General features: G+C 39.4%; 3 protein-coding genes across 3 annotated transcripts; all 3 read right to left on the bottom strand.

Moving 5' to 3' along the window:
* Window positions 1-3,730: 3,730 nt before the first annotated feature.
* Window positions 3,731-8,204, bottom strand: MMP7 (matrix metallopeptidase 7). The gene is made up of 6 exons (XM_085064331.1): window positions 7,960-8,204; window positions 7,202-7,425; window positions 6,948-7,096; window positions 5,139-5,264; window positions 4,448-4,609; window positions 3,731-3,960 (listed from the first exon to the last, which is right to left on the bottom strand). The coding sequence occupies exons 1-6, from the start codon at window positions 8,074-8,076 to the stop codon at window positions 3,938-3,940; spliced, it is 801 nt and encodes a 266-aa protein (XP_084920457.1). The 5' UTR covers window positions 8,077-8,204; the 3' UTR covers window positions 3,731-3,937.
* A 41,809-nt stretch (window positions 8,205-50,013) lies between these two features.
* LOC146444934 (matrix metalloproteinase-27-like) lies at window positions 50,014-57,375 on the bottom strand. Its single transcript, XM_085064309.1, has 10 exons — window positions 57,134-57,375; window positions 56,531-56,769; window positions 55,761-55,909; window positions 55,536-55,664; window positions 53,849-54,010; window positions 53,555-53,678; window positions 52,560-52,690; window positions 52,146-52,305; window positions 50,562-50,665; window positions 50,014-50,363 (listed from the first exon to the last, which is right to left on the bottom strand). Exons 1-10 carry the CDS (start codon window positions 57,314-57,316, stop codon window positions 50,263-50,265), a joined length of 1,482 nt encoding a protein of 493 aa, XP_084920435.1. The 5' UTR covers window positions 57,317-57,375; the 3' UTR covers window positions 50,014-50,262.
* A 4,794-nt stretch (window positions 57,376-62,169) lies between these two features.
* LOC146444933 (interstitial collagenase-like) lies at window positions 62,170-68,446 on the bottom strand. Its single transcript, XM_085064320.1, has 10 exons — window positions 68,309-68,446; window positions 67,096-67,340; window positions 66,655-66,803; window positions 66,439-66,564; window positions 65,498-65,659; window positions 65,036-65,153; window positions 64,316-64,449; window positions 63,147-63,306; window positions 62,648-62,748; window positions 62,170-62,440 (listed from the first exon to the last, which is right to left on the bottom strand). The coding sequence occupies exons 1-10, from the start codon at window positions 68,417-68,419 to the stop codon at window positions 62,340-62,342; spliced, it is 1,407 nt and encodes a 468-aa protein (XP_084920446.1). The 5' UTR covers window positions 68,420-68,446; the 3' UTR covers window positions 62,170-62,339.
* Between the last annotated feature and the right edge of the window lie 3,187 nt (window positions 68,447-71,633).

Raw genomic sequence — 71,633 nt, 5'->3', positions numbered from 1 at the left:
CAAGACAGTGAGCTGCCATTCGCCACCATGCCCTCATGGTGGCAATATATCTAAAATATATCTAAATATATCTAAATATATCTAAACCTTCCAAACTAATTTATGAATTTGGATCACCAATGTCATTGAATACCTTGTATTTATGAATTCCACAACTGAATGGTTTGCTATGTAAAAATCTACATACTTCTTTGTTTAAAAATCTTCCACACCATTTAATTGGGAATGTGTTGCTTTTTGAGTCTGAAGAAATATTGACTCTCTCACTACACTCGCTACAGCAGCTTTGTCAGATCACTTCATGTGCCCAAGTAGAAGACCTCTAATGTTTTCTGTTTTCCTGATGTGGATAGACTTCTATATTTTTCTGTATACCTGAACAGCCTACTGATTTTCTCTATGATTCTTGTTTTATTATCTGTAAACTTTATTTTTACAGCTGACAGGCAACAGTAACAATTTTCACCCCCTAATAATTTTGCTTAGCCTTCTTCAACAAACACTGATTATCTGCAGTTCTCTGGCTTGTGGTGGTTCCTGTTGTAAAAATAGTCAAAACAGATAATATTTTCTCTTGTCCTTTGCTAAGATTTTTACTCTGATAGATAAACCCAAAAAAATTCCATTGACGTCAATGGAGCTACCTCAGATTGTCATTGCTGAAACTGAAAACATCATGATACCATTAAGAGCATCCTGTTTGAGACAGTCTTTGTTGAATATATAATTTTATAAAAACAGAAAAGAAAAAGGCATCTTCGAATGCTTTTAATTTGAAGATTAAAGATTTAGTATTAAATTTGCAGTTAACATTGTGAAGAAAAAGTCAAGAGGATATTACTGGGACAGAGCATGCTTATACTTTTGCAGCTCTTTCCCATCACATATCTGAACTTTTTATATGTGACAGCTTTAACATGCAGTGCTAAGTCTGCTGATATAATTAATTTTATTCTTCTGAGATCTTATTTCCCGATTAATACCAGGTATTGCAGGTGTTGGCTGCCCTCTCAGAATATCACTTTGAGTTGATGGAGTGGGCTCAGGGTACCTAAATGACTGGGTAAGTCCCTGTAATTGCTTTTCCAGGGTAGTAACTCTGACTTTCTTAGAACAGGAGCAGAGCTTATCCTTTACATGTGCATGGTCAAAGGACCCATCAGAAATGTTAACACATTTGAGAATTCATTCACTGCTCGTTGTACCATCTGGAACAGCAGAGATGCTGTTAAATATATTTTTATTTAAAAGAACAGTAGTAAAAGCAAATACAAATTCAAATCCCCAACAAAACAAAATATGATGTGGTTACCCATTTCTTCTTAGGCACTTTACAACGGGGTGCAAAGCCAGCACAGTTGGTTGAGCTGTGCCACTAGATGGAGGCAGGCACTGCACAGTTCACACCTGCGAAGAGAACTCTGGTGTGCCAGTGCCAGCAGTTTCCCCCTGTATGGGAATGGAAGTTCAATAGAAGCTCAGCATGAAGTAAGACGCTGCTGGCAGCTCATCAGTGCTGCCTTTGCCCTCTCTGAGGTCAAAAATCCTGGCTTCTACCTTATTTCACATACTGTGGAGATGCTAGCTTGGCACTGCTGAGAGAGCAGGACATGACTCTTCTGAGTACATGTAGATTAAAATTGCCTCTACATGGCCCTTGAATTGCAACCATGCTGCTTCGTTCTTGTGGCCTGCACCAAACCTGGTCACCTTGTCACCTTGCCCATGAACAGACTTCCTTCTCTTTTGTGTTCTGCACCAAACCTGGGGCAGGACAAAATTTTTCTGATGTACATGAACTCAGAACCCTTGCATCACGAGGCAGCAATTCTTGAAGTAGAAAAGGATTCTGGATAAAAGCTGGGAAGTGCTGTCAAGTTTTTGAGAGACTAGACCTTTGTGCATGTTTAGCAAATGCGTTGAGGTAGAATAAGCCTTCTCTCACCATCAGGCAACACAAAAAACTTCTAAAACTTCAGTCCCATCAGTTTATCCTGCTAAATATGCAAAACAGTTTTTACCTGTATACCAGCGCCTGTGTGCAAAATCAAGCTATTCTCATCACATTCTTCTCAAGATCTCCAAAGACTGTGCCCAGACTTTGAAGTTTCTCAGATGATGCTTTGGTCAGAGACCTAGGAAGGCATGAACAATGTTATCCTAGGTTTGAGAGACATGAATGCATTTTCCCCATTTATTTTCAGGTCTTCAGTTATGGCTGGAATACCTGCAGCAGAAAGCAGCTTGAGCCTCCAGGACAACTGCTCAGCTCCAGCAGCCAGGAGATCATCCTAGTGTTTCAAGGGTGTTCTGGTTTAGGCTGAGTTTATTTTCTTCCTTGAAGCTGCTACAGGAATGTGTTTTGGATTAGAAATTATAATGCTGATATCATACTGATGCTTTAGTTCTTGCTAAGAAGCCTCTGCATTAAGTAACAACTTTTCAGCTTCTCACTGCAGTCCGCCAGTGAGAAGGCTGGGGTGCATAAAAAGCTGGAAGGGGAAACAGCTGGGACCCAAACTGACCAGAGGGATATTCCATAATACAGGATGTCATGCTCAGTATATTAACTAGGGGGAAAGCGGGGCAGAGATTTCTACTTGGGGACTGCCTGGGCATTGGTCAGTAGGTGGTGAGCAATTGCATTGTGCATCACTTGTTTTGTACATCCTTCTTTCTTCTTCTTGTGTTTGCTGTTTATTGTTATTTCTCCTTCCTTTTCTGTCCTATTAAACTGTCTTTATCTCCACCCGTGAATTTTACCTTTTTTTCCACATATCTCTTCCCCATCCCACTGAGGGGGTGGAGTGAGCATGGTGTTTGGTTATCTGCCAGGTTAAACAGTGTCAGTCCTTTTTGGCACCCAACGTGAGGCAGGAAGGATTGAGATAACAACAGATCTGATCAGAGCAAGTCAAACCAAATTTTCTACAAGTATTCATTGTATTGGTTTAATAGTCACTGGTCACAATGCTGATTTATTTTCTCTCAAGAGTTGTGTGTGTTCTCCGAGTCGCATTGTGTAAGCACCACGTTCCCTGCTGTGCTGTCACCTCTGGGGGCAAAGTTAAGGTCGTTCCCTGTACTGGGTAACAGTGGTTTAGACGATAAAGATGCTGACTGTGAGACTCAGCTGATATTTGTGCTCGGCATCTCTGTGCACAGGGAGCCATCTGTCGGAAACTATTAATAAATACACCTTCTCCCTTGCTAATTTTGATGCTTTTGAATATCCTAGTGAGAATTTCTGGGGTTTTTTTGTTTGTTTGTTTGGCTGGGTTTTTTGTTTGTTTGCTTGTTTTTATTTTCCTTTCCTTTTTTTTTTTTTTTTTTCTCCTTTTTTTAAATACCCGAGAGTGTTTGAAAATCCCAGAGGACAATGGGGAATCCCAGTCCCCTACTTCTCAAACCTGCTTCTCTGGAAAGCCAGTGAGGACATGATAATAATAACTTTTCTCTTTGGGAAAATATCTCAGCCCATTCTGAAGAACTGTGGGGATTCCTCTATGTGTGAGCCATATGGAAAGCATGCTGATTCTGAGGGAGCAATAATGTGAAGTGCCAGGACATGCATGGGAAATGAAAGCCAGCCAGGAGCAGGGTTTGTTTTCACATCAGTAAATGCACACAAGCTCTTTACAGCTTCTAAATCTATAAAAAAATGTATTTTTCTATCATGCAGGCAGGAGTAATTTAATCACCCAGTGAAATGTCAGAAGACATTAGAAAACAGAGTATACTAATTTTTTATTATTATTGTTAAGTCAAATTATGTAAAGTGCAAATAAATCAATACAAAAATTCAGGGAGAGAAAGTGCAGCCCAGTTTATCATCTTAATTAGCCAGAGGATTAAAATTGTTTTGGAACACCAAAACAATTTGATTTTTGTGAATTCTTTGAGATGTGAATTCTTTGGTCTTCGTTAAGCACTTTCTTCAAGAGTTTGCTGACTTTTTCCCTGTGAAAAGAAACACAAAACATAGAGATCCTACTGAAAATTGGCAATGCAGACAACTATGTTTTACTCCTAGTATTTCTCTAGCATGCCCTGAGGAAGGTGGTGCCTAAAAAAAAGTAAACCTGACATATTTTGCCCTGTGGGGTCAATTCCAGTAATGTTCCCCTACTGCTGAGGTGTTTCTTGTGAATTTTGTAAGTGACACAGTACCTCTCATTTCCTGCCAGTAGCCCCACTTACTGAAACAGCTCATTTGCAGAGCAAGGCCTTGGGGTTTGCTTGACGGAATGCAGGTGTGTGGGAGGACAATGTGCCAGGCCAAGCATTGCTGCCTTGTCAGTGGACAGAGTATGCAAGAGTGTGTTTTCCCCAAGGTTGTTCCCTTTCTTTCTCTGTGGTATTATGATGAGGCCCTTGCAATCAGGGAGAGTGAAACCTGTACCCCAGTAGGTTCTGTCTTGAAAATCAAATTTCATCATGAGTTTACCGTATAACTTCTGAATTCCTCGCCTGTCATCTGCTGGAAGTCTGAAGTTTTCTGGGTTCTCATATGAGTAGATAGGGTACATGAGAGCTCCATAGACATTTGAATGAGCAAGTCCCAAAGAATGGCCGAATTCATGAGCAGCAACAAGGAACAAATTGACCTCTGCAGCATAGAAGCACAGAAATGTGTGTTAAAGATATGGTATTTTTTTTAAATACTATGATTTGAAATAGCAGGAGAATTTGTATAACTCAATACATCTTGAAATGAAGGCCCAGTCTTTTGATCCATTATTGCTTAACTTTCTTAAGTATAATATTTTATAAAAAACTACAGATTCAAATGCAAAAACTACAGATGCAAATGCATCTAGCAACCCTGAGTCTCTTTCCAACTCTGCTTTTAGTCAACCTTATTCCTACAAGCAAGTCAATTTACCTTTTCATAATTTATGTAGAAAACAGGCACTCACAGTCCTTGTTCAGCCTGTGAAAAGTGCTTTAAAATACGGACAGAACAGACACTATGTAGCTGTTAATGGTAATGAAGCACAAATACTTAAAAAGGTAGCTGAAAAGAGCAGAAATGTTAATACTGAAGCATGAGGAGTTATTGAAAGCACTTCCTGTGGCTGTGTTCTTCCAACATGTACAATATTTGCCTTTCCCTTTCATATACACATGAGCTTTACCTTGATTGACGTCTGACCATTTTTCATCCTCATCAAAATGAGCATCTCCACCAAGCCCATCTCCAGGTGCAAACGCGTGGGCCAGCGTGTTACCTTTTCCATCAAAAGGAAATCCATCACCGTGCTCTGCGTTTAAAATAAATCAATGTCATCAGATGATCATATTTATGATCATATCAGATCATATTTATGATCATATCAGATTATCATCTTTAAATTCAGCAAATTTAAGCAGGTTGCTTGTTTGTGCAAGTTTTGTTGATTGCCAGTCCTTTAACAAAAAAAATCCTACAATGGCAACAATGTTGTGAAAATGAGAAGCAAAGCTTAGGAAACACTCTCAAAATTCATCACTTAAGTTTAAATCTTGTATATGATAGTTCAGGCTGCTGCATGTTTCAGAAAGAGCAGAATATTTTTTTCCTGAGCTTTTTCCTGACTTTTTGTCAGAAGTGTGATTCTGATGCAGCAATCAGGGATTATTTCAGAATAAATACTTAATGCTTGACAATATTGTTGTTAACATCTGAATATTTTTGATGTTGAAAAGTTCTGGGTAATATTCTCTCTTACACTGATTTTAGTGTGAGACAGTGATTTGGGATAGATAACCATGTTTCTGGAGAGATACATTCATTTGCCCCCAGCCTTGAGGTGCAGTCTATTATCTTCTTCTGTCATAGTGAAGGTAAAATGTTAGTGTTTCCTACCTACAGTGGAAGAGCTGGATCAGAGTTGTACCAACTTTGAAAATTTCCCCCTCTGAACAGTGAGTCTGCCTTGGCTGAGGAGTAGTTGGGAACTCAAATGCCACTCTGTGTCCATTGCCCCATTTGAATGTGCCTTAGGGCACAACTAACACAGGCAGAAGAGACGTAATCCTAGTTGTGACATGGGGTTAAAACCCATTCCAGTTTTCAGGATTGTATCTCACTTTGACTGGGACATAAAGTCACCTCTTTATGGCAACATAATGTCTTCCCATTGGTGACACATGGGCTTTGGACATTTTGGTGTTCATATGCAGTCATCTGCTTGCAAGCTGGGTGTCTGATCTCCATTTACAGTCACTGGGCCTCTAGTAAATACTGTCAATGGATCTAGAGAACAAGTCAGATAACCTTAAGCTAGGCATTTAGATTGTATAAGCTGAGTCAGTTTAAATGCCAGGCACAAGTTAAAGGTATGGCTACATCCATAGCCTATTCTGGATGACAAATAGACTTCTGAAGTGACTCCTGGTCATCCCCCATCCCCATGTACCACACTTTGGCCTGCACCTTGTGCAATCTTGGAGTGCAACATGGGATTCCTTCTAGAAGCAAATCAACCAAAAGATGCTCTCTGTGGCCAAATCTAATGCAACCCAGCTGTCAAAAGCTGTTTAGTCTGGGACTAGACTAGATCTAGACTAAAGTAAACCAGCCTTAACCTGCCTGGATAGAGCCTGTGGAGGCTGGATCTTCAGGACCTGCTGATTGGCTCTACAGAGCTCTTCCCAGTAGTTTGCACTATTTATCAAGGCAGAAAGAGCCTTGAACATCTAAATTTAAGTGTCTCATTCTGGAGCTGAAGTGTCCCTTCATTTCACAGAATGTTGCCGTTGCTCTGAAAGGATTTTTCTAACAATTTTATATGAATAAGTCTGAATCATAACATACAAATTTGGTGGCATGATAATGGGAAGATAAAATTTATGCAGACTTTGATTTCATTCCAAACTCTTTGTTCTTAAAGCTATGGGTATAAAAATGCATGCTTTGAGTAAAGTATGGACCATCGTATTTTAAAAATGACAGCCATTCTCACCACGACGTGCAAATCTAATCTCAATGTCTGCATGGCCCAGGTAGATTCTTCGGAACTGCAGTGGAGTCACATCACTCCATACCATGAAGGCCCTTTTAATTGCATCCTCCACTTTCCTTTTGGGTAAATCAGGTGTAAAATTGACGATTCTGGCAGCAAAGAAAAACAGATTAATATCATTTGGGGTGTGAAGGAAAACCACCTAGTTAAATACAAAGCAGCCCCATTTCCCATATACCTAAAACAGCACTTACTTGTAAGTTAAACGTGTCTTTTTCCATTTTGGAGTTCCAGGAAATGTTTGGTATTCTGCTACATCAGGTACTCCACATCTGGGCAGTTTCATGATTTTTTCTGTATCTGTATCCAATTTTCCAGTTACAGTCAGGTGGAAAAACTTCTGCATTTGTTTAATCCTCTCTTCTATGCTTAGGTTTGGTGTTTTTGCAAAAACTGGGAAAAATTTATCAAGATATACCTGGAAGAAGAGAAGGAAAATAAAAATTAATACATGTATACATGATGTTTTGGTAATTGCATTTTACATTTGGTTGAATTGCTTCATCATCCTGCAATCGTGTCTAGTTTTAGCTGAATCTTTCTTTCCCATTTCAATGTACCAAATTCTGCTCTCTCTGTGGTATAGATCAGCATAAATAGAAAGAATTGTAACAGCAAAGAAGCACCGTAAGTAAGAAATCCTTTTAAGTTACCACAATTTATTCAACATTCAAATCTACACCCTTCTAACCCAGTACACATACAATTTTTGAGATATTTTAAAAATTATATGCTCCCCTTTATTTACCAGCTGGAACTTGGTCTCTTTTTTAAGTTCGTCTTAGGATGGCTAAGCTAGTCAGCAAATTTAAACTGTTTTATGTCACCTCTGCAAAAACTGTTGTGGTAATGCAAGATAAGGGTAATATAAACAGATAGGAAAGGAATGTAGAGCCTGAATGAAAAATCAGATTATTCATAATGTAGTTATGTTTCACCCTGGATAACATACCTTTACTTTCTCAGGGTCTATGCTGGTCCATGATTCTGGTCTCAGCTGTACTGGAAAAGCAGAAGTCTCAGATAGGAAGACAGCAGCACAAAGCAGGAGGTAGTGCATGGTGCCCATCTCGCTGAGGAGCCTTGCTGCAGCAGAAAGGGTTCGAGCTTCTGTCTCCCAAGACCACAGCTAAGATCCCTTATATAGATCCCGATAGCTCCCAGCAGCAATTACATATGTGACTCACTTTTTGGTGGTGTTAGTGTAATGTCATCACTGCTCTAAGAAGTAAATGAAAGCATGTTAAACAAATCTTTCCTGTAACTTCCCTGTTGATGTCACGTCACAGCTAGCAGCCAGCTTTGTCTCGCTCTTTTCATATTATTCCAGTAGTGAAACCACAGGGTCATAGGGAAGTTCACTCTCTGTAACTTTATAGGTACAGTTACTGTGTAATCACTTCATACTGCACTTTTCCCATGTTCCTTATACACAAAGGCATTTTGCAACAGCCCTTTGGCTGCCTGCCTGTATCAGTTGATGTAGAGGCAGAGAGGAGATGGATGCGAGCACTGTCTCACTGAAACTACTGTCATTACCTAGAGAGCATGAGCAGCACTGCCCAGCTCACTAAACATCAAGAGGTTTCTGCAGTTTTTACAGAGATCAGAAGACAGCTCCTTAAAAGCACCCTCTGGAACTAGGAGGCCATGAGATGCCTCTGTCACTTCCGAATGAGATGTCTTTTCAGAAAAGTCTCTTCACATTTGAGAACTAGATATGGAACACAGCTTACAAGAGTAGGTGAAAACTCTCAGGGAAAAGAGAGGAGCTTACCCTAGCAAATGTGGAGCTGTCTTAGACCTCGGGCTGTACCAGTGCAACCTGACAGAGGTGCATGAAGCACCGACAGAGAAAGCAGCTGTAACCTCCCTGGTCCCCTGATACCCCAGCTAGCCTCACTACATTAAATTCCACCAGTTAGTTTTTGAGGACTGGAAACACAAGTCCACAGGCTGGTTTATGATGTTTATTTCAGCATGTGCAGTTTCGTGACTATATTACCTCTAATCTGAAAGGAAAGTTGCATAAATGGGAAAAGAACATTGACATTTCTCACACCAGGAGAGCTCTTATGGGTATAGCTGAATGTGTATGGAAGGGTTTGTGGGTATTAGCTTATATTCAATGTACTTCTGACTGATGTGATGAGAAAGAATTTAATCTCAGAGAAAGATGATCTATCCCAAAACACTGCTGAATTATGCAGGAGAGGACTACAGTACACAGCAATGTCTGAAACAGTTGCTAAAGGAATGATGCTGTCACCTAGAATTGAAAAAAATCCAGTTACCAACATTTCTGTACGTTTTTGTAGACTTACAAGAAATCTATCCATGTCCAAATTTTAAGGCTTGATGAAAAAATTCCAAACATTTTATTGCTGGAGCAGGTTAATATTTTTCTTCTTCAACAGCTGCCTTTATGTCTGACTGTGGTAGTAAAATTGGATCTGGCCCAGGGTCTGGGTAGCAGGAGATGAGGATGTGTTTAAATCACTTTGAACTCCATGACTCTAGTGTGTGGGACTGGTTATTTCCTCATCAACACAAGAGGAGTCTGAAGGACTTCACAGCTGATGGGCTATTGAGCAACTTGCCTATGTCTTTGCTGGTCCATGAGCAAAACTGAAAAGGAGAGCTTAAACACAAGAGCCTGATGAAAAAGGACAAGAATTATGTTGTATTTAGTTTTCTGCTCAAAGCCAATTATTTCTTTTTTTTTTTCTCTCTTTCCAAAAATAGAGAGGAGATTCTGAAGAACATTAGGCTTGAACTGAAATTAAAAAAATCAGTGAAAAGAATTTTCATTTCTTTGGGCTCAAAATTGGCATGAATCAATCTAATTCTAATAAGACCAATGTCAAAAAGGAAGAGATCCTGTTTCTTTAGATTTAGCTCTGTGAATTTTTCAGACTTTATTGCTCTGTCTCGGTCTTGAATGATAAAAAAAATTATGGGTTAGGAAAAATAATTTCTTGCACAAAAATCACAGTCGTATAACTCATATTTAGCAGAGAACCAATGCCTATGTTGGAGAGTATGGCCTGTGTAGACAAAATTCAAGGAGATCAGAAGTAACACTGTAGAGACATAAAATAATGGAATTTGCTGTGCCAAATGGTGAAGATAAAAGTATTCCACGACATAATTTCTATTAAGAAGACACACAACATTGCCATGGAAAAGTTTACACTGTAACATTTTTGGGGAGAGCAACCCTCCTGTGATCAAGAATGCTTCATAAAAGTATGTCTTGCATGGAACTCACTGACAGAAACCAGACCTTTTGAGTGCTAGAGAAAAAGACATCTGTAAAAAATAATACGAGAGCCTCCTTTGGGCATGACTAGGATGAAAAAGTGAAGCAGAACTGAATGATTCAGTAGTGAATGATCACTCTGTCTTGGTCATTTGACTTGGGCAGAAGCTGAATTCTGCCCAATCTGAATGCAGACAGAGTCCCTACAAGTCGAGAGCTGCTCAAATATCTTTATGAGTGTTATGGATCTATCTGGGATAGAATAAATTTATCCATAGCAGTCTGTATGGTGGTGCATTTGGATTTATGGCTTAACCAGTTGTTGATAACACCCCCATGCTTTGGGTATTGGTGAAGTCTTCCCTCAATGCGAAGACTTTCTCTGCTCACACTTTGCTCTCACAGTGTATGGAAGAGGCTGCGTGGGAAAGAGGCTGGGAAGGGACACATCCAGGACAATTCACCTGAATTCCCCAAAGGGATATTCCACATGATATAATGTCATGCTCAGCAATGCTAGCAGAAGAAGGAGGTGGGGTGAGGGTTGTCTTCCAAGGCAGTTATTGCCTGGAGACTGGCTGGGCATCAATCTCTTTGCAGCAGGTGGTGAGCATGGAACGCTTCCCGCCACCTCCACCCCTGTCCTTTCACTTGTTAAACTGTCTGCACCTCCTAATCTCTCACACTGTGCATGGGGAGTGAGTAAGTGGCTGTATGGGTGATTAGCTGGTGGCTGTTGTCTACCTACTGCAGTGGATATCAAGCAAAAAAGAATGGCCAAAAATTCCTGAGAAATGTTTTGTTTGGGTCACTTGTGAATTACACAATATTGTATTTAAAGTCCTACCAAACAGGATAGACCTGTTTTCTTAGGATCTGCAGGACACATGATTGGGTTTGTTCTGTTATCTGGTTATTCAATTTGACTAACTAAAAATAAAATACAAACACAGCAAATATTTTTGCAGAGTAAAATGGTTTTTTTTGCATTGCAGTTTCTGAGGCTAAGTCCAGCGAGGTGCAGTCTGATTCAGAACCTTCCTGGCTTCTGTAGTCCATTTCCATGGATTTTACCCCTGAGGGGTCCCTCTTCAAAGAAGTACCGTGGTACCTGTGGTACAGGGCTACATATCACTTTTGCAGGCTGTGTGACGGTAAAACCCTCCAGTCATTCCTACCTGGGCACCAGGGTCCTGCCAGGGCCCCTCAGCAGTGCGTCAGCTTGTCTCAGGAGAAAGACAAGCCAGTTCTTCTCTCCTGTTTGGCTGGATCAAATACCACTGAGGTATTTCTCAGCAAGATCCTACTGCTTTAGGGAAGGAAAGGCCCGAGGAAGGGATTAGATGTTCAGATTCAGCACAAACAAAGTGATGACAACTAGCATATCTATGTCACTAATAATTAAGCAATCAAACTTAACACATCTCAACTTGTGGATTTACCATCTTCTCACTGTGTGAAATGCTTTGCTTTGTTTCTCTAATCACTTTGTATTTAAACCAGTTTAATTGAGACATCGGGTGGGAAAAAGATGCAAATTAGAGATAAGTTTTTACAATAATAATCTTGAGCAATAAACCACAAGGGAAATGTCTTTCCTGTAAATGTTACCTATATGTGTGACCTTCAGACACCCTCAATTCTTTAATTTGTCTGGTCCTTTGGTCATTGATAAGGACCAGACAAATTAAAGAATTCCTCCTGCTAACAGACATGTGATCTCCCAAAAAAGTCTACATAATAATTTGCTTTATTCATTTTAAATTGAAGTCATAACCTTTAATCGTATGCAGTCTTTCTGCCCTCCAGAAGCAATGCACAGGACATGGGGAGGGGAAGAGTGCCAGAGGTCAGTCACCTGCATTTCACTGCACTGTGATTTGAAACCTTGCTGGGTAGGAAAAGTTACATAACCTCCCATAGTCAGCTTTCATCCAATTTTTGTAGTTGGCTGTCCACATCCATTTGAATGTCTGTCTCAGCACTGTCTTTAAATGACTGAAACAAGATGTAAACTAGAACACTGCATGCATTTCGGCTTGGCAAAACCATATCACTTCATGTAGGAAACCACTAACTTAGCTTTAGGGGTTAATTGCCACCAACTAGGGCAACCTCAGACTGCCTGTAATCCTGTAGCAAAACTCTGAATGAGCAGCAGAGTCCCACCTAAAATGGACTGATCACAGAGTGGTGCTGCAAGGACAGGCAGAGAAGCTGTGACAGCATAGGAGGCATGCTGGACATGCTGGACTCAGTGTGTCTGCACTGACTGTAACCCAAACTGAGGAGCAGTCAATGTCTGAAGCTCTTCCTGACTCATCCTGATGGTCTGCAAGGGTCTGTTCGTGTCGGGACGGTGTGGTGAATATGGTCTTTGGTGGTTATAGAGACGACGGTTTGAAAGACAGGATAGACACAGCAGGACTTGACCTGTGCTGAGCTTCATGGACTTGTGTAGGTCTCTGGAAAAAGTGCTGAGAGTATAAATTACATCACTTAAACTTTGCATTTAGCCTGATTTTTAAAAATCCTACTTCTATACAAAAATTAAACTGCCCTGAAATACCAAAGGATTGATACAAGGCTTCATTGGAAGCTGACACACCATAAAGCAATTCCAGACTTCACTGGAAACTGACACACAGTAAAGCAATCGGAAACTGACGCACAATTGAACGAAGACTCACAGGATTGCCTCCATGGTTTTATGCTCTAGTGTAGAAGGTGTCAGATTGAATTTGAATGCAGTCCATATAAGACCAGTGCAGAAGCTTGATTTACCCCATGTGTATTAGAGCTGAGATTCAGCCAGGAGAATTGCAAAAGGCAGAAACCAGATGTATGTGAACACATGTAAAAAAGTTTGTACACCATCTTTTCCCTGGGAAGTTGTCAGGCTTGATCATGTTATTGTCTCTATTCCAATGATCCCTGATTCCCAGCACTGATTAATGTCTGGAAGCTGTTTGCTGCTCAGGCAGGTACACCAGATGAGGGACGAGTCCTTTTCATTACCCTGTCTGGCTTCCACTGTCTGAGTAAAAAGACAGTAACATCTCTTCGTTGGTAAACCTGGTTATACCACTGAAATGTTCTTTCGCCAAAGTTTTCCTTCCTTGAGTGGAGTTGCAGCCTTTGTGTCTCACAAAGCAAGTTACACTGAGTTTTCCAACATGGTGGATTTCTACTTTGGCACCATTAAGAAGCAACCCAGCCATTGAAATGCACAACCAAATAAGGACTGTTAGCACTCAGATGGTGAGGAGTGAGTCACGAAGAAGCCTTGCTGACTTTAGGAAATTTGTTTGTGTAGCTGCTTACTAGCTGGAGTAGTTGCTTAACCAAACCTTATTTGAGTAACTCTTGAACCAAAGTCTGTGTCTGTACTAAGGAGTTAAGTGGCTGTGGAGGGTGAAACAGCAAGTGCAGAGGCCTGGGTGCCCATGAGGGAGAGGGATGTCCCAGACCAACTCAGGTCTGGTCCAGCAGGCTGAGCATCCTATGTGGAATGCTCAGCACCATCTGAAAGGGACACAGTTGGCTCATGCCCAACTGATCCTGGTGTGAACTCAATTGCAACAAGTGCAGATGGTTAGGAGGCTGGAAACACACACCTGGTCTGGAGTGGAACACTTCTGGAGGCACACCCAACACCCTGGCCCTTTAAAATCTAATTGACATCATTACATTTTCTCCAGAGGCAATTTTCACTGCCAGGTGACTATGGCTGATCACAGGTCAGGAACAATAGGCTTTTGTACATATTAATCCTTCATTATCCATTAGATTAATGTGTAACAACAGGATGTTGGAGGAAGACTCACTCCAGTCCTCACTCTCCTATACATAGGAGGAGAAAATGTTCAGAGAAAAGATCTGAGCGTACCTACACACCTAATGAGAAAAAGTTTGTTGTTAGCTGTGGAAAGAAAAATTTTTGTATTGATGAATCTGCTTGAAACCAGTTTCTGCCAGTTTCCACTTCAGGGATGCAATCTCATGCAACTTTACAAGACATACCAATTGAACTGTGCGAAGGCTTCACTTGGTTGAGCTATCACAGGATGTAAAGCATCCTTGCAGAGATCAGGAAGCTATCCCCACTTCCTCAGTGAACTGGGACACAACCCACTTGAACATGAGTGTGTATCTTTTTCAGCAGTTCTCTAGCCACCATCAGACAGTGACACTACAGTGCAACTTCTTTGTTGTTGGCTTACTTCATCTATATTAGGCAAGTCTACACTGCTGCCACTAACCTCTTTTGAATATTACCCAAGACAATAAAAATACAGCTTTCATTTCACTTGCATGAATGGGAAAACTTTCAGACTAAGGTCAGTGACTAGCTATCAGATGTGTGCTGCTCTTAAACCATGTATCTGCTCTTGTTTGACAGGGAGCTTAGCTGTGGCCTTGTGGTAAGGCAGGAGCAAAACTTGTGTGCTTTTCTAGGATTCTTAGTTGTTTGTTTGTGGCTTTTTTAAATGTAACAGTCTGGATATTTATAACTATTTATTCTCAGATTACGTTTACCTTACAAACAGAGCAAGATTATGGCATCATTACTATGCTGCAGAGTGGGTGAGGATAGACAGGCAAGTCACACAGCTTAGCTGCGCTAGATCAGTGAAAGCTGCAGGCTGTGATGTACTTAGAGGCAGTCTGGTGTCAAGTAGGACTTTAATCAACTCCTTCAGAGCTTCCAGAATCTTCCCAACAGCTGGATTTCTTTCACAAAGCATGGGAAAACCAAAGGAAGTTACATAAACTTTTGATGATTATAGAATATGAATATCCCTGTGGGACTGAAAGAAGAGAATCCTACAGTAGTAGATAGCTGGTATGACATCACTGTAACAGAAAATAAGACAACTGAAGCTGTTACTGTTCTGACAAAAGTGATAAAGAATTTTATAACAAGTAGCAGAGAGAGTGCAGTAAAAAACAGGAAAGAAAGAAAGTATGGCCTAAAAACATATACAAATCTGCTCTGAGGTGTTTGAAAAGATTGAGTATTAAATCCAATATTATAGCCATAAATGAACCTATGTTTACCCTTGAGAGAGAAAAAATACACCACAGCAAAAATGTCCTTAAAAAGAGCTGTGGGAGTCACGTGAAGCATGTGGAAGTTTGGTAGGAGTGAGTAAACCCATTGAACTCTGCATAATAAAGGAAGAGATCACAAAGCAACAATATAGGAGAAGTGTGATTTTAGAAAATCAATTAACATGGTGCACACAAAATGTAGCAATGAGGCCTTGAAAGAGAGGCTGGGAAAACCTAACAGGTATGATAAAAACTGGCAGTGTTTACTTCCCCCGTGGCAACCACATGACCCTGTACAAGCTCAGCCTCAGTGTGCCTCAGTTCCTGATGACCAGAGCACAGGTGTGGTCCCCATCCCAGGAGTGGTTTGGCAGATGGCCACAGGGTGTATAAGACTCTGTAGGAAGCTGGTGAAGGGATAAGGACTGGCTGCCCACCACAGCTCACTGGAGAGCACACAGTGCTGAGCTGACAAAACAACTTCTCCAGCCTCCAAAAAGACAGCATCACAGCAGCTGAGGACTGCTCCTGGCCTGGACACTTCTGCAGTTTCTGCTTGCTGCACGTGAGTTGTCAGCTCCTGGGCTGTGGAAGACATGAACACCCCTCTGCAGAGAGGTTCTCTTCTGTCTTCTGCTGACCTGGCCAAAGGAGATCCCTGGAAGTTTTCAAATCCTCAAAAAAGATTAGCAGATTTCTTGATTGGTTTTTTTAAAGCTTAATAAGTCCAGGTCCAGAGGGGGAATGTTTGGCCCAGTGCAATGATTAACCACCATGTTCAGGAGTAAGCAGAAGATACCACCCATAAGAGCCCTGCATGAAGGAATTTGCATGGACAGACATTATCTTCTATCAGCAGAAGCACAGTTTTTTTTGAAAAGTGAGCAGTAAGATTGATAAGAAGTCCATGTAGTACCACTCCGTCCCTCCCTCTCTCAGTGCTATGTCTGAGCTTGGTGTTCTGTATTTAAATCTAAATACTGTATTTAGATCTTATATGGTGCTAAAGTCCTAAAGTTGTGAGAGCTATGGAAAATGCTTAAAATGAGAATGTGAGGTAATAGACCTGTCTGTGCTATCAGATCCAAACAAAACAGATCTAGCTAAGTGTATCATTAAAAATTGGAGTGGTTTGTATTAGAGTATCATTCAAAGTGATGGGACCTCGATGAACTTGAGTGCTCCAGCCTACTCTTCTATGTGGAGCAGAGCACAGGGTTTTGATATCAGCATTTTTAACAGGATGACTCCAGGGAAGCTGAAATCCGTGTTTTGTCGAGGCTTTGACTAGTAAGCTATTGATTATTATGTCTCCATTTGGAGTAAATATACAAGGATATAACAGTTCCTTGCAGTCAATATGTGAAGGTACAGAATTAATATAAGACATAAGAATTCACAAACATAAACAAAACACAACTATAAAAAATATTTTAGATACTAGAGTTCTGAATCAAAATCAAGTAGACAATTTTTAAATGAATAATTTCATGTGAAGTACAAGTATCGTGGATAGAAACAGTGAAGCCTTGAAGAATCTGCAGGTACACGTTAAATCAGACAGTGATACACATTTTAGTTGGAAACCTATCTTTTGATCTCCAATATCCAGCCAAACAGTGCTGTTTAAAAAGGAATTAAAATCATGTGCTGTGATTGTGGTTAAATATTGCACATCACCAGGCATAATGAGTAACTGGTTAATAGTTGATCACAAGACGAATGGGAGTAAAAAGAGTGTTTTTCTCCTTTGAAAAAGACAAACATTGTCCCGGAAGTGAAACAAATGAAATCATTGTTCTGCCCCAAGGGGTGCTGGTAAATCTCTGAGGAGAGTTTCATGTAAAGTTTTATGCACTATACATCTAGAAAGGTGGGAACCAACTGAAGGGAGCAGAGACCTGAGCCACAGGAATGTAATTTATAACATCACTTCTGTGGAAATGAGCAAGACAATGAGCTTGCTAGATCAAGAAAAGAAAGGGTTGAAGAAAGATGTGATATCACCCCACAGCTACATGGGTCATGCTGGCAAAGGGGAAGGAAGTGTCTGCTGTGAATAGATTAATCTTAGCAGGTAGGGCAAATGCTCTAACACCAAGATAGTTCAGGTTGCAGCAGATTGCTTGATGAGGTTACTTTTAAGAAAAGCAGATTAAAAGACACCAATCATTAGTCTACTGTTGTCTCTGATGAACTGGAGCTTCATTCACCAGTCGGGTTGAAGGCCAATAGAAGCAAGATAACCAGAATTACAGTGACTGAATTTTAGAGCTGTGGTGCAAAAGAATATGAGTGATTTTTCAGGTACTATCTTGCTTGACCAAATGTACTTTGCATGCTTCATTTTCTTGCAGTACAACAGGTGGCAGTATCCTGAAAGAGCTTGTGCAAAGCACACAGGTTCTCAGAGTTGCATGCATACACATAAAGGAGTGCTCAGTGTTCAGATCAACAGCTGCAGGCTGACAGCACCTTTTGATACCTCTGGACACTAATGTCCAGGCAGGACTTTTTCCTATTTGTAATTGTATGTATGTTCCTGAGAGTCACAAGAAAAGGTAAATGAAATCTAGAAAAAACCCCAAATAAGCCTTGATTGATTTTTACTTGCTCATAGTTCCTATGAATTATGTAAGACTATGAACATTGTTGAGGTTCAGGAAATAACACGTGTGCTGGACCATGTCCAGCATTGATTTTCGGGACCACAAACCAATGTGATGTCAATGTAAATGGCTGAGGAACATCTTTTCCTTCCCTGTGCTCTGTAGCAATGATTGCAGCATGTTAGCGGCCTCAGCAGACTCTGCTTGCTGTTTTAAGACTCTACAGCCACTGTAGAACAACCATGGTTTTGTTCCAAGCACAATGGAAGTAATTTGCAGGGGCTATTGATAGCTGACTGATAGAGCTATCAGTGACATATTCTGCAAAGTGAAATGTACATGTAAAAAATACTATACTTACACCTTTTCCTTTCACTCAACATTACATTTGCCAGCCAACTCCTCTTTCAAAGCCTGCATGTTCTGCTAATCCCAGAGAAAATTTGCTGTATTTTTTGGAAGTATTTTGTGAATTCCATCAGAACAATGAAAATGTCTATATCAATTTTATCTTGAGAGAACTGGATAAAAATCTAATGGAAGAAGCTAATTCACATAAGAAGACTATAAATATTCCCATGGTATTACTTACTAGCAAATCATTGAAGGGATCTTAATATAATTTGTATCCTTCATTCACATATTACTGGGAACATTCCTGGAGTGTTAGAGAGAGTCCTGAAGTGCTGGGGACTCACTGGGAGTGTTGATGCTCAGATGACCTGAAGAGTGAGATCCCAGAGGTGTGAATCACTTTGAAACAGGAATGAAAATCCATGGACAAAACACCCATTTGCCTTAAAAATAAAAAAGAATAGGCCAGAGCTCACACAACTTTTTGTAAACCTAAAGCAACTTGACAAAAAGTAGAATAGGGATTTATTATTTTAGATCTAGCTTGTAGAGGTGACACATTGCTTAGCAACAGTTTATTGAAGTTTCCCTTCCCAACAATATATAGTAAATATTCTCACCCAAAGAGGAGGTAGAAGAAACAGAAGAAAGTAATACTGTCAAGAGGAGTGTGAACTTAATATAAAAGTTTTTACTAATGTGACTGTGCAAGTAGTCATAATAGCAGGATTTTTTTTCTTGCTGGAGCAAAAATAACTGTATATAAATTATTAATTATTCTGTATTCTGGATTTTTGTTCAATATGTTACATATGTACCAAAATACTTAGATTTGTTCCAGAATGGTATTCTTGAGCTAACTTTCCAGAGGACATGTAAGTTTTTCTCACTAGACAAGTGGACTCTTACTATTTTTATTTAGTGAGGACTAACATTCTAAAAGAACATTCACATATTCTATTTACCTATAATTATTATATTTCATCCATGCTGTAGCAAATTATTCATCCAATTTTAGATTAGAATAAATGCCATTATGCTCTGGTGCATTCCTGGGGATGAGAGAAGTTTAACCATACACACAGGGGAGCATTTCGGTTCAACTTGCCATACGAGACCTGTATTCAGGCCCAAGGGCACAGCATAAAGGGTAGAATTCCTCTGAGCTGAAAAATTTCTATTTTGTTAGCAGGCCCAAGGAAATGATCAAATTCAAGGGTTATCTTAACCCACTGAACAGATCGTGTCCTTAAAAAAGAAAAAAATATCTTAGGATTAAAATCAGATTTGAAAGTATAGTTTAGGTTTCATCAGAAGCTTGCATTGTTTTGACATGAGAACAATTTTTGCAATCATTGATATATTGTAGTAAACCAAACACAGGGAATTTAGGATTTTTAGACCAGAAGGTACAGTTTTGATAATCTATCTTGAATTTCTTCATAGCAAAAAGAAAGGGGATTATTTACCTTTTGTGCTTGAGTCCTTATGTTTTTGACTGCAGCTTCTCAGGCTACTGGCCCTTCATTTCCTTGGGGAAAATCAAATTTGGCCTGAAATCAGGGACACATAAGGAAAAAGGTTTTACAAAGGAATATGTTTCAATGGTAGATGCTACAAAGGAAATGTATGGGGTTTTTCTAGGTGCAGCAGCACTGTTGATGGAGAACTGAGAGGGGCTAATGAATGACAACTGCTGAGAATATGTGCAGCAGCCCCAAACCTTCCAGGCAAATAAACCTGCTTCCCATCAGAACACAAATTAGAAGGAAGTAGTAAAAACTCTTCCTAGAAGGATTCCTTTAAACTGATTGCTCTTTAACCCTTTGGCACGTATTGCAGTATGAGCTTCTTGGTGGAAAACCCCCAGTTTTGACTGAAGGTCAGTGTGGACCTGCCTGCTGAGTGACAGGTGTGTTAGCTGCTGCACGCAAGTGGTTTTGGATTTTAACACTTCCTGGTTTGCCACTTCATCTTTTTTGACAGGATCCAGAGCTCACGGAAACCATCAGAAGGGTTTTACTGGTAGGAGGTAGATGACAAACCTTGTGTGACAAAGTCTGTTGTCCAAAATTCCTTTTCATCTCAGTGAGTGTAATCCCATGTTTCCTCTCTTTCACATCCTCTTAATCTCAGGGAGTGTAATCCCGTTTCCTCTCCTTCATATCCTTACACATGTGCTAGCACAACCAGACATCCATCAAAGGAAAGAAAAAGTTCTCCTGTTTTTGTAGTAAAATGCATATTGGATTTTAGCTGGCAGTTCTTGTACTCAGTTCAACCAGAAACAAGTGTAATTTGAACCTAGAGGATAACAATTCTTGTATTTTTCTTCCCTGTTAACTTTACTTACTTTCAAATCCCCTGTACATGCTAAGACCAAAACAAGTTGTCCTTCCTCACTAGTGCTTGCATGAGAAGGTGACACAGCAGGAAGATTCCCATCATTTCTCTAAGAAGAAAGCCTTTTTGACAGCTGACATACAAAAGAAAAACCCCAGCAAAACAAAGCCAAAGCCAAAACCAAAACCAAAACCAAAAAGCCAAACAACCAGACAACAAAAACAAACCACCAACACAGGAAAATCAAACACCTTTAGAAACTGTTATTTTGATATTGGTGTCCTCACTTTGCAGTTAGAAGGAGTTCATAGGTTTCACATCCCTTGAGTTCCTTTTGACCTTTTATAACCTCTTCCTGATGCATCTGTATCATTGCATATAAGGAAAATTAAAAAATATCCATACCAATATACAAATATTTTATTCTCCAGTTAGGAAGTTCTGCTTTGTTTATAGCCTCATAAAAATAGTACTAAGTACATTCAAAGCAATTGACACTGGAATTTCCCTTCGTGTGGGGGAAATTGTCTGGAAACATAAGGATGCCATAAGAGTTCATCAAAACCTGAAGAGTAACTGTTAACTCCCTTTAAGTATTGTTTAAACAGAATGACACAAAATGTCTTCTTTACCTTTTCCTTTAGTGTGAATTTATTGGTCTGAAGGTAATAGTGCATTACAATCTAAAATCATGGTAACAAAGATATAGATCACTGCTCAAAGCCTACCTGTATCATAAAGAAAAGGTTGCAATCTGCTAATAGGCAAAAAAACCCTTGACTTTTGGCCACATGGTTGTAATCCTGCACCTGTTCTGTAGTGATCATTAAACAGAGTGTTCTAAAATATCATTGCCCTAATAGTCTAATTTCGCTGAGCAATGAAGGTTGACCCAGTATAGATTTTGACTGACTGTGTGGCTTCAGGAAGTAGTTTTTTAAAAAGTCAAAAGCTTTTTTTTCCCCCCTAGAAATGCTCAACATCAGTATCTTTTACCATCCTTTCTGTAGAAGTGAAATTCTCAGTCAGATTTATTTCAAATATGTATTTTAGACGATAATAATGGCATTAAACTAGCTAGCAGAGCAAAAAGCTTCTTGCTTTATAATTACATGAAGTAGTATTTTATTGTTCAGACCATTCTGGAAAAATGTCTATGTCACTTTCTGTATGTTTGGAATAATGTTATCATATTATGCTTTTAGAATGACAAGGTAAACAGAGATATTGTTAGACCATCACCATCTCTCTTCTGACCTGTACTTCTGAGGGTCAAAACATCCATTCAAATATCAAATGCTAAAGGGAATATGTGCTTTTTGCAGTGCTGGACCAGGAAGTGATGCTCAGGTTGATTCCCAAGGAAATAGTTCAGGGAGAAGGAAATGCACTGAGGAAAGAGAGAGGCCCAATCAGAGCTATTGTGGGTATAGCAGCACAGTGATGTCCTCACAGCATGAAACTGCTGACAGATACACACTGTCTAGTGCTCACCTGGACACCATTGTTATTCTTCTCTTTCTCACTTCTATTATTTAATGTGCAAAGATGTTTTGATCATGTATTTGTTAATGTTTCTTTGAAATTTCAAAAGATGTGAGGTTATGTGAGTGTGGCTATGGCAATCACACTGACAGTGCAGAAGACAGAGACCATATTCAATTTGTTGAATAGATTTTTTATTTCTAAAATTTGTACTTATTAAATTAAATTTTCATCAGAGTGAAGCATTCCAGGTATTACCAGAACAGGACACCTTTCTACTGTGTTACCATTCTATAACTCTAGAGCAAAGGAGTGTTAGTTTTGCAGACAGTGTGTAAAGATGATAAAGAGTAAGATGCTGCATTCATATGAAATCAAGAGGAGGGAGAGAACTGCTATGTCTTCACATCAGGAATTCCACAATGAGACTGTTCATCTTTGTGACTTTCTGAATATCCAATTTTCCAGGGATATGAAACTCAAAGAAATTTTTCATTTATTTGATCATCTTTGTGACACATTGAGCATAGCTCTTAGGTCTCCCTGAAGAACTATCTATAAACCTGTGGCAGTCATTGCTGTTTGAAAACAGCAGGTTCAGAGGATATTCATGACAGGAGCTAGATAGCCAAAACAAGACTCCCTTGTCCTGCTGGCCACTCTGCTTCTGATGCAGCAGAGCGTACTATAGTATCTAAGGTTATTATTGTAAATAAAACGAAACAAAATTATAGTGTTTAGCAATGGTTATTCCAAAATCAAACCATGACATCTGAAAGGATGACCAGAAATACTGTGGTATTTCCATCATCGAAGTCTGCAGCTGTTCTTGGAGCTTCACGTAGCACTTGTGAGATGCAGAGATCCTGCCTTCTTTATTTTGCTGCCTTCCAAGCTGTAAATGAGTTTGCACCTCCCTTGGCTGAGGGAAAATCATATTAATTTATTCCTTCAGGCTTGTGTTGCCAGATTAATCAAAAATACAGTCCAGAGTTTTACAAAATGAGGAAAACTGAGCTACTAGCTTTGTATCTGCTGACAGAACTTTCTTCTCACAACCAGTTTCCCCCACTATCTTTCTCTGGATCTATGGATTTGATTCAATCTTCTTGTAATTGATTTATACTTAGTTATACTGTGTATAAAATGGAGACCACTGCTGAGCCCAAGATTATTCTGGAGATGGCAATATGATAATAGATGGCTCAAATTTTTAGGAAGAAAGTTGTTGTAAGTGTACTTAAAGGCTGATGGAAAGTACAGTTGTACATAACTATTGATAGCTAACTCCAAATACTGATTCTGTCCAGGCAAATTTCCGATTTGTCTCTTGTCACTAACAACTGCTGATGTGTGGATAAACCTCGTGCAAATGTACCTCCAGCACAGAAACAGAGGAGGGTGCATTCTGCTAACACACTTCAAATGGTGGCAGAAATAGAATGGACTGAACTTTTCCAGTGAAATGAGTAATCTCTTAAAATTATGCATTTTCATATTGCATAGAACAGCTTATGAGCTCAGTCTCAATTAATTAAATAATTTCCCAAATGTTTGGTTATTTTGCAGCTTTGAGATAAAATGGTTTTCTGCTACTGATGATATTTCAAAGCTGCAGAATCTAAAGTTTTAAAAGAAGCAAATACAGCATTTCAGGTCAAACAAAATATTTCATTTGACTAAAATATCAGGAGACTTATAAAAGTGTTTTTTGAGTACTGAAGCAAACCAGTTTATGTGTAATCTGACGTCAAAATGCAAATTTCTGTTGCTGAGAGACTTTAGGTGAGATACATTGTTCCAAACACATAGTGCTGATCACCCCATCTGGTAACCTCACTACTAATGCAGCTACCCTGACTGTAAATATTTGTAGGATTTGATTCTTGGGTATTTGGATATTTTTCTTGGAATAAAGATGTACCTTCAAATATGTTCTCTATGTTTTGAAAAGGAAGGTACACAATTTTTCTAGGGGGATCTGATGGGGACAATGGGTATTTTGACTGGGAAATTGAGGTTTGTATAACCACTTCCTTGTCTTTGAAATGAGATAAGGTGAATGTCAAAACATGGCTTGAATGTTTAACTCGTTGTGGTCTTACAGGCTCATCTCTGTGCATTAACAGGATGTACGTCTGGCATTGTCTTAAAGCAATAGGAGGGATAGTAAATCCAAGACTAACACCACACAAAGGGGCAATTTTAAATTGTACCTGGACAATTGTCCCTAACTTGTACTTTTTGGAGTTCTGTGGATTGGATGTACTTACACCCTTTATCTTCTATAGCAATTTCTTTTGCAATATTTGCATTTGCCATTTGTACTGAATGTACTTACTGGGGCTGAATGTGTTTCATGGCAAACAAATGTTTTTGTTTTGATGTTCCTCTACTCAGTAGACCCAGAACAATCTCATTCCCTACTTTCTGGATTGTCTCCAGGAGAATGTAATTTACCGAAATTAGGACACATCAATTTAGTGGGTTTAAACTGAAATTTAGTGGAAGAAGAATAACAATCCTTTTATCTTCTGCTCTTCCTAAAAGCCTAGGAGGAAACAAAAAAGAAATTATATGCCAAAGAGTTGTTCATTAAAATCCATTCCAGAAAATTCAGTAGATGTGTGGCTGTGTTACATGAAACAGTGAAGCAAGCACTTCCTCCAATTAGGACCTAATCATGCAAAACCCTGTTCCCGCTTGAGAAGTCCCAGGACTTCTTAAGTTAACCACCATTTAGAGAGGATGCCAGCCTTCTGTAGTTGAAAGAATAGATTTCTGGGTTGAGTTTCCCACTGTGAAGCTCTTCACATCCTCAAATCAAATTTTCCAGCCCAGTTCCTGAACTCTAGATTTGACAAGAATTACACAAACATGAGACTAGGGAGTTCTAAATGACCTTGTTATGGAAATGATCTCTATACAGACCTGCAGTGTACTTAGGCTTGACCATTAGATTGCTAATGAATACATTCATTCTTCACTTCTTGTTGAAGACGCGGTTGCAAACTATGTTTGCTTCAAAGCTGTTTACTTTGACTAATCTGAGTTTGTCAAGTGTGATTTGTCACACCGCTCATAGTGCATGAGCTGTGCTTCCTGGCTTGGCAGTGAAACTTTTGCATAACACAGGGATCCAATTATGTTGAGATTTGTGTTCAAAGATGCAGAAGTGTAATTATGTGCAGTGTCTCATAAGGACTTTGCTGAACTCAAAGGCAATGAAGAGAGACTTTTGTGTTTTCTGACTCTAGGACAGTTCATGAAAATCACATTATTAGTTTACTCTCCAGGTGTGCATCCATGTTTCCATGGGGTAAACTTCTGCGTAATGAGTAGCAATTAGTCTTCAAACACTTACTGATTTACATTAAGCAAAAGAAAGAATCAAGTAGCTGTTTAGGAATGCTAATTATAATGAAAACCTATACCTTTCAGCGAATTTATAACAATGAACTGGAAATTGCCATTTTCTCTCCAAACCTGTAGCTTCTCGTTTATGGCAAATTACCATGATCTTGTCTCAGACCTACAGGGTCACTGATCTTCACATTCTCTGTCTTGTTGAGCCTACTTACGAAACAACATGGAAGTTTCCTTCTTCCCACTCTGTATACTATTCAATGAAATGAACCACTGAATGTTTCTCCTCCATCCTGTGTGGTTTATGTCATGCCTCTATTCCGAACAGCTCATCATCAGTCCCTTCTCCTAGAACCTTTATTCAGTTGTTCATGGGCAGTGTCTGAGATCCCTGCAAGATAAAAACTCAGAAATTTCTGCAATGTTAAAGTTTTCCCAGTGGTCCCACATGGTTATTGTAGTATTCCTCCATATTTATTCTACAAACTACATTTTTATTCTTCTCTGCATTCTCCACCCAGCACTAAGCTTTATGCCAGTTAAATGTGCATACCTCCATGGGTTTTTTTTTTCTTTTGTTTTCTTTTGTGGATACATCAGAGGATGAGTGGGCAAACGAGTATGAATCAGTTGGATGGGGAACTTCTCCCTGTCTGATTGCTACATCAGTGTCTACAAGCTCATGAGCAAGGTAGGCCTCTAATGTTAGCTGGTCACGTGCGTTTTTTATATTGAAAAGAATGACAAACAAGCACCACTAGGAAGTGATCTATCCTGTTCTAAAATAGGCAATAGAAAATGCTTCAGTCAACCAAAACAGATTGCAGAAAATGTTAGGTCATGGGTCCTGCCTTCTTCCACAATGGAGATTATATTACCAATTTCTGATCCTTAGGTCGGAACTTTTTCCAAGATTGTGATACCTTTCAGATTTACTACCGAAGCAATACGTTGAGAGACCAAAATGTTTAATAACTACATTATCTTTTCATGAAAGAAAAAAGTTGCTTGTTTTCTAGGGACTTCTTTGCCTATTTAGAATCATTTAGGTTGGGAAAGACCATGAAGTACAACCATTAACACCACACTACTGTGTTCATCACTAAACCATGTCCCTAAGGACCACATCTGTATGTCTTTTAAGTACTTCCAGGCCTGGTGACTCCACCATTTCCCTGGGCAGCCTGTTCCAATTATTCACAACTGTTTTTGGGAAAAAAATCTTCCTAAGGTCCAAACTCCCCCTGGTACAACTTGAAGCTATCTCCTCCCATCCTATTGCTTGTTACCTGGGAGAAGAGACTGATCCCCACCTGCCCACTAGGCATTTGTAGAGAGGGATAAGCTTCTCCTCAGACTTGTGCTCCAGACCCTTCCCCAGCTCCCTTTCCCTTCTCTGGACACACTCCAGCCCCTCAATGTCTTTCTTGCAGTGAGTAACCCAGAACTGAACACAGGATTTGAGGTGTGGCCTCAGCAGTGCCGAGTGCAGGGGGACAATCCCTGCCCTGGTCCTGCTGGCCACGCTATTGCTGATCCAGGCCAGGATGCCATTGGCCTTCTTGGCCACCTGGGCACAGCTGGATCATGTTCAGCTGCTGTTGACCAATATCCCCAAGATTCTTTTCCACTGGGCAGCTTTCCAGCCACTCATACCCAAGCCTCTAGCTTAAGGAAGTTTGAAGATTATTCATCTGGTAGTTTTGATTCCATTTCCCTTCACTAAAGCTATGGCCAGAAGTCATTTTATCGACCTTATTCCATCTCACATCAACCTCTCCCATTTTAAAGCTTGCCATCCATGCCTTCTCTCTTTCTCTCCCTACAAGTTCTATAGAAATTGCCGCACTAGCCACAAGCTTCTTAAAGAGATACATGTTCTCCTCATGTTTCCCATCCTCTTTATCTGCTTGTTCTGATGGCCTAAATATTGACATTGTTAATGCACAATGAAGTAAATGAGAAGGCATGTCTTCAGGTGCAACATTCTGTTGTGGTTAAAACATTCCTCCATGGAAATGAAAATTAACAGTAGTAGTCAAAATGTTAAATTGACCTAGCGCTTGAATTTTTACAGTTTTGATTATTTGGTAGTAGTGGAGGAAAGCACACATGAAGTACTGAAATAATGTATTTTACTTCAATAATTTTTTTTCCTCTAACAGGGCATTTTGAAAACCTTTGCATTGCTTGATAGTTTCTCTTCTACAGGGATTATAAAAGGCATGGCAAAATCCTTGTATTAAAAAAATGTACCTTAATATGTTACATGTTCTCTAAATTGCTCAATACAGCATACTGAAGATCACTCTTAACTGACAGTTGTTTATGATCCAAACAATAGGCAGATTACATCTGTTTATTTAAATCCTCAGATAAGAAGAAATAAGACTACATCCTTTTCCTTTTGTCTGTTTTGGAAACAGATGAATTTGAAAACCTTCAGTGGCTGATGAAAGTCATAGAACTATAGGAAGATCAGAGAAACTTCTCAAAAACCTTTATCAGATATAAGTGCACATTACTTAGCATTGAAGAGGCATCCCATAGCCTTCTCCTGGCTGTAGGATTCTGGGTTCAGGGGCAGCTTCAAGGCAGGAGAAGGGAATTACTTCTCCTATAAAGCATGCTCAGCTAGACGTTGCCTTTTCTTCCTCATTACTGTTAACTGGAGTTATTTGCCAGGGCAGGGCCTATTATTTACATGCTTTGTCTTGTACTTTCCAGTGTCTGTCACTGAGACCTTGAATTACATCAACTAAGTTACTGTGATTTGTATCTTAAAGTCCGTGTCAGTTTTGCTGGAGATTTTCAGTGGGGCCAGGATTTCAATGCAAGATAGATTTGATTCCTTATGAGATGTATTAAGAAAGGAGAAAAAGATTTCTTGATGCCACATTTCCTGCTGACCTTGTGCAGCAGCCAGAAAGGGTAGGGGATGTCTATCATGCTACTGTTAAATAAATTATGTTATGTTTGCAGGTGTTACACAAATGATCTATGGTGGATGGGATCTTGAGAACAAACTGTATCTATTGAATTTGACATTTGTGTCTATTTTAAGTCTTTTTCTTTCTTATGGAGGATTTTATTCTTTTGGTCACTTCCACTGGTTTTATTTCAACTTCAGTGGGTATGTATGAGATTTACAGTGTCATAAACAAGCGTATAATTAAGACAGTGTTTAAAAGAATGTCTGTGTTCTTCATTTTCTGAATTTTCTTCTCTCTCTGTCTTCTTCACATTTCTTTTTGCTTGCTTACCTTTACACACTAAAGGACTTTCAGGGAAAACAGAGAGAATGCTCTGAGGAAACGTATTTTTTCTGTGTATAAGCATTTGCAGAACCAAAGTCTGAGAAAGACTCCTCTACTTGAGAATGCAGGTATGAAGAGGCGTGGAACAGGAGGGATTTGCTGGGTTTGGCACCCTTTATGGCTTCCTCAGATTTCACATTTGTTTTCAGAATGAAACCCTTGGGTTCACAAACATTAGCTTTGTATTAGTGTTCCATCCACCCCTTAATGCAACTTTGCATTTCCGTATTAAGCCAGCTGATGCTGTTGGCAGCAGGTCCTGTTGGGTATTGTGACTCATGCTTTAATGCACGGAGTACAGAACTGTAAAAGGGAACTCTTTCATTCATGCACGTAGAATCACAGAATCAAAGAATGGTTTGGGCAGGAAGGGACTTTAAGGAACATCTGGTTCTGACTCCCTGCCGTGCATGGAGACACCCTTCACTAGACCAGCTTTTATCCAACCTGGCCTTGAACACTTCCAGGGATGGGGCATCCACAACTTCTCTGGGCAACCTGTTCCAGTGCCTCACCACCTTCAGGGTAAATAATTTCTTCCTAATATCTAATCTAAAATTTTTCCTTTCAGTTTAAAGCCATTTCCCCTTGTGCTGTCACTATATGCCCTTGTGAAAAGCCGCTCTCCAGCTCGCTTGCAGGTCCCCTCTAGGTACTGAAAGACAGCTATAATGTGTCTCTGAAGCCTTCTCTTCTCCAGGCTATGCAACCCTGAATCCCTCAACCTGTCTTCACATCCTCAAGGGAAAGTGGTAGCCCAGGAATGCTGTGATTTTGGTATGTGGGCACTTCCGAGGCACTTGTTCTTGAATGGGAAAGTCACAATACTACAACTCATGAGCAACAACAAAGTGCTAGTTCACACTTTGATTTGTCAGTTTCAAAAGCAGAAATAAGAGAGCATCATGGAGGTGCAGAACATGGCCATGATCAGGAAGAAATATGAAGCAGTATATATCTTCAGTGTATGTTTAGAAAGAAATAAATGTAAAATTCAAAAAGTTTACAGTGTGAGGACAAAACTATACCATCCCCTTACAATACCTTTGAATCACTTTCCCAGGTTTATCACTGTAGCAGCTTGCATGGTATGGCAGAAATATATGTGGGGTAAAACCACTCAAAACTCTCAAAGCTGAAGAAATGAAGTAGTATGCAGTATATTTATTGATACTGGGTAGAAAATAAGGTAGATTCTTAGAAGACAAAGAAGTCTAGAAGCTTAGATGTAGAAGTAAAATCAGAAAAAAGCTGAAGTTTTGACTGAAGGAAGACATGGCACTGATACTAGTGATGCCTCCATGCACATTAGTGATAACTAAATACACACTGCTGTAATTAAGAACTGTAGCCCACAGGTATTTATGTGCCCTGGTTTGTTGGTAGTTGAAGATGATTCATCTACAATATGCTGCAAAGTAACTGATAATTGCATTGTTTTAACACAGTTATGGCTTAATTCCACAGATGTTCATCATATATTAAGACAGACTTTTTATTCCTTTCGCTGACATCTTTAGTGGTGTCAGAAGAGTTAAATCTGCTGCATTTTGGCAGATTTGGCTTTCTAGATAGGAGTGTGCCATGTTGCAGCTCAATTGGAGAGAGAGGAAACACTGAAGGGAGGGCAACACCAAGTACTCACCTGGGACAGTGCACAACCTTTTTGTAGTACCTGAGAGGAGGTAGATTGCACAGGTTTTTCTTAATTTTTTCCAAGTTATGCAACTTTGTACTATGCATGAATAACAGAGGATCCATTATTGTAAACCACAGGTAATGAGAAACTTCAAAACAAGGAAAATACATACATAATAGGTTTATTGTGCCGCATTTTAGTTACATAAGCATAGTACAACGCATTTCAAGCTACTATAAATTATGTGTGGGAGCAAGGTTTTGGGATCTTGGAATCCAAAACTCTTAAGTCTCCGCGGAAACCTCTGAAGCCTTGAGGCCAATGACAAAAATCAGTGATTTCAGTAAGGCCTGCATTTCCTTTCAGATCTGTTTACCCCATTCGCACCAGCTGTCACTGTGTCACGACCCATAGGGAAAGGTGAAGAACTGTTTCATTGTAACCTTTCTGTGCCTCACCCTTCATTATGGAAAAAATGTAACTCAAGTAGATTGTCACAGTTTCTTTTTTCACTCAACAGAAATCACAACAATTAAAAAAGAACATACTGTGTTTCTTCAAAGAGAAAATTAGAAACAGCACTTTTTTTTTTTTTAATAGGCAAGCATCCATTATCTTGCTGAAAACAGTGGTGGTAGATAGGACCCATTTTCAGTCTGAAACTGTAAAAAACCTAATTTTCTTAGCTCAGTTTAGCTAATCCTTCAAAAGATTTCCATTTGCGACGTTAAATAAGCTGGTTGCTATTTTCATAAATCATGCATATTTAAACCCAGAACCTTCTCCATGCTCTTCCCAAAACAAAGTAACAGGGAAAGACGTATTCCTGTTGTGCAAGTCCGAATGTTTCACAATCTTTTCCTTGATTTAAAAATTTTAATATGAAAATAAACGGAAAATCGTCATGTCTGGATGGTTCAGATCTAAAATGTTGTGTTAAAGTTCTCAAAGTTGCATGGAAAATCCCAACAAGGAACTTCACATAATGAAGAACAGATAACTTCTAATATCCTGTTTAACATTTAATTAGAAAATTGCCAATTTTGATGGAACATTATGATCCAGTTAGCCCTCAAGTTTCTTGGCATATTTACGAGTCCATGCAAAAATATTTAAACACTATGATATAAATACTACAACTCTATGAAAGATAAGAATTATAGAAGTGAACTAAATGTTTACTTAGAAGTCCATAAATAAATATGTTTTCTACTGTGATAGTAATGTCACTTAGAAAATGCATTTTAGTAATTTGCAATTATAACACACATTTTAAATATTTACTTCATTATTTATTTTAGTGTTTTAAAACGTTTTTATTCAATAACCTAGAATGTGTACAAAAATCAAATCAATTTTTTAGTGGACATGATCCCCGAAATGATATGCAAATCCTCTACCACTGTTTTCAGTTAAATAATTATGTAGTTACTTATTATGTAGTTAATTATGTAGTTACTGTGTTAGCTCCCATTCATTAGATCACACAGTAAGTTCTTTCAAAATAAAAATGGAGAAGTGGTGAGTGGCTTCTGCTCTGTCATCACCTTCTCCTTGATGAAACCAGATTGTGTTGATAAAAGCACAGACTTAAGAGGCTGTAGCCTGAACTCCAAAATTAGATACTGACTGGGTGTGTTTACATAATAGGAAAAGCTTAGGAAAGGATCAACCCTGTTTCTGGACCTCATGGTCCAGTTTTTACTTTCTTCTACCTGCACCAGATGTTCTGCTGAGTACTGCTGCAGCAATCACTCTAGGAATTGGTTTTCATAATATTAATCCCATTTTCCTTCTCTCTATGCATTTATAGGCTTTTGGACCAGAAAAAAAGTAAGCAAATCCTCAAAAATGAGGAGGGGGGAAAAAAGGAAAAAGTAATTGTTCATTAGAGAAACTGCAAATCTAGACTGTTCTTGGGGTGCTTTATCTAATCTCAGCCTGTATGTCAGTAATATGTCTCAAACAGAGCAGACCAATTCACTCTCAAACATCTTTAACTTATAGTCACAAAAGAAAGTCTTAGTGAAGAATTTCTGGGATTGAGCCTCATACTTGCCACATCCTGTCTGCATTCATGAAATGCCCCCACCACTCTCTGTAGGCCAAAATGTCTGTTGGCAAAGCCATGTGATTGTTGATGAATCACTGAGAAGAGTTTCATAATCGCCTCCAGACAGAGTTCCCAGGAGCAGTTCCTCTGTTGAGGGGTGTGAGATGTGAGTCCCAGGGAGCACCATGGGCTGTGGATTGGCACCTCTAAACATCTGCAGAACTTGGTTTGTGCTGAATCCATGGCTGTAGCTATTGGTGCCTGTCACAGGGAAAACAGTTTGCCTCACTGCTACCAGTCTCTTTTCAGCTTTCTCATCCTCTAGAAAAGTTATTTATACTTCGAAAAAAAGATAATTAACTGGTAGATAATTAGTTGTTTAATCACTAAGTTACTTTTTCGGGAAAATTAGTTTTCTATGTTTTATAGGTGTTTCTTTACCAGTTTAGTATCATTTAGGTTGGAAAACACTTTCAAGACCACCAAGTCCAACTGTTAACCCAGCACTGCTGTGTTCACCAGTAAACCATGTCCTTATGCTTATCTAAATATCTTTTAAACACCTTCAGGGGTGGTGATTGCATCACTTCCCTAGACAGCCTGATCCAGTGCTTAATAACCTTTTCCATGAACAAAATATTCCTACTATCAAATAGAAACCTCCCCTGGCACAACCTGATGCCATTTCCTCTTGTCCTATCTCTTATCACTTGGGAGGCAAGACCAAGCCCCACCTCGCTGTGACCTCATTTTTTCATTGCAGTGGTGGTTCTCCCCTCACCAGGGTGCCTCAAAAACTAAGCTCACACCATTGGCCAACATTGAAATCTATACCAACTCCAGCTTTAGCAATACCTGAGCTGTTGACACAGAGCGCTCAAAGCCAGCACAGGCTTGGCTATCTGGGCTGCACTACCTGTAATAGTATCTATACATCTGTGGTCAAACAACCCAAATTAACTGTCAAATCAATTCTAAAATACTGATGTACAGTACAAAACTAACATCTCTGCTTGATCTTGATGTCCATGGGGTCAGCATGAACCATTCGCCTCTTTGTTATGGCAGATCTTATGTAAAAATAAACATGGAATAGAATAGAATAGAATAGAATAGAATAGAATAGAATAGAATAGAATAGAATAGTTCAGTTGGAAGGGACCTACAGGGATCATCCAGCCCAACTGCTTGCCCACTTCATGGCTGACCAATAGTTAAAACATGTTACTAATGGCATTGTCCAAATGCCTCTGAAACACTTACTTGGGGGACATCAACCACCTCTCTAGGAAGCCTTTTTCAGTGTTTGAACACCCTCTCATAAAAGAAATGCTTCCTAATGTCCAGTCTGAACCTCTTCTGGTGCAACTTTGAACTATTCCACTCTGTCCTGTCAGCTGAACCCAGGGAGAAGAGTGGAACTGTATCTTGGGATTTGAAATAATCTGATGAATTCATGGCTTGGATATGGAACAGATACATTTCAGAGTTGTTTTTATAGCAGTTGGTAAAGAAATCTCATTCAGCTTGATCACAGAAATAAATCAATACATCTGCTGGTTTTGAAAACAGACAATGTACTTATATTAACTTCCTTACCTCCACAGAGCACAGACTGACAGGATCAGGCCTGTTTGCTGCAAGGATAAATACTCACCCTTCATTTTCATTGCTGCATCCACAGGTGTTATAAACAGCTAAGGCTGCATTTTTCATACTTTTAAAAATATGTTTGAAATGGCAAGATTTCTTCACTGCAATCATATGGTCATGGAGTCATAGAATGATTTGGGTTGGAAGAAACCTTAAAGGTCACCTAGATCCAGGCCCCCTGCCATGGTCTGGGGCAAGTGAGATCTAAATAGTGCTTTTGATAGAGAGCTTTGGATATGTGATATCAGAAAGTGGGCAGGGACAAGGCTATTCAACCTACTGGTGGCATATAAGGAGCAATAAGACAATAAACAATCCCCTCCTGACTCTTCCTGCTGCCTCTCCCTCAGGAAAGTCTTCAACCCTTACACTTGCACACTCCCAGCTGCCCTGCAATGGCTGACTAACACTGAGTCCTCACGTACACAACTGGGCTCAGACAATTTCACTTTGCTGATACAGTTTACATAATACAGCTGGCATGAATGCAGCTAGGCATTCTCATACCTTAAAAAAAAATAGAGTGAACAAGCCAGAAAACAAAATACTTGAAGATTTTGGTTAAATGTGGTAAGAAGAAAATCTATAGGGAGCCATAAGAAACTGTTTGATCTAAAAACAAGCTAAAGAAACTGCAAGTCAGAAACGTCATTGGGAAAGGATGGGAATTTTCTAGGACTGGTAGAAAAGGCTCATAAACACCACCTCATGGCTGGTTTTCTCTAAGATTGGTGTCCACTAACAAGATCTGGACAATCAGATTTAAATCTTTGATGTCACCTTTAATGTTAGTCTTCAAGAAAAGTGAGACTTTTCTGCGCAACTTTGCCACATACTAACAGCAGTAGCACAGACATTTGGTTTAGTTCTGTACGTGTTTATTTTATTACCCACGCCTATGCCAGAAGATACACATGTTCTCTATTCACCAAGTAAAATGAATTGTATACCTCCTGTGAAGATTTTATAGCTTTTTTGAGTGTGGTTTCTTTAGAATGAATCAATGTGCTTGCTCAGTGGTTGGAGCAGCTGTAATAACATTGTGTTCACTGTGCAACCTTATTTCATTTGCTTAGTAAGTATGAGCTGATTTTAAGATTGGTGGGTCAGAATTTTCCAGAAAAATTTTCTTGTAAAAGTCATGGAGATTTTTTTTGAAGTAATTGCCTCTTTCTTCAATTTTCAGTTAACTTTTATTTTTTCCATTTCATTAGAGAAGAAAAGAGAGCAAATTAAAATTACTTAGATGAGTCACAAAAAAGCAGTATGATAGATAAGACAGGTAAATAATTAAAATTGATTAGGAGGGGAAAGATGTGAAAACAGCTTACTGCTTATCCACCGATTCCTTTATAATTTGACCAATTTTAAGGTATTTTTATTATTTACTTCCTTAACTCATGTAATTATTTCAAATTTAATTTCTATGTAGATGAAGCTAGATCATTTTAAGGATAATTAATCCTATTTTAAAGGTTTGATTAGATTGCCTTCTGGGCATTTTTTCCCCCCTCATCTTCATGGAGAGAGAATGAGCGGTAGTGATGGTGGAAAATGTGCTCATGGTAAGAAGGGATCTGCTACATTTATTTAAGACATTGTCTGCTGACTTAGGTCCTCCAATTTAGGATATCTCTGTGACATCTGTTGCCCTTTTTTTCCAGTGTGGTTTGGGGAATATCTCTGGGACATCTTTTGCTCTCTTCTTCTGTGTTTATAGAAGATCTTCATCTGAACAGTTTATCTTGGGGCAGTTTTGTGCCTTGTAATATGTGGAAGACTATGGGATAAATATTTTGTGGATCTTCAATGCATTGATACATCTAAAGCTGCAGGAGCCACGATTTGATGAACCACACCTGTGCTTTATGTTTAACCTTGGCTTGAGTGTATATCTCACCCTGCCTATGAAACTGGCAGCCTTAGGGAGGCTGGAGAGATGGCAGAGCAATCTCTGTGTGCCTTTACCTTTGTTCTGTGGATACATCCTCTAAATTACAGTCCAGAGACTGGAGTAAACCACACGTCCAGACTGAGTAAAATGATGCTTTGATGAATGTCACAGGACTATGACTTCCTTGACAAAGCTTCAACTTTGCGTTCTCTTTAGATAAGGAGATTAAAAACACCTGTCAGAACTGTACCACTGAGCTAGCAACAGAGAGAACACTAATGCAGGTCATGTATAAAGAATCTGTTAAAAAGATGTCATAGAAAATCTGCACTGAATTTGCTGCAACAAGGACTGCTGCCTTGGTCATAGGGAACCCAGAGTTACCTTGATGGAGGCTGTGTGGGGTGGAAGGAGGAGCAGAAAAGATTCAAAGGGCTACAGGTCTGCCAAGTTCAGCTTGCTCTTGTGCAGCTACCACTCACAGAGCATCTCTGCAGCATGTTGCCTGAATTCTCCTCAAAGTTATATAAATGCACACACACACACATATATGTATGTGCTTTTGTGCGTGCATCTAAAAAGATTCTGTGCCATCTTACTGGGCCAACTGTCTTGGTTTGAAAGACAGGTGTCTGCCAAGAGAGGTTGAACCCTCCCTAGGACAGAGAATGTGATTTTTTTCCCTCCCTCCGAATTATTTAATTTTGAAAAATCAAGGGCTTTCAGGCAAAGGTATGGGGAAAAAAGGAATATCAGTTCTTTACCAGTATCTATAAACAAGCAATAACAATAATAGCAAACCACAACTAGAACCAGAAAACCAATAGCAGATGACGTGAGCTGCTGAGCCTTCTCCCGTGTGGTGTAATCACGGTCACAGCCAGCAGGGGCGCTGTTGAGCTCCCGGCCGGGCAGGGTAGGTGCGATGACTCCCGAGCAGCTGCAGGTGGCGCTGTGGCGCAGGGTCAGGTCAGCCCCAGGCAGCTGGATGATGGCGGACAGGCTGAAGAGCAGGCAGCCCGGCAGCTCGGAGTGGCAGAAAGCAGGGAGGCAGGATCAGGCACTGGCTCCCTCCCGGCTAGCAGCGAGGTAGCAAGGATTTCTGCAGTCACAGCAGACGCCGCGGTCTCGTGCGGCAGAGGGCGGGGGCAGGCAGCAGAGGCAGCCGGACTCTCCCGGCAGCAGCCACGAGGGAACGCAGCCCAGGGCGGGGGAAACGTGCCCTTCCCCGTGAGGAGAAAAGTTGAATCAAAGCTCACCCAGCCAGGAGAGAAGAGAAACAGGGCACAGTTGGATTTGCTCTGGTAGCAGCTGGAAAGCAAAGAGAGAGCAGCCTCTCCCCTCAGCGTCTGAACCAGGAGAGCGTTCCCAGGGCCGGCTCTTCCCTTACCGTGCCCCTCCCAAGCATACCTTTTGTCTTTTACAAAAGACTTGATAGCCCTAAAACACCCAACTATTTGTTGCTTAGTAACAGGAATGGGAAGAAATTCCAAAGGTACTCAACCCCCGACACCAACTCTCCCACATAGTCTTCTCTCTGTTCATCCTACCACTAGACCAGTGTGTTTCACACCTGTTTTGAATGAGCAATAGCAGTATCCAAAGGATATCCTACTTTATAATTTCTTCCCGTTTTTACATTGTGGTGTGGTGGCTGCCTACAAGTCACTGCTATATTGCATCTTGTGAAATGGTTTCAGCAGCTGCAACTCTGATTCAAATTCTTGTGAAAGTCATCTGAATTCTCTTGTCAGACATAAATTGTCTTGTCAGGCATAAAATTAAATGGAGACAAACTAAACTGGCATAAAATTCAAAGGAAGGAATCAAAAAAAATTTTTTCTGTGACCCTCACTGAAAACTGCTGCGCCAACATCTGTGAGCCTGTTGTTCAATGGACTTTGATAGGGATGGAATGATGCTCAGGCTATGGCTGGTGTTGATAAACTTTGTGGTACTGGAAAACATTCCTAGACACTAGATGTCAATCCTCTGTCTTGGGTGACAGGACATGTTGTGTGTCAGGGACAATTCCCAAATAACCTGTTTGCAAGTAGACAAACTACCTCAGAGATTAAGAGAGTTTAATAGTCTGAGTGTGAGCTGTTTCACATCTCTTGGGCACCATGTCACTGAATGGTCCCAATTGTATTCTCTCTCCTGCTAGAGATACATCCTTAGGCTTTAGGCTCCATCTGAAATGCCATCTTATATGCTTCAGTCGAGTAGCCTCAGCCCTATGATTTCTCTTTGATCTCATCATATTTGTTGTCTAGTCCCCAGCGCTGATTCAAGCATCAGCCGAGCTACAATCACATTACCTCTGGTCTTTCAGGCATTTTTGCTCTTTCAGGCATTTAGAGGTATATCCTCTATGAGCTTCAGAATGAGAGACTGAGTGGTAATCAAAACCAAAAAAAATTTAAAAAATGGAGATTAGTCTTGTCACAAATTTAGGAAATTACTCACAGGCCACAAAGGATAAGGCAGCCAGTTTATGAAATCTGGGGCATTTTTAAGTTCCTGATGAAAAATAAAATTTGCATAAGTTGCATTTTTTTTCAGGAAGTTTTCTTTATTTTCCAAAGGATTTCTCTGACATGAATTATTTTTGGCAAAGTGCCATGAAGGCACAAGTCCAGTGAAGTCCTGTGTGACTCCCTACCAGCTTGTGGGGGTCTGTGGTGAAGGGTAGCTGCAGTATATGGAATTTTCTTGGACTGTTGTTCCAAAATGGTATAAACAGGCTGACTGCTTTAAGTCTGGAAAGTCCAGTGGAAACAGTGATTGTCATAGTTTTAAGCACAACGCTGACTGATTCTTATCTGAAAGAACTTTACATTTTTCACAGAAGAGGTTCTGTGAAATCCCCTTGGTCCCTGGTTTCACAGTAGCTGAAGAGGCAGGCCTGCAAAGCTCGCAGAAGAATTAGGGTTTGGAATTTCTTCTTGGGCTGAAATGGATCCAAACAAACATTTTCTGCCCTCCTCTATGTGATAATTTGATTGATGCTCTCACAGAAATGGTGTGTACCCATCTTCACCCTCCCCAGCTGCTGAGGCATCTGCTTAGGGGGTAACAAGTAACCTGGGTAAGCAATCTCTGGCTAGAGTTGGACCTTTCTGGTAAATCAAAGGGCTGGAGAAATAATGGTGGGTTTGGCTCCTAAATTATTCAGACAAGACAGCAGATATGGATGCTGAAGTGGAAGAGATAAAAGCTGAACTCTGGGACATATTAAAAAAAAAGAGCTTTGAAGAGCCTGAGGTTTGGCAGAGAGATCTGCAGTCAATGGCTTGCCAGATGCCTTGGACATGCTTCAAGTTGGTTGTTGTTTTGACTAAAGACCAAGCAGCACAGTGATGGAATGCATTAGTCTTAAGTCTGCCTTGTAAAGAAGGATATTATAGAGTGTAGTTAGACAAACTGCAGACATTGAACAGGACCTCCCATGGCATTAGATTTCTGTGGCACCATTAAGAAAATCCATCCAAACAGACTGAGATGATTGAGAGAAAATGTATTAAAAAACCCAAACAACCAAGCCACAAAAACGTGTTATGAAACAGTGGAATATCCAGGAAAAAAAAGGCTTTTGCAATTTTAAAAATTTTTTACAGGGTTTTAAGGCTGGACCTATGATTTTTATCCATGAGTTAGGTTTGTTTTCCTTCTCAGCTCCCAAAATAAAGGCTACTAAAACTTGGATGTGCTATCAGAGCATCCTGAAGGGAAAAGGACTGGGTAAGACCCAGGCACATGACAGATGACCTATCAGATGGGAAGAAAAGGTGGTGATATAGACAAGAAAGCAGTATAGGGTATGTCATGCTTATCCACATGAAGCCATCCAGGTGCAAAGAATGAACACAGACTCTTGCTGTACTAATAAAATAAAGAGTACTGGAACCAGTCTCTTCTAAAATTTTCTTATGACAAGGCAGATACATGCAGATTGCTTGATTTCTTGAGGAAAGTCTCTGAACTGTACTGACTCCTGAACTATGTCCAAATGCTAGTTTGTCAAGGAAAAGGTTTTGTCAGGGGCTAAGCTATTAATTTAACAGTACAGAGCATTAATTCTGTGCCTCAGGTCAATTTACTTCAATGAAGACAAAGAACCAGCATGTTCCACAGACATTTCAGGATTTTTCTCCTCAACGCTGTAAGCTGACAAAGGTTGCAGAGCTGATCATGCAAAGCTCTTCAGGGTATGCTTAACATTGAAGCAGCAATCCCTCCAGGGTCCTACAGCCTCCTGTCACACAATGGGGAACTGTTAACCTGTGGCTCCTTAGAAAACCACAACAAAAAGCAACATAATAAGTTTATATGACTATTTATGGTGATTCTTACTGACCAGCAATAAAAGCTGTGGCTTGTGGGTTTTGTTAAAATAACTTTTGCAGATAATGATAGTTTAAATTTTGCTCTTCTTCCTCCTGTTTCATGATAATAGGTCAGCAATAATTTTCTCAGAATTTACTGAGTCAGTCCAGTTTTGAAAGAGTAACATTAGATCCATTCCTTTATAATTGTTTCAATGAGTTTTGTTTGGGGTTAAGGCTTATCAGTCTGTTCATTTAGTATTCACTTTCTAAACTGACCTCAAGTTTATCCCTGATTTTGTATTCCACACTTCCACATTTTAACCTGTTCTCAGGTCCCACATTGTTATTCTGTTTCTCCCCAGGTAGGTCAGGAATAGACTGACTTCTGGGAGGAAATTTCAAGGGTTGGTTATCAGGTAATCCTTGAATTTGCAGAGTTTATAAACTATTTCCATGTACCATTTGTTCCCACAGTCCACTTCTCTGTGTGTCAAAATTACTGTTCCCTTCTATCCCTTCAGTGGGGCAACAGCATGTGCCAGGGTCATGCAAGGGCTCTCTAAGGGATAAGAGTCACAATGATGTAGCAAATAGCAGCAGAAGAAAGAGGAAGAACACCCACACACATAGCATTCCAGAAACTCTATTTTTAATTAACAAGTGAGGCACTTCTTTCTTGGAAGGAAAGATAACTAAGCATCAGAATCAGAAGCAGATAACAAGAGCAGGTGCCTTTTCACAGCTGTGACCATGAACAGTGGCTTAAAGACTCCATGGAAATCAATCCTTTAGACACTTCTGGGAAGGAAATCAGATTTAGAAAAAATGTTATATCTCCACTAGTGCAGGTACAATACTTTGTCCTCACTTGGAGCATTCAGCTGAAGGGTTGAGGCTGTGCAGTGCAGTGAAATACTGCTGCAGCACCATTCTGATGCAATTTAAACTCATCCCAAGTAATTAAATCCAACATTATATGCACTGTGTCCTGTGGTTTCCCTTCTCTAGTTGAGAAAGGATAAATCTGACATCATCTTTGGTTTTAATGTCAGTCACTGTGACCAAAATTCCTTTGCATCATTCCACTTTACACAAGGCAATATAAGAAAATGAAGTTCTCTGAAGCACTTTTTTCCCCCTAAAAACCTGGATAGACCAACCAGATTAAACTGCTGTAATCACAGAATAAAGAGCTTGACCCATATGCTGATGACAGTGTTTTTTTTCTCCTGTTCTAGACAGAATATTGCCTTTTCCCCATCCCTCTCCTTTCTAGCTCTTGTCCTAAGAAGTTTTGATCACCATGGCATCCATGGTCTGAGGCTGGTGCTTCTGTTAGGTACCAGGATATGGTCCAGGGCTGTCTTCCTAGCTCTGATCTTTGCAAAAATTCCCTTAACCTGCTATGGACAGTATTCATCAACTCCTTGACATGACACAGAGGAGGTACCAAACCTCCTTTCCTTTACAGTGCCCAGTTTGGAAACTTCCTTGGATGCAAACATGGCATGGTATTTCACCACCAAAACCCATAGTCGCTGTAATTTAGCTGTGAGCGTGGGGCTGAAGGGAAAGGCCATGGAGCCAGCTGAGGTGTAAATACAGGTAAGTGTATACTGGCTGAAGGAACTAGACCGGATAATTTGTTTTTCTTTTTCTGACTTTAATTTCCATCGGGTAAGCTCTGAGTCTCACTTTTCTGTTTCTTTTTATCATTGTGGTAATGCTGAAGAGTTGCTATAATGCACCAGGGTTCATTTCAAAAGGTACTCAGTGTGACAGCCTAGAGAAAGAAGGTGACTTCAGAAGTTTTCCTGTGTTCTTGTGTGTCACAGCAGTGGGATTCATGCTAGAAAACCCATAATTTAATACTACCAGAAGCTAAAGACCAATAGTTGCCTATTTTCACCTTACCACTCCTCTTACCCTGTGCAGTACTTTTTTCCAGTTCCTCTGTTGAGCAGACTGGCTTGTGGGGAGCAGTGGGGTCCTTTCTTCATCTGACATCTAGTGGCAGTGCTGTGCAATAGGGACGAGGTGAAAAACGAAGCTGGGGGTGCCACACCGTGGGAATATTCTACCCATTCATGATCTCATATCATGGGGTGATTTCATTTGCTAATAGCTGACCTATGGTTTTAAATTTGAAGTCTTCTTAATGTGTTGCAATTCACTTAGTGGTGCAGTAACAAGTGTTACTAAAACAAGTCTCACTAAAACAGATGAAGTATTGTGCGTTTAAACTTACATTGTGCCCTTTTATAATACAGTCTTCCTTTAGTTCTAAGTACCAGGAATTTCTGGAAAAAAATCTTAGAGGCTTATTAGAAATTCCTTTCGGAGCTGATAACAGATGTAAAATGTTTGAAATACAAAATGAAGACAACATTGGTAAAAATTACAAAGTTAAAGATTCTTTTAAATCATCCAAGTGATGTCTACTCATTTCCAAAGCCAGAAAATCCACAACACATTACCTGTGCATTCATGTATTCTTTTCCCATTAGGGGTCTGCTGAAAAGAGCTGCTAGTTTGCTATGCCAGGAACACCACACCATGGTCTCTGAGTCCTTCATTCTCATAGTGCTGTAGCCCACATTTCTGGTCACCTGAACATCTAGGAATGCCTGCATGTCTCTGAGATTTCTTGTCATGCTGCTGCAGCTATCTCCACAGACTGATGCCTTCCCTTTTGGATATTGTGCATGTGAAAGAACCCTTAAAACCCCAGAAAAATTAAAGAAAATTTTGCTCAATGTTTTGATTGACAGAAAATGAGTATTTTCCAATGCAAAATTTACAATTTGAAATGTATGAAATGCTGATTAAAAATAATTCAGACGAACATATGATTACTAGAAAAGTCTGGCAGTGAAAACAGAGCAGTCATTAGTACAAAGAGAGTGCAGTTTATTTATACTGAAATTAGATCTCATGCTGAAAGAAGTTTAATTCAGAATGAAAGGAAATTGTAATTTTGGAATTTTCTATGATTCAAACATTCAGGTTTTGATCATTTTAGGTTATTTGCACCAGCTTTCTCTAAGGCAAATAGAAATTTGGCAAAGAAGTCTAAACAAAAAATTCATTTGAGTATGTAGAGTGATAATTATTTTGTTGATCATTAGTGCTCAGCTTTTCTATTTTAAATACACAGATTGTGCTGTAACATAAGCTGTGACTTCTACAGGCCCTTGTCTAGCAGTAGCATACGAAAAATACTATTATTTCCACTATTTTTGTCAAACGAGAGAGATAAACTTACTACTGTGCATGGAGATAAACTTCCTATGTGTTCGTGGCAATGGAACACGACCTGTTTTTTGACAGGCACCACACACTGCTGGTAATTCCAGCTGCCAGCCCAGGAGGATGACACCACTGCTGGAGGAAGAGAATTGCATTTAATGTAAGAGAAAGGAGAGGAACCCCTCTGTCTTGCACACCAATGGCTCATAGCTGTGCCATATTACAGAGTGTTTACACTTTGACTGTTTTCTTCAGTGTGCAAAAAAGCCCCAGCAGCCCTGTTTTCCTCTTACAATGTCAGCCTGGCCTGTCAGCCTGGTGATCAACAGTAGGCACAGAGACCAGGCTGTTAAGCAGTCCATGCCTCACTGAGAATCATTCCTGGCCCTGTGCTGAAGGAGGAAAAGGCTCCCAGAAGAGCTGTTTGTAGGAGATCATCATGTGCATGTTTTTGCTTGGTGTTGCAGAAAAACTTTACCTGAGATTTATATCCATCTTTTTGCTAAATCTCTGCTGCCAGCCACACACATGGAAAGCACTCAGTGGCTGACTTGGGACTGACTTCTGGTGCTAAAACACTTGCCTTTGGCCACATCTTTTGAAGGTGTCCAAAGGACCATCCATTGGTCTGAACTTAGATCTCTCTGTTAGGCATGTGGGCAGCTCTTACCAGGATTTTGGGTTTTTTGGCCACAAAGTGCTTCACAAACTAAAAATGTGCATGGCAACTGAATGTGATGAAGAGGCTGGCTCCAAAACAATCCTAGTATTAAAGACCATAGTTCCTTTGTCCTTTCCCCAGACAGAGGCTCTAAGAGATAAAATCTTTATTCCTGCCTGTTGGCAGTATGTTCTCTAAGATCAGGATCTTTTTTTTTCCTTGAGTGTTTCATTTTACCCTCATTTTAAAGCTTTAAAAATTACATAATAATGGTCAAATTCATCCCAAATTGCAGGTATTCCTAGTGGTTAAGCATCTAAAAGGCTCAGATCCAGTCAGCAGGACCCAAGACACAAGGATATAAGTGGAAATCAGATATTTAGACACCTAGAACTTGACATTTACGGTGTACCCAAATTCTTACAGAAATGCTATGTGTGTAAAACTATTCCATAGCATATTCAGAAATGAAAGATTGACCTCTGATTTCCCTTGGTACAATTTGCATTTTATTTAAATGCCTGCATTTTGATAGCACCGATTCCCAATATTATGGCCTCCAATAATCTGTACTTGAAAATAACCTTTGCAAAACCAGAGGCAGAGGCAGAAATGTTTGTGAGGTGGCAGGTTAAGCTCTGGGAAGCAGAGTCAAGGGGAAGGAAGATGGTGGGGTCCATTCTCATTTACGCACAGATCTTTTTCTCATTTACACACTTTAAATGCGCTGGTGTGAATGTACATTTCCTCAGCCACGTGCTTGAGGAATGACCATGCTTTGTGTGAACTTTGCTGGGGGAGTGCATTTCTATGGTCTTAATGAGCCCAGATGTCCCATTAGGGCTATGACTGTGCAAAAGATTTCAAAAGTAGTGTTACTTAAATACATGCTGGAATTTTGGCATGAGCTTGCTTGAAGGCTTTGCTGAATCAGCACCTTCTTCTCTAATTAAATCCTGTCTTCTGGCTCATGGTGTACACAGGCTGCACTGTGTTCCTGGAAATGAGGACAGAGTTTCTCACATTTAGAAATCAAAAAGACATCTTTAGTAATAACCATTCCCCGTCAATAGTCTGCACATCTCTGTAAACAAACACTTGTAAACTTGCAGAATTTTTCTCCAGAACATATCTGTACATGTTTGGTCTTCTCCTGAGATCAGTGTAAACTTTCCTTCTTCCTTACACTAAGTGTATTTATTTTACACTAAAAGCCCGGTTTGTTCACAGTAATCCTGTTTGCAGTAGTATGAAGTGATAATATGACTATTCATCTGCTTGGGAAATTATAACCAAAACCAAAAATGGCATAATGATAAAGAGTTCATATATTTGTTGTGTAAATAATTTCCTCTGTAACCTTGGGTGAAAATCAAAAGCAGTAGTTATAAAAGAAATTATGGTAGCCTGAAACATAGCTAGAGGTAAATATCTATATTTGTATTATATGCATACACACACATTTGAAAAATATCCCCCATATGGTAAACACACAGTTCAGTTTATTTAATTTAAGTTATGCTATTCACAGATTTAACAAAGCATGTTTCATTTTCAAATCCAAACGCTTCCCTTTGCAGACTTTTCTCTCCACAAAACACCTTTACGCAAACTCTTATTTAGAAAATCGTGAGCCCAGAAACCGCACGACTGAAATTAAGCATCTGAGAGCTGAGCTGTCGGGATCCAGCCCGGAGCAGATGCTGGGGCAGCTGTGAGCGCGGGGTGCCAGATGTGAGCGCGGGGTGCCAGATGTGAGCGCGGGGTGCCAGATGTGAGCGCTAGGTGGCAGCGGTGACCGCGGGGTGGCAGCTGTAACCCCTGGGTGACATCGGTGCGCGGTGACAGCTGTGACCTTCCGTGCCAGCTGTAACCGCTGGGTGGCCCTGGGGTGCCAGCTGTGGCCGCGGGACGGCAGCTGTGACCGCTGGGTACCATCTGTGACCCCTCAGGGGCAGCTGTGACCGCCGGGTTGCAGCTGTGAGCCCTGGGTGACAGTTGTGACCTTGAGGTGGCAGCTGTGAAGCCCCACTCCCGGCCTGGGGGGCCCCAATGTGGGGGCAGTGGGCAGTGCCGGGTGGTCCCTGCAGGCTCTGTCCGTGGGGATATGTGGGCTGAGCTCGGCCAGGTGAAGTTCATAACTCCAATCTGTTGCGAGAAGCAGCATTTTCTTTGGGGTTTGTGCTAACCTCCCACATCCACAGCAACTGCTTCAAAAGGAGCCACCACCCTCAGCAGTCCAAGGACACAGACATGGCCCACAGTCACAATATCTGAAAGCTGAGTTGCCCACCCCAGACCTAGGCTTTAGGAGTCTATGCTGAATTTTTGTCTGATAGTTTGAAACCTTGTGCTGCTCATTTCAGTGGAGGTTGTATGGCCTTTGGTTCCGCCAGCAGCATTTGTTCCTGTCATACAGAGAAGGCATTTCTAAACATTCCCTGCTCCTCTAGCCCCTGCAGGCTGCAGAGCCCCACAGAGCCTGTGCAGACCCACATGCACCTGTGGGCAAGAGGTTTTAAGGAGCACACAAATACACTCATGGATCTATGTCCATTCACTTACCTAAAGTTAGCAAGATACAGTGCTTACACATCATGAAAACACCTGAAGCCCAGGATGCATGAGGAAAAAGTCAAACAGGCAGCCCTTATCCCAGTTTGATTTAATCAAAGAGTGCAGATAGAACATGAAAAAGTCTGATTCACAGTCAGAACCATAGAACCCACATCTCTAACCTTTAGGTCCTGTCTACAAGGTGCATGTACAGGATACACTCAATAAGGCCACTGAGATGGCTGACATTAAAAATGTTCACCCTGCAAGGCTCTGTGCCTCTGTTTTGGCCAGGCTCCTTATTCACACTCTGCCCCCCATCTGCAGTTCTTGTTGCTGTCCTGTCTTGGCACCTGCAATGTCAGTACTGGGTTTCAGCTCTCTGCTTTGGGTATGTCTCTGCCATTTCTGAAGGACCAGTCTTCAAAAAGGTTCAAACTTCATTAGCTGTTCAAAGAGCATATTGGCTATCAGCACTTAAACACAGCCTTGCACTTCCCTTTGCTATTATCAGGAACTGGACAATTAGCAGCAAGTTGTGAGTGAGTGCAGGGGAGAGTGGTTATGTACATCCAGGTAATAACAAGTTCTTTCTTTTATACAACACCCATGCTTGTCTTTTTTCTTCCCTTAAGGTATAAAAACCCTTAAAAAAAAAATCAGTATCAGTTTTCTAATGTCTTTTGGGGTATCTGTCTGTCATCTGAGAGCACAGGGCAGAATTGCTCACCTGAAAATATAAGGGTAAGATGTAGCTTTAAGCTCTGCTCTAGCAAGTATTTGATTATACACAGCTCCTGCCACACTCTGTTAGCTGAAAGGGTCCCATGCCATTGTTGGGAGACTGAGTTCCTCCAGGCAAAGGAGTGAGCAGGACTTTTCAGGACAATCTACCAGGAATGCTGTAGTTTGTGTGCCTCAGTAACACATTACATTAGGGTGTATAATTTCCTCATTTCAATTCAGTCTCATCATCTTATAATCCTATGATTCATTTGAAAAATGTTGTTAAAAACCATTAATTGGATGAGAAGCAAATGACCATTTTTCTTAGTGATGCGAAACAGCTGGAAAGACAAGTGTGGATTAGCCCTCTCCTTGGTTTTATACGTCCTTTCTGCCTTGCTGTGTCTGTCCTCCCAAACTCCTCTTGTCAACAGAAGGGGGAATATGATGTTACAAAACTGAATGGAAGTGTTCAGTGGAAAGCAAGAGGAATGTTTAGTAAAAACACTGAGAAAATTATTTTAGCTTGACTACATGGGATCCTGTTTTCCGTGTGTCTTTGTGTCCATCTGGTCCCACAGCAGCTGGAGGTACTGGCCAGTTTTTCCAAGCCAAACTGAAATTCCACAATTCCTTCACGTTTTGTGGCAAATAGCAGCCAGCTAGAGCAGAAAAAACCCTATTAATGGGAACACAGATAATTCATCCCCAAGCTGAGCTGTGAGGCTGGTGGCTAGTCACCCCATGGGTAACTACACAGCGTTACTCAGCTAGATACCTAAACATAATTTGAGGACATTAAAAGTAGCTATAGGAGGCATAAAAGAGAGAAAGTGGTATTGTGAGATCTTTAGGTCTGTGGGAGGATGTGGTGAGGTGCCACACATAATCCTATGTTGTCCAGGCTCCTGAAAGATGTGGAAGGATAGGACCATCAGTAAGCACTCTTCACTTGCTGGTTTTCTGTTCTGACTCTCCTATTCTGGTTCCTATTCCTCCAATGAAATGACAATCAAAAAGGGAAAACTGAATGACCAAGCTCTTACCACTAATCAGAAGTCAAGTCCTTCTGTGTTTGGAATGACTTTTCAGGTCTTCTTTGTTAATGAAGGAAAAGCAGTACTGATTGCTTTATTTATTTTCACAGCTGATCTGTGAACATTAATGCCACACTGGTTTAACCAGAATGCCAGTGCTGCTAGTCAGAAAACTTCAACTGCGTTTCACTGTTAAAGATTAACTTGCCTTAAGACCAAAGATTTATATAAATTATGGAACAATGTTTCACCTAAAAAAGAAGGAGCACAGGTAATTATGAAGTTTGTTTATGTATCTGAAGACAGGAACTTGCCTGTGTGTTGCAAAGGACTGAATAATCTCCTTGATATCTCAATGATTAACCATTTCTTGAAGTTAAAATTACAATCATATTACACACTGGGCAGACTGTGTGTGAGAGAGTAATCTTGGCTCGGAGTGTAAACACTTGGGTGCGACTTGGCAGCTTCTGTGACTGTGCTGTTGAACTGCTCTTTTTACTACACAACCATCAATTGAACTGAGCGCTGGAGAGCACTTTAAGGAGCCTGAAAATACAGAAATGGGTAAGGAACTGCGTCCATCCCACCTTCCTCCAGCATGTTCTGCTCTTTTCTTGTGGGATATCACAATTACTCCACAGTGGCAGTGCAAGCAGGTGCCTTCAGACAACTCTGTCACTGGCTTGTGGTGATATAAAAAGCTGCTGTTGTAACTTGTCAAAAAGTGAACATCATAAAGGAGAAAAGTAGGACGTCCTGTTCTGAATAAAAGCTGAAAGATATCCATCAAAGACACTATAAATTCCACCCAACCATATCCTTCTGAAAGTTAGTTGCTCTAAGCTAACTAGGCTTGTGTTAGCTAACTAGGCTTGTATTTTGTGTTGGCAGAGCAAAGGTTGTGCTCCATGACATGGTGGTTGAATCTGTTTCTTAAATAGTGCAGGGCTGATTTTTGAAGGATGTCATTCATCATTTCAGAAAAAGTGGCCACTGATGAAATGCTGATTGTTATGCTATAAAGACAGATTGGTGATTATCAGGTGAGATAATGTATTTAGGCACTGGGACTTGAGGGTGATTATGTTGGCAAAATACTTTTGTGACATGAAAGGGACAAGGCTGCAGCAGCCAAAGAAGAGCAGGACAAGATGTGGGAAAATGCATCTTCTGCAGAATGCAGAAAAGCAAGTGTCTAATAAAAACCCTGGATCTTTCAGATGCAGAGAAAAGAAACTTGCTCTTTGGAGACAAAAGAGGCAAAGTACAAACAGGGTATGCTGAAGGGATAGTAGCATATTAACCTGTAGCCTTTCACTCCTCAGAAATGTAGAATGCCTTCAACAAATAAGCAGAAAACAGGTGCCATCAACCTAGAACTGTTTATTGCCATAATATTAAAAAAAACCCCAAACCGTCTGGAGTATAAAGTAATAAATTATTTTGTACATTTTCCACTTGGGGGAAAAATGCAATTTAGTTCTAGTCTTTGAAGATAAAATTTGAGCTGACATGTTAATTTATTAAAATACATGAAAAGCATTTATGAAAACTAGTCCTGTTGCCTCTTCTTTATATGTATAGCAGTACATATAAACAATTTCTGAGATCACCAGGATGGTATTTATTTTCATTTGCTGAATGTAAGAAAGTTTAATGATATTAACAGTTAAACCAGCTGTTACTCTTTATTTCTCGGATAACTTTTTTAGCAATAGGGTCGAACTCCCACTGTTTTGATCCATGGAAGAAGTAGAATAATCCTGGAAATGAAAAAGTTATGCATTATGTTATGGAAACAAAAAATAGCTTCATTCTGACAGATCAGGGAACATCCCCTTTGTATGCAGAGGAGAACATAATTTCTGTCTTTTGCAGGATGCAACAATAATGACATCATAATTTCAGAACTTATGATCTTACAACTAAACTGATTTTACTTGAAAGCTCATTTCATTTACCTTTCTGTTGAAAAACCGCATCAACCCTCTGGCCAATTCCTGGAAATTCATCGACTATCAGTCTAGGATAACCCTTCTCCATGGTCTGGCTGTTTTCATCAAACCTAAATCATATAGAGACACACAATTTTCCAGAGTTTAGACTTCAATTCTGCACAGAGTTAAGCAAAAAGGTGCCCACCACCTGCAGTTTGACTGATTTCACTGGACTAGCAAGAGAATATTGTTATTATTTACTTGCTGGCTATTGCATTTTCCATGAGATTCCTACTTGTTTGCTGATAAAGGCAGGTACAGCTCCAAAAAACCATCTTAAGTGAGAAATATTGAAGAAAGACCCACGATTTTGATTCCTGGGATGAAATTTACCTCCTCTAATGATAACAGTGTGACAGACAGTGCATGGAAACAGGACAGATTGATTCCTGCTATCATGACTGCATGTATTTATAGCAGGAATTTTGACTCCTCCTCTTATACTTTGATAAGATATTGTACATAGTCCTCTACTAGCTGACAGATTTTGATGGAGGAATGGAATATGGCTGATTTTTAATACAATCAAGTTGTTCCTAACTGAGCCAGGACAATTTTTATGAGATAGGGTTAAATTAAGTGGGATGGGGTTAAATGAGAACCTAAAAGGTTCTTCCAGATTTGCAGAACCCCCTCAGGAAAAAAAAAAAAACCAAACCCAAACAAACAAGCCTTTGTTTTACTTCTCCTTGGATACAAGAAATATTTTTCACAGGAACTTGAGGCTGAGAGAATGAATTACTAGGTAAGAAATGCATGTTGTGGTTTTCTTGCATGCTGTTGTCTTGTGACCAAGGCAGTAAAATAGCAATGCAAGATATTGTAAATACTCCTCCCAAAACAATCAAAACCAAAAAACAGGAAACCACATGAATCTCAAAATCCAGCTGACACTGTATGTCTCACTGAGGAACCCCAGAATTAGTCACAATAAAGTCTGCATGACCCACACTTGTCCTGGTTGCCTGAGGAGGACCTTTGCACACGTTGTCCTTGCAAACTGACTTCTTTCTTCCACCTGCCTGCTCTCTGGGTATTGGGAGTCACTCATGCCAGTTTGGAAAGAGGATTTAGAGGGAGCTTGTTGAAAAGCCAGCGCTAACCAGTCAAAGAGAGGAAAGGAACTCTCACTTTTCTAAAAGGGATAAAACAACCCAAGACTTTTCAGAAACCAGAGAAATCCTGCACAAGCTATCACAGCCAGCCTTCTGCTGAAGTAGGTTAGCTTTGATTTTTATTTTTTAGAGACACTTTTGTATTTGTTAAAGTTCTCTAGATGCTGGATTTTTTTTCAGCTTTCAAGCATAGTGTGTCAAAGCACATACATATTTTGAATGTCTGCTTCAGGACACCCTTAAACACTGAAAAGACAAAGCTATACTCTTCTCCCCATCCAAGAGTCAAAGAAACACTTCTATGAAAAGTAGGATTACTAGAATTACCTAGTTACATGCAGTTCTTCTTTCTCTTTTGTCACATGGACATTTTAATTTTTATCTAGATTATATTTGAGTCATTAATAGGAAAACATTTGTCAATTCTTCTTACCTCCAGTACTTGTCACCTATGAAAAAGTCTGTCTTTCCTGTATTTTTATTACAAACAGCTGCATCAAATTTCTTCACACCTTTAGGGAAGCCCAGTGTGTTGATATTCTTTGGATAACCAAGCAACACCTGATATCCACTAACAACCCAGAATTTGTTGCCTGTTAAAAGAAATAAAAATATTTAGTTTCACCAGTCATTTTCAGACAATAAAAGGTAAAATGCACTCCTTTATTGTAGCTTGTAGGAAAGCCAGAAGAAGTGTTCTAAGTTTTTATTATATTTATTTGAAAAGTTAATTTTGTGCACATAAAATGTGCCTAATAAATATGCTATGTCCTTTCTTCTTCCCTTCCTCCCTTCTTCCCATATAATTAAAATTAAGAAAAAAATTAAAGAAAATCTCATACTTCACCTTTGAAAAATAGGATCTGATCTTTTGTGTTCTCATATGCAGCTTCAATACCAGGTGGCAGAACTGGCCAGAAGGCAGAAATTAGTTCACGTTCAGCTTCTGAGTTATCAGGATAGACCCGCCATAAGTGCCTGATTTAAATAAGAAACAGGTTTTGTAGTACATAATAAACCACAGACATTTCTATAAGTGCAAAACAATGTGAACAACATCGTGACTTACAAGTTCTTTCTTGTCAGTGGAGCTACCTGGGTCTGTGTGTCAGAAAGGAAAGAACTCCCTGCACTGGGAAGTGTTTTATTTTTTTTATTCTGTCTCCTTTCTGGCATTACCTTTCTTATTGGTATTGACTGAATAATGGGATCAGTTATAAGCAGCTGAATACTTCAGGTTTTTTCCTGTGCCATACAGTAAGAGGGTTATAGGAGCCCAGGTGGAATTTACTGGAAGCTCTTCACAGGATGAATTCTCCGGATGACTTTGGGCTTGCAAAGGTGATTGGAGGTGACTGGATTGGCTCAACAACATTGTCAAACATAGTTAGTTATTTAATTACATTAGTTTAATTAATTAAACACTTAAGTGTTCAAGGCCAGGTTGGATGGCGCTCTGAGCAGCCTGGTCTAGTGGGAAGTGTCCCTAGTTGAATCTAGATGACCTTCGAGGTACCTTCCAAATGAAACCTTTATGTGGTTCTCAGGAAAGAGTTGCGTAATTTAGACAAATCACAACTCAGTGTAACCATCTATTTATTTGTGAATAAAGTCTCATTGGGATTAATGTATTTTCTGGGAAAAAAATTATGCATGTTTTTTCAGGGGATCCTGTAAAAATAATAATATAACTCATATTTACTAAGTCTTTTTTTTCCATGAATTGAGATCTGTTTGTCTCACTGTAAATCCTGTAATCATGTGAACGACAAAAGTATTCAGTCTTTGTATAAAGCAAGAAAAAGTAAACTCTACACAGACAAATGTCATATCAGAATTTACCTCCCCTTTAGAAAAATGACTTCTCGTCGGAGTGTAGTTATAGCATCAAAAGACATCTGGGAGCCACAGGTCTTAGGTGAGGTAGGGGTGGTTGGCCTTTTGTCTGGGACATTTTGTGGGGATCCTGAGGGAGACATTTTGGAAAGAATACACCACATTGTAGAAATATTACCGTTTTCACACTTTGCATTTTTTTATATTATGAGAATATGATTATTTTTGTGGTGAAACTTTGTGAAAGAGATTATTTCTCCCCTGCTTACCTTGTTTTTTAAAGCTGTGGATTTTACTCACCATAAATGGACTGAATGCCACTTATATCATCTGGAGAGAGGGGAAATTCACTGGGGCTGATGAAGGCATAATTGGGGAACATGAGAGCCTTCTGATCATTAGAATGGGAGAGACCCAGGGCATGGCCAAACTCATGAGCAGCAACAAGGAACAAGTTGAACCCTTTAGAAATTGGTAGAGAGAAGAGATCAGTCTGATTTTACTCAGTAAATGATGTCATCACAGTAGGGCTATTGCTCAGTGACAGTTCTCATACAGTATATTGACATTCACCAGGAAATGCATATGTTATCATATTTTTGTATGGGACAAGATTGTGGTCTTCCCCCACTAGAGAGAGACTTTTAACCCTCCTGCTTTCTGCTAGCTACTGCAAGTGTGTGTGTGTGGCATGAGTAGATATCTGGGGGTGAGTGTGGGTGCAGCTCCTTGGAATGTCCTGGCAGGGTTTCCTGGCTGAGGTAGAACAGATTAGATAGTGAGTCAGACCAAACTAACAGCTCTCCAGGGCAAGGCAGGACGACACACTCTGTGCTCACTGCAGGTATCAAGGTGTCACTCTGTGTGTCACTCTCCCTCCTACAAATCTGAGGAAGAAAGGTGAGATCATGAATACACAAGGAAAAATAAAATCTTTTCAGAATGCTTTACCTTTCTGCTACTGGGACTTTAAAGCATATGGTTTTTTAATAGATTTGTCAAACAAAATTTATTTTTAAAATATTATACTTCTGCATTCTTATTCTCAGTGGAATATATTAATACAATAAATAAATAAAAATGGAATTTCCTTCAACATACATTCCTCCAAGTAACATGCCTTTCTGAATTAGGGAAGAATGATCATCTGCCTTGCAGACCAAGAGCCAGAAATGTCAACAGATTTAGTGAAGATCACAAGTCTGTGGCAGAGGAGAGGATTGGTCATCGATTACCCAAGAAAGGCTGGCTGAAGCCAAGACATTCATTTCTCAAAAAACCGAACAAAATAAAGCCTCAGTTTTTCCACACATACTTCCAGTCAGTCCTCCCCTCTCACGAGTCCTCTGAGCACTCTGAGTTCTGCAATGTCTGGCTGCTGGAGCTGTTCTGCTGAGGAACAGCAGCAAAACTGGGGCTGACCCATTCAGTCCTGGTGGGGGGACAACATTATATTTAATCATATGATGTGTCCATCCCTCATCCCTCTTTGAGCACTCACTGTTCCACTCTCAGCTGCCTATTGTTGAACCTACCCTGGAATCTTTAGTGAAGACTCTGCATTATCAGTGGTGGCTGCATGATCTTTAGGCAGTGAGAATCTCCTCTGAAGGCTGTGCAAAGCACAGGCTGTGGTAGTGCCAGCCTGGTGTGCACCAGGAGGGGAAAAGAGAAAGCTTTTACCATGAGTTGTGAAACTCTGGTGGCACAGGTCCTACCAGCCCCCAGGTAAGAGTGGCTATGTCTGTGGCATTCCTACCTGAAAAGGACTGTCCTGTTGGTTTTTTTACCAGTGCTAAATAAGAACTAGAGCAGATCAGGCTGAGTTTGTCTGTGTCATTGTAAATATCCCAGTTGGAGTATGGCCTGTAATATCCTCAAATTGTCCTTATACAGTGTTTCATGTTAGTCTATTTCTTCACTTAAATCAAATCAGAAAGGAATTTATTAATCTGCATAACACTACATAATCCTTTTTTGAACCTACCAGCTGAGCCTGTGGTCCAGTCTTCATCCTCATCGAAGTGTACATCACCACCTAACCCATTGCCAGGTGGAAAGGCATGAGCAAGGACTCCAAGGGGGCCATCAAAATAGCGAGGGCAATGTCCATGAGCTAAATAATATGAAGTTGAAACAACACTAAGCTTATGTTACGTCTATTGAAAAATCTGTGAATTAATTTCATCATTGTATGCAATCATCATATTACCTTTGGTCCCAAAAGCAATCATTATATCTGCTATTCCCTTACGCACGCGAGTGAAAGTCAGCGGGGTGACAGCACTCCACACTTTAAATGCCTTCTCAATTGCTTTATCCACATCCTCTTTGCTCATATCTGGTGTGTAGTTCACAATTCTACAGTTATGAGAATTCAAGTTTAATACTTAGTATTTGAAGAAAAAGAATATTATTAAGATGATGAAAAGTATAAGAAGCGATTTAACCTGTAAACAAATAGTTCCTAAGATTCATCTTCAGTTGAGTTAGCTTGATATGTGATAACTGAGTGTGTTTCAGTATGTAATAACTGTCCACTATGTCTTTTTCATGATAATAGTTGTATACACATTATCAGTTTTTTCTTAAAATGGCCCTTAGCCAGGAGGTTGTCACTTGAGCATGAGGAAAGTTATCTCCTCAGGTTTCTGTGACTACTAAACTGCTGTCTCAGCAAATTTAAAAGATAATGAGGCTTGTAGAGGGTGCAATTGGTGTTTCTGTTTGGCTTACAGAATATTTGTCAGAAGTGATACATGACAGGCAAAAATACTGTGGTTGAACCAGTAAACGTAAAATACACAGCTTGATTCTCAGAAATTCCTCTCAGGAGCAGGCATAGCTAACAGCTGTGGAGAGAGAAACATTTTTGTATTCCCAGCAGGAAACAATTGCTATACAGGTTTTATATAAATATAACAAATGTGGATACCCACAGACCTAAAATTTAAACTCAGAAAGTAATTATTGAAATGCTACCTGTATGTCAGTTTGTTTTGTTTCCATCCAGGCAGAGTGAAGCCATAGAGACCCACATCAGGAACTCCACATCTGGGTTTCTTCATCATTTCCAACGTCTCATTATCTGGTTTTCCAGTCACTTTCAAACCAAAGAATTGTTGCATTTTCTGAAGTTTTTCATCTGTGGATTCAGCATTTATTTTCCATGCAAGTGGATTTAGATCTGGCTCAACAGCATAGAATTTATTCAAATAGTTCTAGTTGGAAAAAAAAAAAAAGCAAACACATTTCACATTTTGATCTGTTTCTTAAACAAATACCTTAGGACTGATGTTGTTTGTGTAGGTTGCTGGCAAAACCTTCTGCCTGTGATTTTGGACCACAACAGATGTTTTCCAGAGCATCATAGCTAAACAGAAACAGACAACATTGTTCTGACTCTTAATTACTTCACATTTCTAGTTCATACAGATATATCCTACTTTAGTAAAGTTCGGGCAACAGATTTCTATGCAATTGCATTGTCTCAGAAAGGCAGCAAGCTGCTCTGCAGCTGGAGCACACAGATTAGATCTAAGAATAGAGAGATCAACAGACTTCAGACATGGACAATGCATTTACCTCTACAAGTTTTGCATCTTCTTCGCTGTCTTTCTCTGGGTGGGTTGGAAGAGTGTTAGAAACAGCTGCACATGTTAAAAGCCAGAGTGAAAGAGCCTTCATTTTTGCTGTCATCCCTGTCCTGGTGGGAGAGCAGTCTGCTTTCTGCTCCATGTGCCTCCTTTCTCTCGTCCCAGTTTGCATGGATATGGGGTGCTTTGGAGAGTCAGCTGTACACTGACTCAGAGCTCATCATGCTCTGATTATCTCCACACAAGTTATAACGCTGTGCCGACTGACACAATAAAACTTAATTGAACCCATCCGATTCCACAGTCATCTGAAGCCAGTTAGCATTTGAATACATCTAAGCTGCTTGGCTACCGTTTAAAAACTGGCCCTCAATTTTAGTTATTTTACACTGAATTTTAGGAAACCTGAGAAATTCTATGCCAGAGTAAATGGTGGACAAATGCAAAACCTTGTTAGTTGTCTTAACCCAGCTGTGTGAAATTGGACCACGAAGCATGGAGGTTCTCTTCACCATTCTCAGCCTTGAAAATGGGAATTGTGCATGAGATATAAATCCCGTGTAAAACAAAACAAACTGTGGGAGAAATTACTGTAAGCAGTATATTTTCTTTTCAAATTGATTCATAAAATGAGACTAAATATTTTGGAAAATGGATGAAAATGCAAATTCCCTCCCCACCTATTCCTTGCAACTCCTTGAAAATGTGTGTTCATTTTACATTATTCTGGTGGAATCCAAGATATACATAAATGAGAATGGTTTTACCTTATAAATTGAGCCTAAGAATGTAAATAATCTTATATTTCTGTCTGAACTTATCTATCTGTCTATCTGTCTATCTGTCTATCTTCTGCCATTTCATCACTGAAGTTTTTTTCAGTTTAACCACATTAGCCACAGGGGATATGATTATTTCCTGTCTTAAGTAATTCAGAATAAGGGAAGTTTAGAGAGTCACACAGGCTGTGACAAATTATGGGATTTCACCCTGTTCTAGCCAAGCACCTTCCTCTTCCACAGGCAGCAAAAGGAACTGAAGGTGTTTGGCACCTCAGAGGAGCTCTGACAACACGTACTCAACTTCTACAAAACTGTTGAAAGAAATGCCTTCATGTTGGACTGTGGCTTCTCCAGGAAATCCTTGCTTCCGTGTTTTTGGCTTTTTTGCTGTCACTTGCAGCCAACTTTTCTCCATCTGGAGGCATTAATTATGACTTTTTTCATCCCAATACCCTCGTTGTTAAACTTGTTAATGGCATTTGTCAGCTACTATTAAAAAATAATCAAACCCTTACCATTGTTTATTATCACTGCATTTTATGGATCCCATTCAGTTCTGTGTGTATTTGACCATGTTGATTAGAATTCTGTTGATGTAAGCAAGCTTAGACAGCTAACTAACAGACCCCCATGTTGTGAGCAATTAGGAATGTTGAGTCTCTGGTATTAAGATCATGACCGCATTGCAGGACTATTTCTGCTTCCTGGGATGTTTTATCCAGCATCACCTGATACTACTGATGTGATGAGGATGGGCAGTGAACTTTCTGGGTTAAAACAGAGGTCACATTACTGCTGTCTTCTAAGAGGCGGAAAGAAGTCATGAGGTAGTTCAACATTCACCAACTCAAATAAATGTCAAAGATAAGCATTAGGAAACCATAACCAGAAGCTGTTTCTGTACAGCTTCTTCTTTTCCCAGACCTCAAGACCAGCTGTAGACATGTTTGTGTAAGATCACTTGTGCAAACTTTTTTCCAGGTCTCTCTCCCATGGGTAGTGGGAACTGGCTGCTATGTTGTGTAGGTGACCAGGCTGCAAAACCCAGCAGTGCTTTGTGTGATGTACATCTCCCTCGTTTATCACTCCACTGTCTTCTGAGCAAACACTAATGTTTGCTGAAACTAGAAATGTAGTCTAAATTAGTGGTTTAAACTTCTCTAGATTGAATGAAGACATTTGTAGAGGTCAGATGACCCTATTCTAAGACAGTTGGTTGAATCACTCTCCAGAGATATGTATTTCTCTGTTTCTTGTTGAAGAAAGCATAACTAATAAATGCATAAAGTTAGATGCAGTTGATAATAACCCAGCTGCTTTCATTGTCTCTATCCTTCACTGCTACAGACAGACATCTGTGGGGATCTGATAGATTGCAACAGTGGGAAGAAAGATAACCACTTCTCCCAGTTCATGTCAAATCTGACCATAGTTCTTGATGTTTCTGTAAAATTAAATTCATATCAGCCAAAACATATTATTCAAAAATGTATTCTAGTGACACTGGAAAATATGTTTAGTGCAACAGCCACTGAACACAGGTTTGTCTTCTGTGATGTATGCATGTATAAAATCAGAATGTAGCACTGTGGTAATTTCTTCTAGCTTTAAAACCTTTGAGACAAGCATATATATCCATTTAAAAACATAAGACAGATCACTAAAAATAAAGCCTCGCTAAAAAAAAAGCCACACTGGTGGCTGTGATCCAGAACCTAGATGGGATATGTGGCTTCTAAACTGGTAGGTGGAAGCCAAATGGAAACCTTCAGGCACCTCAGTGGCACTGGAGAGCTGTTCCAGCAGATGAGTTCAGCCACTGCTTTTCAGGCTCAATCCTTCCATTGAGCCAACAAAATTGAATTGTTACTCATCTCGAGGGAAAAACATGGGGCAAAGGCAAACGGTTCAGACACTCTCTTTGACCCTTGACAAATTTCTAGCAGACTGCAGCATGTGAGGGTAGGATTCAAGCACCCCAACACAGGTGCCTTGAGGCAGTGTAGCCTTTGTGGGCCTTTGGGAAGTGATGGGCTCCCAGGAGTCCTGTTCCATACCTGCATGGGTTACTGGGATACCCTAGAGTATCTCAAATGTTCAGTTTAGGGAACTGAATTCCTGGCTGGGCAAATCCGTCTTAGTAATGGTATGGACTACAACCACACACCAAAGCTGTAGGAAGACCCTGGGGAGGGGTACAGTACTTTAACATAGTACAGTAATTAGCAAACAGAATGGTAAACTTATTAAAAGGGAGTAAGAACATGGCAGGTGATTGTATGGTCTGAGCTGGAAACAATGGCCTGATCCCAAATTACCAAAAGCCTGCTTTGTGCCTGAAGGAAGAGAAGAGCTGCTAGCACCAGATGTGCCCTCCCTGCTCTTCATGGTGTGGCTGCCATGGAGCAATCGCTGCGCTCACCAGGCAGAGGAAGTGTTCTCTTACATAAGCACAGGGCAGATTTCTCACAAAGAAATCACTTCATTTTGAGCTCTAGACTTCCTGCTTGTGGGAAATCCACACAGTGAATTTCAAAACTGTGTCTGGCAACTAAAAATGGCAACTTCATGGGATACCTAAAGTCATGGACTATAAATATGGCTTTAGAAACTTCATCCTATTTTTAACTTCTTCATCTTCCATGGTTTATCTCTCTTTCCTCTAAAACATAACCACCCCCTTACTCCTCATCTCCCATGTAATACTTTCTCTGCTCCATGAGTACCCACTACTATTTTTTCTAGAGAGGGACCAGTAGTCTGCTCTAAATCTGAGGAGCTCTTTTGGCTTTTTTGCCTTAAGATTCTGTGCTTCTACTTCATATCTATAGGGAACATATGTCCCCTGTTTTTATTTTTTAATATAAATTTTTCAAGTAAGAAATATTATTTTTGCTTGCAAATCTTGTGTTAGATTTATAAGTAATCTCTGCTAAAAAAATCCAACACAATCTATTTAGAATTATATACTTCTAAAACAATTTTTGGTTTAATTGTCATTCAGTACCAGTGGCTTACACAAGAAAATATGATTCAACAGCATTGCTGCTAAGGTTTGATCTTAAAGAACTAGTACCTAGAGCACCTTGTGAGAATTCACATAAACTTACTCCTCAATTAATACGTTTGATTTCCTGCATTTAATTTTTTATTATTTCATAATATTTTCTTTGGTTTTATAAAGTATATGGTCAAGTTAATTTTTAATTATACAATTTCTTATCTTTGAATAGTATTTAGACTAATCTGTGCTCCTCCATTTGATAAAGAACTGCCAAGTCTATTCTTTATTTATGAAGGATAAAATTTAATAACCTTCTAAATATAGTCAGATAAGTAATAAAAAAAGTGAAACTGATGTATTTTTATGAGATTACACATTATTTTCTCAGACTATAATATCTTTTATTACAGTAAGTTTGAATCTTCCTCTGAAGCATGTTGAATAATACAGATATTATAAAAGATAATATGTTTTGTTCTGTTCATATGGCTTTTAGTATTATCAGCTGAGCTACAAAGACTAAGGAGAAAGTGAATAGCCTTTCAAACACCATTTTAATTGTGGGCATTTGCAAAAAACGCAGTTAAGCTGGAAGTCAATCTGTCTTTTTCATGGATTTTTGTATCAGAAGTATTTTTGGCCAAGAATTTTCATTTTTTAAGCAAGCTTATTGATTCTTTAACCCACTGGAATTAAGAGGGATTTAGTAACTACAGGAGTAGTAAGCCCCTGAAAGAGCCTTGATAAAAGAAGTTTATTTGTTTGTTATATGATGGACTGCCTTTGAGAGCAAGTGACTTATTTATCATCACAGGGGGTCTTTCTAACCTACATTTCCAGGCTTGAAACCAGTTCCTAAACCCAAAAACATGAGAACATCCCCCTCCTTGCCCCACCCTCTGCCTACAGTTATAAAGATGTATACCTGGAGAGCAGGCTAAGAGTGGAAGCTGGGGAAAGAGGAGCACAAAGGGGAATCAAATCTGTACACTGATGACAGTGAGCCCCAACTGGCCTAATTATCCACCAGATTTTCACCAGAGCTTGTGTGGGGTGGTGGAGTTCAGAGACAGCTGTGTGCTCCTTTGTCTGCTTTGGGAAAAAAGAACTGACTTTTCCTTCCAGAATGCATTTTTTAGTGTTTGAAAGGTAGACTTGGCTGTTGAGCATCAGGGCAAATAAGACATCAAGAACATAATTATACAAGAAACATAATTTATTAGGAAACTTCAGTGTAACAGGAGAAGTTGTGATAAATTATATAAATTAATTTGGTTTAAAATAAATAATTATTAAGACTGTATTCTCATAGAATTTGAACAGAAATCCATTCTGACTTTAGAATAATGAAATGCTGAAAAATGCAGCACACAAAAACATACAGTGTGCATATGGAAAAAACATTGCAATTAACAATTAAACCAGCTGGTGCTCTTCATTTGTTGAACAATCCGTTTGGCACGAGGATCAAACTTGTACTGAGTTGTTTTGTGGAAGAAGTACACATAGCCTAGAAGTAAAATTTAATCCAGTTATATTTCATCGCTGACTTTTTTTCAGTGTTTTGGGAAAAATAATTCCCATTATAGGCAGATCATGTATACCTCATATTTTTCATTTCCTTTTCATTAAGGTTAATAACAGCTTTAAAAAAATATTTTATCTATAGAAGCCCAAACATTTATTTAAACACAGATTAAAGATATGTTTTACTCACCATCTTTCTGGAAAGCAGCATCAACTCTGCCAATTCTTCCAAAGTCAGAAACTATTTTCTTGGGATACCCGGAATCCATGGATTTTTTCTTTTCATCATATCTTAGAAGAAGAAATATCATTACGATTTGTGAGGAAGCTGACTTGTGAGGAAGTTTCTCTGAGAGTTTTCTCTGAGATTTGAAAATCCTACCTACGTTAAAGTTTGTAACAATGCTCTCAGGGACTCTGGCAACACAGCTCAGAAATTTATTTATGTGTTTCTGGATTAAAGAGCCTTGGCCTTCACTTACACATAAAATGAGCTTTTATTTCAAGGCACTGAATATCCTGTTCAACATAGAAACAGAAAATAAAACTTCTTTTAAACTCCTAGGAAACACATTTAAATTTCTGGAATGTACCTGGTTTAAACATCATTGCACTCAAACTGTACAGTAATACATCAGTCTCCAGGGAAATGAAAACATGCCTCCTGGTAAATGAACATTAAATCTTACCTCCAGTATCTGTCAGCTACAAAGAAGTATGTTTTTCCTGTGGTTTCATCATTGTAAGCTGCATTAACTCTTTTAACACTCTTTGGGAACCCCAAATGATAGATTGGTTTGGGATAGCCAGGTACAACATCATATCCACTGATGACCCAATATTTATCCTCTGAAAAATATGAGCAAATTTAATTTAGTTTTGCTATTTATAAACAGGATTTACTTGTGTTTCAGGTGTGTAGAAGACAATGTGTCTAGATGTCAGTATCATTCCTTTCAGTTTACTACTTTAGAAAATATTTTTAATTCTTACACTGAGACTACAATGTGACAGAGTAAATTACTTTTGTTTTTAAGAATAAAGCATTAGAATTATAATGTGCATTGGATAGAACTTTTCCCAGAATTTTTTAAAATGAATATAAGTTATTTGTCTGGATAAGAAGTTGGGAAGGGTTGAAGGTTGGTGAATGAAACCATTGACCTTGGATTGGGATATTGAATTTATTAAATTCCTTTATATGCTATCTGATTATAGCACCATATAATATTTTGAAAACTAGACAACATGCATCAAAGTAAACTATTAAGAAAAGCATGTCTAATAAAAATTCTTTGGTAATTTTAGATGAACATATTTATATATGGTAATAGGTCATGTACCATATTATGTGCATAATGAATTTATTTGAGATATTTAAAGGGTATTTGAGACCTTTAAAAGGAAGGACTGATTGTTAGTTCAGTGAACAATTTTCCTCTCACAGTACAATTTTCCACCACCATATTTTTGTATTTTTTTTTCAAAATATAACAAATACTAATAAGCATATCGGTAACTGTAACATAAAAGTGCCTGTATTGTCAATTGAATTCAGTAAAAATCCTTCTGCACAAAATGAAGTGCTGTTACCTGAAGAGAACTAGACCTGAGGAAGGGTAGCTGTTTTCATGTCTTGTTTTTTCAGGGCATTAATTATTACAGAGGGGCAAGTTTTCTAGATTATGACCTCTGGAGATCCATTACAGCAATAAGATCCTCTGGTTTAATTATTTTCAGAATTTTAAGATTATCTGTTCTACTTCCTTAAAAACACTTTAACTTCTGTAACTGCATAATTTCTAAAGAAGAAGGAAGTAACAGGTCAGAAAAAGTGAAGAACTTCTGATTCAATTACCTTTAAAAATTAGAATTTCATCCCTCTCAACGTTTTCATAAGCAGCTTGAATTCCTGATGGTAACTTTGGCCAGAACAGTGAGATAAAATTGAGCTCTGTTTCTGTCCTTTCAGGATGCTTGCGCAGCATGTATCTGTTTTGAACAAAATTTATGTCATAAAATAATTCCACTCCTATAAAAAATCTAAAATTATTATTATACAACTCCTGGAGCACAAGAGAGGGGAGATGAATACTTGGATGTGAATACCTCCCTCCACTGAACCTAAAAGAAATCTAGGGCAAAGGCATTTGCAATTTTAGCAACTCAGTTGAATACAAGCACTTCTATTTCTGTGTAGGGCAATAAGGCTCAGACACCCTGGCAGTGCTTCCAGTTCCACCCCTGCTCCAGTACTGAGGAGAGTGTGGAACCCATGGACACATTGCTGAGGGATACATGAGAGCTCTTATTTTGCTGCTTAGATGAATTGAGCTCAGAGACAAGTCTGCTGCAGCAGTGGCCACAGTGATAGAATAGTTGGAAAAAATCCTACAAGCCCCTGTCACCATCCCTGCTCTTGTCAACCAGGGCTCTTTGGATTAATGATCTAAGGATTCCCTTCTCTTTCTAGCGCTTCTCTTTGTATTACATTCCAAAAGAACAATATTCCCTCATGGATTTTTTTTAAAACTACTGAATATTTTAAATAAATAATGTATATACTTCTTGTTGTTACCTGTCCTTGAAGAAGAATATTTCTCCACGTAGGGTAGTAATAGCATCAAATGTCAAATTTGGGTCACAAGCTTTTGGAGTTATGGGTCCTGTTGGCTGCACAGCAGCATTAGACCGTCCTGTAGGATAAATATTTATCATTTCGTGTGGAGAAATATAGGGAAAGTGTTCAGAAGGTCTCTGAGGACCCAGAAAACACTTTTTATAGAGAATAAAAAAAAGATCTGTCTTTAAATGCAGAATTCTAATGTTAATAAAGCAAGTTGTGTCCATCTTTTCCAAAATGAGATTTTTGTGGGGCTGGAGTTCAGCTGAAGTTAGTTTCCAGGAGTTATCTCTTTTTCGTAATCTATTTTTCAGAAACTGTTAAATTTCTCATTTTGGTGGAATATTAAATACATTAACTTTACCATTTATCAGCCTCCCAAATAGAAATATTAAATAGAAATATATTATTTCTTACCATAGATGGCCTGAATTCCATTAATGTCATCCTGAGGAAGAAGGAATTCATTGGGGTCTGTGTAAGAGTAGGTTGGATACATCAGTGCTCCAGGGTCATTTGAATGAGACAGACCCAGCGAATGGCCAAGCTCATGGGCAAGGACAATGAACAAATTGTAACCTGCAGGATAAAAACCACATAAAACAAGGTAAAATCTGTTTCAGTACTCAGCACGGTTGACTAAATGGGAAACTGTTTATGGTAAATTATGCTAAAATACACTGGAGGTACAAGAGAGACTGTAAGCAATTCTGTCCTCATCACAATTAAAAAACATTGCAACAGAAGAGTTATATGAGTATATAAAGAATGCTTGGCCTTAACTGTAGTCTCATTGTAATTTCTCTAGTGTCCTTTTGTCTTAAATAAAAGCTGTTTCCCCTGCTATCACTTGAACTGCTCAGATCAAGGATCATGTTCATGATGAGGAATTGTTGGCAGTAATCCAACAGAAAAAGAACTTCAAAAAAACAATGACATTATTGTTTCGGTGATACTTGGAACACCCTGGTTAGCACCAATCTTTGAAGTGCTGGGATAAGAAAAAGAAAGAATTCGCCTTCAGAAGTCTACTGACAGATCTTCTTGTATCCAAGTTTTCGCTTTCCTCTGAACAAAAATGTATTTTAAGGTGCTGACCTTTAAATTATTATAACCCCTTTTGACCTAAATACTTATATGACTTTATAAACTCCACTATGATCTAAAAATCTATTTTCTGCAAGTTTGTGACTAAAAGAGGCAGGAAAAAAGAAAGTAAAGCAATTATAAATTAAAAGCTCTGTCCCTTTTACTAACTTATGTGCCTGTAGTCAGGCTCATGAAATAATAAGCATCACATGAGGTAAGACTGTATGAGGTTAAAACTATATGAATAGATTCAGCTACAAAATGCTTACCTCTTCCATCTTTTGTCCAAGCTTCCTCCTCATCCATATGCACATCTCCACCAATACCTTCACCAGGCTGGAAAGCATGAGCCAGCTGCCCATTGGGACCATCAAAAGGAGAATTGTCACGGTGGTCTAAAATAATGAGGTAAAAAATCAGTTAAAATCCTAAATTACTTCTGTGACTTCAGATGGGTATTTAATATCCCACATTATCATTGTTACCTCCATAAGCAAAAGAGATCATTATATCTGCTTCTTTGTCCTCAACCCTTTGGAATGTCAATGGTGTCACGTTGCTCCAGACACTGAGAGCTTTTCTGACTGCTTCATCTACATCAGCTCTTCTCATCTTTGGGGTGTAATTCAAAATCCTTCAAAGAAAACCCAATGCATAATAAATTGTTTAGAAAATAGCTGAATGTTCAGCATTTTAGCTGAAAAATAATTTGTGAAAAAGTAAAAAGTCTTAGACATATCTTGCATGAATGAAAATTAATGATGGCTCTGGTTTAGATACCACCTTCTAGAGCATCTGTCTTCTTCCAGAAATCACTTAATCACTCCATATGTCCATATATGGCATGATGTAACTACTTCAGACCCCCCATCCTAAAGTTGGGGTGCTAGATTTATGTCTTGTTGATTCACATTAGGAAAGATTACCTGTATGTCAGATTATTCCTTTTCCATTTGGGATTCCCTGTTGTGAACACATATTTCTGTACATCTGGTATACCACATCTGGGTTTTTCCATCATCTCCAATGTGGCAGGATCAGGTTTTCCAGTCACTTGTAGTCCAAAGAACAATTGCATTTCCTTGAGCTTTGCAGTAAGGTGGTTTTCACCATGCTTTCTTAAATGGGGATGGTGATCCTTCTCAAGGTCATAGAAATTCTGTAGATAACTCTGAATTGGAGTTAAAAAAAAAAAAAAGAGAATTGTGGCTTAACATTACTGTCTTTGGTCTCACTTAAAATTTCTAAAACTTAAACTTAGTTAAGTTTTTTTAATTTCACACTTAAATTTTCTTAAACTGTTCTTGTATCGACATGCCCTGTGTTTACCAGGACTAACAACCTCTTTCCTTCAGTACAGTTTTCCTATCGTTTTCTGAATTTGTTGTTTTACTCATAAGATACATCAAGAAATGTCTTCAAAATCTAGTATTTACTATTAATAATTAATTCTACATTATTTACTGTGACAAATTGGTGTAACAGCCCGGCTTACAAAGAAGCTTATAGCTGGTCTCATCCAAAGAAAATGAGGCTGGCAGTGAGACTTCACACAGCCAGGACTCCCACCAAAGCAGGTGAGCACTACTATAGAGTCAGACTTGGCAAATCATGCCTTTTATTTTTAGCTACAGAATATGATATTAGAAACTCAGGCCTTCCCACTAAATTTCAACAATTTTGTCTACAACAAATTATATTGTGTCTATGTGAGTTCCCTTTTTCAAAAAATTTTTGTTAAGAGATTTATTCAGCCAAAACATGGAAAAACATGCCTCTTTCAAGCAGGTTTCCTTCCTTATTTTATTAGGACCAGTCATATCACAAGTTTCATAGCACATTCTGAAATGTAAATTGCTGCTGAGTTTGATGTTGCTGCTAGAATTCATGCCTCAGTAGTTTTGTTATTACTCCATTGACAACACCAAAAGTGAAGTATACAATATTCAGATGACATCTGGGTAAATAAGTTCAACAAAATTTTCACTCATTTCCAGGTTGATAGGAAAAGCTTTCTCTTGAAGCCTTTGCAAAATGGCACATCTTTAATTTACAGACATATTCTGCGAATTGCAATCATAGTTATATCTTAGACTACCTTATTTTTCCTTTACATATGTGCTGAAAAAAACACTTTACCTCTACAAGCTCAAGGGTTTTTCTTTCATCTTCTGCCTCTGGAGCCACAGGAAATGCAGAGGAGAGAGCTGCATATAGAGACAGGAGAATTGCAAAGGTCTTCATCCTCATCTAAGGTTGTCTGCCTCAGTTTCACTCCTGGGCTACTGATCACACTTCTCAGCTCTGTTTATATAGCTGATAGTAAATCAGTGACAGCCTGACTCATGCTGTATAATATCCTCTGATTAGTAAAAATGATGCATAGCAGTTTCATCACTGGGTAGTGACGCAAGGTGTTTAACTAACATTACTATCCTTATTTTGCCCAAGCCTTCAGTTTTGGGCAATTTTATGGCATGTTTAACAAATGAGGAACTGTTTTGCAGGTAAAATGTGGAGCCAAATTTAGTATGTTTTTTTTTTGAATAATGAATTTAGACCATTTGTGGCACAAGGTTTCGACAAACTGGAGAAATGATGAGAAATAACATGCAAGAGCAACATAATACATTGTATGATAATTAATCAAATGATGGTATATATGATACATATGATTTAATCTTAAATAGACTATTGAATATTATGTTGCAATATGTACTAGCAAAAGACAAATGACAGTAGAAAGAACCAACTTATTTAGGAATAATCAGAAGCATAACTTCAGGAAGACTGTCATCAGTTATCTAACAGTTCTATCTAAAACAATCTTACGATAGCAGAAATGAGTGCTAAAATGATTCAACGTTTTTTTACTGATATTAACAAATTCGGTCATGCTACTGGAATGCCTAACCTTGGTTCCCATATGTATGGTAAGTAACATTTCTACTTTTGCCAGCATGGATAAGGTCTGTGTTTGGATTCAGGCAGAGAAAGATGGAAGCTCTGGGAGGAAAAGGCTCCATAAAAGAAACAGGAATTTCCCTCAGCATGGAAAAGGAAGATTAAGTTAAGTCTTTTTTACTCTGTGTTCATTGTTTCATGAAGGGAAGAGTGAGAGGAGCCCAGATAAAAGCTGGTAAATATAAGAAAATTTTTACTAAAAATTTAGCAGCATCCAATCTCCAAGGCTCGAGACTGGTCTTAAACAACAGTGATTAAGTTTAGACATGACATTTGGGATTCAACTGCCTGAGCATCAGTGTTATTTGAAATTCTATAGGGAATCACACTTAACCTCAGCTGCCCTGGAAAGATGCAGGTCTCCACAGCTCCTGCGTTGTGGCAGCCAGCCCTGGGTGGGTGTATCAAGTGCAGGCAAATGAGTAATGAGGTGACATCTGCTTTAAGTGGTTTTTTATGTAGATATCTGTAAGTTATTTAGATCTCTGTGTTCCCACTTTGGACACTGAATTCTAGAGAGTGATTCAACCGAACATACAACACTGAGTTCTAGGTGAGACGAATTGCTCTCTGTACTACATTGACTGTGTTGGCTGTGTGCCTAACAGCCATAAGAGAAGTTAAATCATCCTGGTCACACGTCTGTAGTGCAGACCCCTAAGTGAGGAAAGCATTTCTAACTGGGAGCATCTGAATAATTGGCCTGAAGGGGATGTGTGTTTGCTAACTCTGCGGGCTGTCAGGTACAGGCTGGACATTTTTCAGAATGGTTTTCTTGTTTCTGCCCTTGTTGGAGGTAAAGATATTCCTTGTAAACCTTAAGAGAAAAACTGTAAATGTTAGAGTGAGAGGAAGAAATACAAATAAATATCAATATTTTAATTATGCTGGGAGTTCTTCACTTACTTTCCCAAACATCATGAAGCATAATATAAGTGATTCTACACTACTGTAGTGTAGCACCTCCTAATCATATCTAGGTTCAGCAGAGTGAGCACAATTCCTGGGAAAAGCAAATTACCTTATTACCTTTCAGTATCACATAACTTGCCTGGACTGGTTGATTGCAGCTAACACAGGACACTTCAAAAGCAGAAACTGGGATTTAAATTGACTTGGAAAAGACAAGGGTACAGCTATTGTAGACCAAAGAAATTCAGCTTCATGGTTCATAGTCCAAAGAGACTTAATTACTGGTTATTCTTAATCTATCTTGATTCAGACAAAAATAAATTTGTACAGAAAGAATTTTGTATGTTGGATACTTCTCCAATGACTTGGTTACAACTCAAAGGATTCTGGCATTTGTGAAATGCTGCTTAACTTCTCTAACTCTGTTTCTAAACTAGTCTTATTTCCCTGTAAATTTTTCTCCTCCTGTGTTTCTTTAGGCTGGTTTATACAGTTCCTGATTCAATACCTGAACTTCTTAATATTTTTTTCTTTAAGAAGTAGTTAACTTCTTATTTCTTGTATTTTTTTCTCTTTTATTTTCTGAAGGCATCATAGGCATATTTAAATACATACAGGAAAACAAGAGAAGCAGATTAACTAGATGCATCCAGTGGCTGAGACAGAAACATAAGGAAATCATGTGCTGTGGCTTTCACAGAGAGTTTCTTCTGCCTTGCAGATTCCTGTGGAGGGTCTATGGCCAAATTTCAGTGTGATCAAGAGGATACTCTTGAGATGAGCAGAGGGTCAGAGAGGACATCTGGCTGTTTTCTATGAAACTTTAAATAAATTACTTTCCAAGGCAGCCAATGGAGGAACTAGAAGGTCCTGGACTCCAGCATTAGCTGTGGGACCTCTGTGCATTTGAGGAGTCACCAAGTGAAAAACCTTGAGCAGCATCAGGAAGAGGAAGCAGAAGCAGAAGCAGAAGCAGTGGCTTCCCTCTTTCTTGGGAATTTCCATGGCGTTGGGCTACAAGGTTGTGTCCCTTTTCACCATCTGCATTGACTTCCTACTGCGTGTTCTTTGTCACAGCACCCTTAAACCCACGTTCAAGGGAAGGACAGGTTTCAGTCATCTGCTTTCCCATGGTGTGACAGCAAGCACATCACCACCTTCTCCATCTCAAGCCCTTGTCTTCAGACAAAGGCTCAAATCTCAACAGAATGAGACAGGAATATGCCAAAATAAAACTGAGACCTCCTCAGAGGAGTCAGGTCTCATGAGAATTATTACTGAGTGCCAACTGGTGTCTTACCTCATTTTCCTTGCAGGACCATTGTGTTGCACCTGCATCTGACTGGCGATGTCCTGGCCTCTCACTAAACACCATTTCTAGTTATTTTCCTATGTGAGTGGCTCTGTCCTGTCTGGGGGATCTCAGTGAGAGTCTCTGGGGTGGGGCTGGGCTGGACAGCCCTGTGTCAGTGGTGCTGGGACTGGGTGCATGCAAGGCCATTGGGTACAGATGTCTCTGTGCATGTACCTGTTGGGATACAAGCACAGCCTCACTGCTGGACCTAGGCTCAGAGGCTGCAGCACCCTC

This window comes from Lichenostomus cassidix, chromosome 1 (genome assembly GCF_008360975.1).
Source record: "Lichenostomus cassidix isolate B80296 chromosome 1, HeHo_3.0, whole genome shotgun sequence".
NCBI classification, from domain to species: Eukaryota; Metazoa; Chordata; class Aves; order Passeriformes; family Meliphagidae; genus Lichenostomus; species Lichenostomus cassidix.
This window is presented reverse-complemented; position numbering and strand designations above follow the sequence as displayed.

What these genes read in the sequence shown, in the direction of transcription:
- LOC146444933 (XM_085064320.1), bottom strand. Translation starts at nt 68,419, where the DNA reads ATGAGGATGAAGACCTTTGCAATTCTCCTGTCTCTATATGCAGCTCTC. An exon ending in TTGGACAAAAGATGGAAGAG is followed by an intron (nt 65,660 to 66,438) that starts GTAAGCATTTTG and finishes TTTATCCTGCAG; the next exon opens with GTTACAATTTGTTCATTGTC. An exon ending in GTAGCTGACAGATACTGGAG is followed by an intron (nt 62,749 to 63,146) that starts GTAAGATTTAAT and finishes TCTTCTTCTAAG; the next exon opens with ATATGATGAAAAGAAAAAAT.
- LOC146444934 (XM_085064309.1), bottom strand. Translation starts at nt 57,316, where the DNA reads ATGCAAACTGGGACGAGAGAAAGGAGGCACATGGAGCAGAAAGCAGAC. An exon ending in ATAGGTGACAAGTACTGGAG is followed by an intron (nt 50,666 to 52,145) that starts GTAAGAAGAATT and finishes TATATGATTTAG; the next exon opens with GTTTGATGAAAACAGCCAGA. An exon ending in TGCGGTTTTTCAACAGAAAG is followed by an intron (nt 50,364 to 50,561) that starts GTAAATGAAATG and finishes TTTCATTTCCAG; the next exon opens with GATTATTCTACTTCTTCCAT.
- MMP7 (XM_085064331.1), bottom strand. Translation starts at nt 8,076, where the DNA reads ATGGGCACCATGCACTACCTCCTGCTTTGTGCTGCTGTCTTCCTATCT. An exon ending in AAGACACGTTTAACTTACAA is followed by an intron (nt 7,097 to 7,201) that starts GTAAGTGCTGTT and finishes CTTTGCTGCCAG; the next exon opens with AATCGTCAATTTTACACCTG. An exon ending in ATGGTCAGACGTCAATCAAG is followed by an intron (nt 4,610 to 5,138) that starts GTAAAGCTCATG and finishes TCTATGCTGCAG; the next exon opens with AGGTCAATTTGTTCCTTGTT.